The 72,089-nt window shown below is 37.6% G+C and overlaps 2 protein-coding genes across 4 annotated transcripts; both read left to right on the forward strand.

Moving 5' to 3' along the window:
• Positions 1-1,725: 1,725 nt before the first annotated feature.
• LOC148868418 (double-stranded RNA-binding protein 2-like) lies at positions 1,726-7,712 on the forward strand. The gene is made up of 3 exons (XM_088971369.1): positions 1,726-2,472; positions 5,485-5,704; positions 6,583-7,712. The coding sequence occupies exons 1-3, from the start codon at positions 2,227-2,229 to the stop codon at positions 7,404-7,406; spliced, it is 1,290 nt and encodes a 429-aa protein (XP_088827495.1). The 5' UTR covers positions 1,726-2,226; the 3' UTR covers positions 7,407-7,712.
• Positions 7,713-32,628: 24,916 nt separating this feature from the next.
• Positions 32,629-57,500, forward strand: LOC148868419 (homeobox-leucine zipper protein REVOLUTA-like). 3 transcript variants are annotated; one of them, XM_088970703.1, is made up of 19 exons: positions 32,629-33,123; positions 33,962-34,234; positions 34,992-35,151; positions 35,767-35,852; positions 35,964-36,054; positions 36,194-36,289; positions 36,541-36,654; positions 36,764-36,847; positions 37,584-37,739; positions 37,816-37,890; positions 50,018-50,124; positions 50,209-50,395; positions 53,760-53,948; positions 54,554-54,634; positions 54,882-55,016; positions 55,501-55,838; positions 56,234-56,339; positions 56,851-57,000; positions 57,193-57,500. In XM_088970703.1, exons 2-19 carry the CDS (start codon positions 34,005-34,007, stop codon positions 57,340-57,342), a joined length of 2,535 nt encoding a protein of 844 aa, XP_088826829.1. In that variant the 5' UTR covers positions 32,629-33,123; positions 33,962-34,004; the 3' UTR covers positions 57,343-57,500. The 3 variants fall into 3 exon arrangements, with proteins under 3 accessions (XP_088826829.1, XP_088826830.1, XP_088826831.1); XM_088970704.1 differs by having other exon boundaries at positions 32,635-32,733; XM_088970705.1 differs by lacking the exons at positions 32,629-33,123; positions 33,962-34,234 and adding an exon at positions 34,718-34,899.
• The last annotated feature ends 14,589 nt before the right edge of the window (positions 57,501-72,089 follow it).

A 72,089-nucleotide genomic window follows, 5' to 3' on the forward strand; every position in this document is an offset into this window, starting at 1 on the left:
TTAAAAGACAAAAAAACCCACAAAAATCTTCTAACAAGACCATCGCCGATGTTTCACGAAGTTATTCCGGCAAAAAACAAACAATTGACCAGCGGCAGCAACATTCATTTGGTAAACTGTCGTGTCCAGTGGCCAGCGGGAACAGAACAGCAACATTCATTTGATTAGGAGACTAATGGTGCTGATTTGAAGCTTTAGTCGTTTTAGAGTAGAGGCTCCTTCCGATTTGAAGCTTCAGTTGTTTGAGAGAGGAAGGAGGTAGGTAAGGGTGAACATTCAGTTTATTCAGTTAAAAATTGAATTGAATAAACAATTTTTTTAAAAATCAAATTAAAAAAATTAAAACCAAAACGAAACTGAATTATAGAAAAATCGAAATTTTCGATTCAATTTTTGGTTATTTTGGTTAAAATCGAATTTTAATAATATATACTTTATTATATATATTATAACATATAATATATATTATATATTATAAAATCAAATTTTATTATATTATATATTTTATGTTGCATATTATATACTATATGTTACATATTATATTATATATTACATATAATAATATTCTCAAAAACTTTAAAAAACAAACTAAATAAACCAAAATCAAAATTTTTGGTTCAATTTTTTAGTTTTAACTGAATAGTGCTCACCCCTAGAGGTAAGGTACCTCTGGTTTTAGAATCATAAAAAGCAAAAGAAAAATCATAATAATTATTATTATAAGAGCTCAATTTATAGGAAAAGAAGAAGCTGTAGGAAGAACCAGGGCCCATCTAACCCAATGATCAACAGTGGAGGGCATGACTGTGGACAAGGAGATCCGTCGTTGAAGTTGCAGCAGTGATAATGTCGTTGGAGGAAACAGGGGATGGCGGAAAGAGAAAGAAAGAAAGAAATAGAAAAATAATGATAGAGAAAGAGAGAGAATGAAATAGAGAAAATTGATATGAGAGAGTGAAAGAGCAAGAGATTGAAGAGGAGGGAGATCTGCAGCTGCTGCTCTGCATCTATTTAATGGTGCTGTTGAGAAGAAGAAAATGAAAAGAGTTCGTTTTTCACTGAAATAACATTATTAGATGCCGGTTGCCTTATACATCATCGATGATCTGATCTGGCTAAGGTTTAGATAAGAGAGGGAAGGGGATTTTCGTTGTTCATTTGAATATGAATTTCTTATTTTTTGTCTTTTAGTACCTGATCCAACCAATGAAACAGCCGTTAAAAAAGATAATTCCATTAATTTCAGTTAAGTTGTCTGATAAGTCATTATTGATAACGTGTTCAACGCGTATTAGTGGGTTCACGCTTCCCCGTGGGTTCACAGAATGTAAACTCTGTAGATTTGAAGAATTACGGTCATCGTTGAGAATATTTGAGGTCACCGTCATAATTGCCTTTAATCGATGTCGAAAACGGAAATCCAACTCCCCAAGCTACTCCGCCGTTAGCGTTTAATATTAAGTTAGCTAATAAACCAGTTTAATTATTAATTACTTTCAGAACTTACATCAGAGTCTCTGAGATTCAGATTTCAGAATAAGAACTTGGATGGAAAATAACCAACGGAACGGAAAAGGGAAAAACTACGAAGAGATCGCATCCATGCAGCTAAAACGTTCAGTTGACTCATTGCAACGATGATGAAAATAAAATATTTATCTTAACTAACAAATAATTAGATATTAGCGAAACTTAAAAAGACGTCATTCCTTTGAGCAATGTTTCAAAGAATTCTTGCAGAAATGAAGTCCTTTGCACAAGAAATCTTAACCGACTGATTTAATTCAATAATTCAAGATTGGGGCCTGATGTTAGATGGGATCCATTGACATTAGATAATATAGTTGAGCGTTGGTAGTATGTTGCATTGTATCATTGCCTCCCATGAGATCTCATCCTTCACACTCAGAATCCACGGTAGAGAACTTTCTCGCAAACGGCTTTATTTGAGTAAGTGCTCTTTGCAATAAAACTCTTGTTTTTCTTTGTCTGCTCAGATCGCCTCTTCTCTATCTTCTCTCCTGCAAAACCAAAAACCCTAAAAACCTCCGATCCGGCCGGAAAATATACTCCATCGATGATCCGTCCAAAGGCCCTTATTCCCCCCGCATTTCGAGCTGAGCAATCCTCTGTCGAGACTGAAAGGGCTTTCCGACTTGTTTCCGTTGATCAATCACGGCTTTGAGAAATACGAAAGAGATAGGAGTGAAACAGCAAGGGTAAGAGATGTATAAGAACCAGCTGCAAGAGCTGGCGCAGAGAAGCTGCTTTAACCTTCCGTCGTATACGTGTATTAGGGAAGGTCCCGATCACGCGCCCAGATTCAAGGCAACTGTCAACTTTAATGGTGAGATCTTTGAGAGCCCTAACTATTGCACGACGTTGAGGCAAGCGGAGCATTCTGCAGCGGAGATTGCGCTTAATTCTCTTTCGAGCAGGGGACCGTCGCATTCGCTGGCAGCGAGGATCCTGGTAAGTTCTATTGGTTACCGTTACTTGTTAGGTTTCCGTCGTAGCTGTGTTAGGTTGCTATTTGCTTGTCAATTCTTCCATCTCATGTTCGATTAGCTTCTTTCATCTTTCGCAATGTGCATGGAACGATGGATTGACTAGGGGGGAAAAGAATAGGGGCAAAAAAAGGGTTTCTTTTCCCCAGTTTTTCACAAAAGCAAATGCCTCTATCAAGTACCAACGGAGCATAGTAGTACAGAGGGGTTTACTATTGAAGCCCTAGACGGCTTTTCCGGCGATGATCAGATATCGTGAGCAGTTGAGCACTTGGGCAAGCAGGGAGTTGCTCTCGAATATTTGGCTAGTCCTTTCTCGCATCTACCGGCTAATGTGCACCATCCGGGAGTCACTGTGTGGACACATTCTATACTACGCGATTACGCGTAAGCGTAGCCGATCACTGGTATGAAAGTCGCCGAGATTTTACCGGGCATTGATCAGCGACCAGCTAACATGCGCCTTTTAGGTACGCATTGTTATCGAGCGCACTACCCCGCATCGTTGTTTTCGTTGACTAATGCAGGGAATTTGTGGAATCCGGTGCCGACGTGCCGTTCTCTGGAGGCACCGAGACTAGATTGGGTCATCTGATTGACATTGAATTGACAAGATTGACCGGGACTAGACCGGTGCGATTTCCTAGAGGCGTCCGTCAGAAAATTTTAGGAAATACCACCTGAAATTTTGGAAAGTTTCTCGCAGTTGGCTATAGCGTGTAAGTGGTGTTTCTGTAGTTAGTTCAAAAACAGAGGGGTGTTTTCGTCATTTAGTATTTCGACCCGGTCCAGAAAATCAGGCCGTTACTTAGATCTTACTTTTAGACAGAGAGATGGGATCACCGCTGAATCAGGATTGGGTCTGCTTAATGATTTTTTTTTTAGTGATTCACTTTATTGATTTCTAGGGCTTACGCCATCTTGTAACGTTTATACTTTATAAGGTTCTTTACGTTGGCCAAAGAATTTGAACATTATAATTCTTCTCCAAAGGAGAAAACTCCAATGGGCGGTTATTCAATGATAAGGACATGCAATTGTATTATAGAGAGTCCAATTTCTCAAACCGAAAAAGCATCTATTCTTAGCCACATATTATCTCCTATGTTCTGGGTCTGGACTCGGGACGCACCACGGGATGAGGACCACCTCTTGATAGCCTGGACCAAAAATCAAAACGGGTCGATCTAATCAACAAATCCCTTTTTAAGTAAATTTTAGGTTTTTAAATAAACTATTTTCTGCCATCAAAGTGGATGCGATGAAAGTATATTAACCCTGATCATATTGGTTTCTGGTCTTGTGTATCATTTAGGTGGGACGTATTGATAAGAAGCCATCTATTGAGACTCTAGATTGCACCTTTATATGTTAAAAAAAACTTGTGGAGGAAGGAGCTGTGTTGTACCAGGCAACAAAGTGTGGTGGCATGGTCTACCATAGACTGTTTTAGCCCCCAGCTACCCGCTTTGTTGATAGTGACCACCACTTGGATTGACCACAGTACCCATAAGTCCTATCCATTCTCTGATTACAAGCCGTAAGTGACGTTAAAGCTGTCAATAACAAAGTAGGTTCATCTTTGGTTTTGAACTTTTGATGGATGCAATTTACATATTAGATTTGATAGATTGGTGAAGACACATTTTGTCTGTACCATCCACTCCAGCAATTCAAGCTTTTTACCTACTTCAATCAGCTTTAAGTTTTGTTTTGAATTTTTTATTGCTTTTACCCTTCAGTTTGTATTACCGGATTTTCTTTATCATATTTTCTAATAACGCTTCCAGTGAATCTGAATTATCTATAAGTAGTCATTAGTTGCACATTAGCCTGATGATGGGGTAGCTCAACTAGATGTGTCCCGATATCCCAACAAATCCAGATGTATTTGTCCCTGCACAAAATTTAAATTTTGTGCATGTTGCGTCCAAGTCCATGTCTTAAGGTACCCAACTCTATATAGAACATTTAGGTTGGTAACTATCTCACTTCTATTTGCGATCAGTTGGATGGACCTGCTTCTGAAACAAGTTAAATCTCTAGGAGATACTGCATTTGGTACTGAAACAGCCAAGTAGCTCTATTTAGTTGTTAAAATATCCATATTTTAGATGGTATTTCCATTGATACTTTATTTCAGTATTGAAGTTACTTGCATTTAAATATAAGTTTACTCGTGTTGGCACTATTGGATTGGACACAAATCCAAATTTTAGGAATTGAACTAGCAATGACTGAATGATGCATAGGCTTTGTTAAGCAAAAGTGAAACAATAGAAACACATAAGAGTAGACAAATTTTTTTATATTTTATCTTTTTAAATAATTAATAATTATTTATATTTTATATACTACTTTTTAAATAACAATAATTAATTTCAGCTAAATTAATAGTTTAATTTCTAATAAATATTAATCGATAAATTGTAATGAAAATATGTAATTACTAAAAATAAATTTATAACAAAAATACAGTAAATCCAATAAGTACAATAAATTAAATTTCAAAAAGTTGAAAAACAATAAATCCACTTCCTCAATTGCTGCTCTTTCTTGGAAAAAAAACCTTCTTTTTCCAAACCATCAGACTGTTTTCCAAGTTGTTTCCTAGGTGAAAAGGTGAGTTCTCTCATCTGGATTTGTGATTCACAAAACCTCAAATTGAAGCTTTCTGCCTCATGCCTCCGATCCCTTGCTTTCTGGTCAATCATTGGCATTCTCTAACATCTGCCTGTATTTACTGCAAACAATGGAAATGGTTTCCCTACTCATATTATGTTCAATTAATAGAAAGAAATCAATATTTTATGAAATAGTCTTTTTGGGAGTTCATTTTCATCCAAATCATTGTTTTCTTAACTTTGATTTTCACCCAACAAAAAGTGAGTTGCCAAGGTAGATGCAACAACATTCCTTTAACTGGCGTTTGTTAGGAGTATCTCCTTTTTTTTGAACTGATCTCTTTGATGTACAGGATGAAACAGGCGTCTACAAGAACCTCTTGCAGGAGATAGCACAGAGAGTTGGAGCAGCATTGCCTCTATATACAACTTTCCGTTCAGGTCTTGGGCATCTACCTGTCTTTACTGGCACTGTAGAGCTTGCTGGAATCACATTCACAGGGGAACCGGCTAAAAACAAGAAACAGGCTGAGAAGAATGCAGCCATGGCAGCATGGTTGTCTCTGAAAAAATGTGAGTCCCTCTCCAAATGGCTATAGGTCCTGATAATCTATCTAAATAGGACATCAATGAGTGATTGACAAATTCCATGGTGGGGCCATTGCTTGGTGCTGTGGTAAAATTTCAATCTGACAAGTGTGAGAATGTTGGTTTGAGTATGAAAGCTGCCACTTCATGCTAAAAATGCTGGCTGTTAGTTCCATAACTGGTCTACTCCTCCCAAGACCATCCACATTTCCAGGAGCAGCATTGGATAATGATCGATTGGTTGTACATTCTGTTATAAAACTTTGACCAATGATATTAGAGTACATAGGTATTGTCCCTTGCTTGGAGAAGTAGGTCCTCTTTCCTTAAAAACACAAATACTTTTACCAATAGAATGGCAAGTAATATAATTAAATGATTGTAGTTTGAGTTGTCTTGACTGAATGAACATTCCTTATACCAAATCATATAGTTCTATAAGTCAAACCCCTGCAGATTAGGAGATGTGCCCCTTTTTTTATGAGTACCTTTACCACTACTTGAGTGTGGAAATCTGTCTCTCTGCTCAAACAAGGCAATATAGGTTTATATGGTGCTGTATGGTAGAAATCCATGCTACACAAGGAAAGTGCTGTTACTCCATTAAAATGGTGCTCTGTGGCAAGTGGCAACGTAGGAATGTATTTCATTTGTATTGATTTAAAACCATGGCACATAAATCTTTTTTTTTTCCTTTTTTTGTTTCCTTATTTGAATTTCTAAAATTGATTCTGTTCAATGCTGGGAAATGACTTCTAGCTGCTTTGTTTAATTTTATTGATTTTTTCACTTCTATTTATCGTGGACTAAGGTGGCTTCTTGGATTCCTCTTGCAATAACCAACTCACTTTTTCATCGATCAGTGACACAGGAGTCTTTCAGCTCATCATCGGTGTCGGAGAATAATGATGAACTGGAACAGATTACCATAGCGCGGGCACTTCTGAATTACCGTCTGAAGGAAAAGATGGCAATGGGAAACTCAGCTGATACTCCATCCATGTTTCTAAAGAAATTCCCATTGCAAAACCCAAGACCATCAAGTCCACAGCCACCCCCTATTACCACATCAAAAATTCTTCCCTTAATCCGTCCAAAATCAGCGCCACGGAGCAGACCTGTATCCATAGCAGCAAACGACGGTAATCCACCATCATCAGCACCACAGAGCAGACTTGTATCCATAGACAGCATTACACCAACTTCAGCCCCACAAAGTAGACCTATATCCACAGCAGCAAATGACAGCACCCCACCATCCCCACTTGCTCCACCTGAAAGCCACATGGTCCGCCCCCAGAAATTCCCTGCAGCAGGAGCAGCACCTTACATTCCATTCCGGCATTTCAGGCCACCATACCATGGGATTGCACCGCCAGTGACAATAAGGACTGCCGTTCCGGTCTTCTCTGCTCCCCCACTTCCACCACCGTCTGCCACTTCAGCCAGGCCTTCTTCAGTGATTGGACCACCTATACACGTTGCGCCACCTGTTCGAATCAGACAAGCTGTCCCAGTATTTGCTGCTCCACCTGTTCGGAAACAGGCAGAAGAGCGACCAGTTTTCATGGTATCACCCCCTGCAACAAGGCCATCACCAGCTAAGGTTGAGGAAACTGCCAGCACAACAGGGAATGACCTACAGGAATCGGAGGCAGTGGAGGGACTAAAACAGCTTAAAATCTGATCCTGGTAGGAGAGGATTTCAATCCACCAAAAAACTAATGACTATTTTCAATTTTGTACTGATTTTTAGATTCTGTTTCCATATTTTATATGAGAGTCCCTTTCTTCCCCCCTTTTCTGGTCTTCTGCACGACCTACATTGTCTGGGTTGCGTTAGCACAATTTAAAGGGAAGGTTTTGGATGTATGGTAACTGGTCACAAGTGAGAACGTTATAAACTTGAAAAATTAAAAATGCTTTAGGATTCTGGAGAACTTTTGAATATCTTGCAGAACAACAATATAAGAAATGTACAGTTTGCGCAAAAGGATTTGTTGGGTTGGAGTTTATATATTTTGTTAGATGTATGTCTGTCGATGCGTGGTGCAGGTTGAATTGAGGAGTTTCTGTGTCCGGAGACGGTAATGGAGAAGGGAAATGATTAGGTGGTACTTGGTAGTAGGCATGGTGGTTTCGATGGTTGATATTTTAAATGTCTTTCCTTGTCCCACGACTCTTAGCTACGCACAGACTACGGTGCAGAAAAAGTCAAAAAGGGTTGGGGATGGGGGGTGCCTTTATACTTTTATAGAGTGCATAAAATCCATATATTCTAAAGTCACAAAACAGGTGATGCACTTCGTTGGAAACTCAAAAACCTAATGCCAATCGGCTTCTGTCTCGACCCTCTCAAAAATTCTCTCTGAACACCCAAGTAAACATGCAATCTTTTCACCCACTAGGCATCTATGTCTTTCTCATGTTCAAAACTCAAACTCAACTCAACACTATTCCAACTATTATGGTTGGTTACATGACAATTTTATAAAATTTCCCTTCTGAACCGTGAGCCCATGCAATATTGGGTGATGTTGTTGTGTAGTCTGATAGAAGGTTTGGGGAATTTTTCTATTCCAAAATGTGCGTAAAAGGAGGGACCTCTCTGCCTTTATATAATTCTCGCACTCCGCCCATCATGAACTGTAAAGAGTTCTTGGACCTTTATAGGTCTCGAAGCAGTTAAGACCACTGAAAGTTTTTAATGAATCCAAACTTGGTGATTTACATTCTGTAGATAAAATAAAGTTTGACAAAAAACCTCTTCAATTTTTCCATTGTTATGCATCATCGAACTAAAGTGACAATTTTTCCTTGATTTGCACTTATTATTATTATTGATGTAGCGCAATCTGTCTGTTTTTGTGCGTCTGATGAATGTTATACAGAGCTAGCTAGACTATCTTTGGAGCAGAAGAGGTAGATAAATATTAGTTTAAAAAGAATACAAATATAAATATGTACAGTGCAAATACATACAAAATACAAGATTTTGCGCTCTACATATTTGTATTTGTAATATTTCCAAACTAAGCCATTGTGCTTTAAACCCCAATCCATAACAGAACTGCTTTTCCATTTGAGGGTGAGTGAGTCATTCAACCATTTGGGTCAATCTATGGACTGCCCAATCTGTACAGCGCTAGCTAGACTATAGGGTCAGTTTAAAAAGAATACAAATATAAATATGTACAGTGCAAATACATACAAAATACAAGATTTTGCGCTCTACATATTTGTATTTGTAATCTTTCCAATCTAAGCCATTGTGCTTTAAACCCCAATCCATAACAGAACTGCTTTTCCATTTGAGGGTGGGTGAGTCATTCAACCATTTGGGTCAATCTATGGACTGCCCAATCTGTGATGTCAAATAAAATAATAACAAAGATAGAAATGAACAAAAATACATATAAATGTAGAATTTTGTAGAAAAATGAGTGTGGCAAATGAAAGCTTTTGTTATCAAAATAATGGAAATGGTTAAAATAAAAAGTTCGTTCTACTGAACTCTAACTCATAAAAGAGAATTGGTGTCCAACACGTAGACCATTGACCGGATTAGATGGTTCAACAGTTCTATTGCTGTCACCATGTTGTTGATTAAAGTCAACATCTGTTGTTTTTCTCTTGCTTTTCTTAATTTCCCAATTTGTGGTTCTGGGGTAGACCTGGCCGGGTGGCCCGGCCCGACCCCCGAATGGTCTTGAACAGGTTTTTTGGCCCGTGGGCTTAACCTCGTGCCAAAAAGCCCGGCCTGCATAAAATTTGAGCCAGGTTCAGGCTTTGCCAAAATAGCCCGGCCCGAGCCCGACCTATAGTTAAACCTAAGTAAAAACCCTATGTGATGTCCATTTGAATAATTTTTTTGATTTGAGAAGGTTGTTGATTCATTTGTAGGCCCATTGTTCATTTAAATAGGGGAAAAATATCTAAATTAAAATAGATAGTATCTATTTGAATAGGAAAATTTTCAAATTTCTTTTATTAGGTCGGGCTTCGGGCTTTTTATTAGGGCCTGGCTCAAGCCCAAGTTGTAGGCCCATTGGTCGGGCCGGGCTTGGGCTCGAGCCTAACATTTTTCTGTTAATAAAAAGTCAAAGCCCAGCCTGAGCCCGACCCATGAACAGGTCTATTCTGGGGTGAAGAAACCAAGAAACATGGTCATATTAACAAGAAAATAAAAAATTAAAAAATGGTCAAAACTGTTCAAACAATTTAAACGGTTAACGCCCGGTTCAGCGGTTCGCTGAGGGGGAAATCCGGTTTTTAGGGAAAACGGAACCAGTCACCTAATTGATCACCTAACCGGTTCCTGGATTTTCCAATTCGACCGTCCGATTCGGTCCGATTTTGAAAACCATGACCTTTGTAGCCTTAATACTTGTTTGCATTATGGCCAAGTTTAGGAGTGCCTATTTGAAAAATAAGTGATCAACTGATCATCATGAGTGTTTGGGGAAAAAGCGCTTATTTCAAAATGATGTGACAGGGCAAGATAGGCCAGAAAGGAAATGAACTTATTAAATAAGCACTTCAAAATAAGTCTAAGTTTTAGACTTTTCCAATAAGTGCTTATTCTCAAATTAAGCTCTGAGCTTATTTCCTAAACACCAATAAGTATCGATGGTATGGTCCTGAACCAAGTATTTATTTGAATAAATACTCTGTTTTAAGACCTCCCAAAATGTGATTGATTTTGCTCTCATGGATCATCAATTTCACTCTCTTAACTCTCTTATGAGATGGGCAGAAAGCATAATTAAAAAGAAGTAATAATTAAGGTGGTGTTCGGCACCGTGTTCATCTTGTGGAAACAGTCTCATCCATGGGACAAACACCTATTTGACTAGCTGTGGATGGGACCGGTCCATGCTATATCGTGGACCGGTCCCGTCTACACCCCAATTTCTAATTCATGGCAAAACCTCATGGTTAGGACCCGTTCATAGTCTATTTTTTATCCCCTACTTCACACTCTCCTTGAAAGGTTGAAACCCTATTGTTTGTTTCACATTTTAATATTTTTGTTAATAAAATATTAATTATTTTACTTAATTTTTTATTTTTTAAATTTTAATACTTTTAAATATTTAAAATATATTTTTTTAATTTTAATTATTTTACTATTGTTTTTATAAAAATTTAATATCTATTGGTTAATATTAATTCTTTGATGCATTTTTCAATATATTTATGATATAAAATGCAAAAAATAGATATTTATGATTAATTGTATCGGTCATTCATAAAATGTATGTGAGATACATTGAATCAAAAAGTGTGGTGTGTACTGGTCCACACCACGCTTATAGAACGCCACTATAGGTATAGACTAGTCCAATCCACACAGTTTGTCCACAATTCAGAACAGTTGTAAACTATGGTGTGGTGTGGATTGGTCTCTGCCACAGGGTGTGGTATGAACTAATCCACACCCACTGATTTTTCATCCATACTACAAAATACCCTCTAAGTCTTAAAGATCTTCATGGGGTTACCCAAGTTTATGTCAAGGAATTTGGATGAATCACACACTTGGCAACTACTAGAGAAAATCATGATTTATTTTTTTCTATTTCCTTTTTTTCTTTGGTGCAAGGGTGAATTCTTCTTTACCCTTTCTTAATACTTTTGTTTTTTATTTTTTATTTTTTTGAACCCATTGGATTGTGTTTCATGAAACTTATGCACATGGAAAAATGTTATACAGAGCTAGCTAGACTATCTTTGGAGCAGAAGAGGTAGATAAATATTAGTTTAAAAAGAATACAAATATAAATATGTACAGTGCAAATACATACAAAATACAAGATTTTGCGCTCTACATATTTGCATTTGTAATCTTTCCAAACTAAGCCATTGTGCTTTAAACCCCAATCCATAACAGAACTGCTTTTCCATTTGAGGGTGGGTGAGTCATTCAACCATTTGGGTCAATCTATGGACTGCCCAATCTGTACAGAGCTAGCTAGACTATAGGGTCAGTTTAAAAAGAATACAAATATAAATATGTACAGTGCAAATACATACAAAATACAAGATTTTGCGCTCTGCATATTTGTATTTGTAATCTTTCCAATCTAAGCCATTGTGCTTTAAGCCCCAATCCATAACAGAACTGCTTTTCCATTTGAGGGTGGGTGAGTCATTCAACCATTTGGGTCAATCTATGGACTGCCCAATCTGTGATGTCAAATAAAATAATAACAAAGATAGAAATGAACAAAAATACATATAAATGTAGAATTTTGTAGAAAAATGAGTGTGGCAAATGAAAGCTTTTGTTACCAAAATAATGGAAATGGTTAAAATAAAAAGTTCGTTCTACTGAACTCTAACTCATAAAAGAGAATTGGTGTCCGACACGTAGCCCATTGACCGGATTAGATGGTTCAACAGTTCTATTGCTGTCACCATGTTGTTGATTAAAGTCAACATCTGTTGTTTTTCTCTTGCTTTTCTTAATTTCCCAATTTGTGGTTCTGGGGTAGACCTGGCCGGGTGGCCCGGCCCGACCCCCGAATGGGCTTGAACAGGTTTTTTGGCCCGCGGGCTTAACCTCATGCCAAAAAGCCCGGCCTGCATAAAATTTGAGCCAGGTTCAGGCTTTGCCAAAATAGCCCGGCCCGAGCCCGACCTATAGTTAAACCTAAGTAAAAACCCTATGTGATGTCCATTTGAATAATTTTTTTGATTTGAGAAGGTTGTTGATTCATTTGTAGGCCCATTGTTCATTTAAATAGGGGAAAAATATCTAAATTAAAATAGATAGTATCTATTTGAATAGGAAAATTTTCAAATTTCTTTTATTAGGTCGGGCTTCAGGCTCGGGCTCGGGCTTCGGGCTTTTTATTAGGGCCTGGCTCAAGCCCAAGTTGTAGGCCCATTGGTCGGGCCGGGCTTGGGCTCGAGCCTAACATTTTTCTGTTAATAAAAAGTCAAAGCCCGGCCTGAGCCCGACCCATGAACAGGTCTATTCTGGGGTGAAGAAACCAAGAAACATGATCATATTAACAAGAAAATAAAAAATTAAAAAATGGTCAAAACTGTTCAAACAATTTAAACGGTTAACGCCCGGTTCAGCGGTTCGCTGAGGGGGAAATCCGATTTTTAGGGAAAACGAAACCAGTCACCTAATTGATCACCTAACCGGTTCCTGGATTTTCCAATTCGACCGTCCGATTCGGTCCGATTTTGAAAACCATGACCTTTGTAGCCTTAATACTTGTTTGCATTATGGCCAAGTTTAGGAGTGCCTATTTGAAAAATAAGTGATCAACTGATCATCATGAGTGTTTGAGGAAAAAGCGCTTATTTCAAAATGATGTGACAGGGCAAGATAGGCCAGAAAGGAAATGAACTTATTAAATAAGCACTTCAAAATAAGTCTAAGTTTTAGACTTTTCCAATAAGTGCTTATTCTCAAATTAAGCTCTGAGCTTATTTCCTAAACACCAATAAGTATCGATGGTATGGTCCTGAACCAAGTATTTATTTGAATAAATACTCTGTTTTAAGACCTCCCAAAATGTGATTGATTTTGCTCTCATGGATCATCAATTTCACTCTCTTAACTCTCTTATGAGATGGGCAGAAAGCATAATTAAAAAGAAGTAATAATTAAGGTGGTGTTCGGCACCGTGTTCATCTTGTGGAAACAGTCTCATCCATGGGACAAACACCTATTTGACTAGCTGTGGATGGGACCGGTCCATGCTATATCGTGGACCGGTCCCATCTACACCCCAATTTCTAATTCATGGCAAAAACTCGTGGTTAGGACCCGTTCATAGTCTATTTTTTATCCCCTACTTCACACTCTCCTTGAAAGGTTGAAACCCTATTGTTTGTTTCACATTTTAATATTTTTGTTAATAAAATATTAATTATTTTACTTAATTTTTTATTTTTTAAATTTTAATACTTTTAAATATTTAAAATATATTTTTTTAATTTTAATTATTTTACTATTGTTTTTATAAAAATTTAATATCTATTGGTTAATATTAATTCTTTGATGCATTTTTCAATATATTTATGATATAAAATGCAAAAAATAGATATTTATGATTAATTGTATTGGTCATTCATAAAATGTATGTGAGATACATTGAATCAAAAAGTGTGGTGTGTACTGGTCCACACCACGCTTATAGAACGCCACTATAGGTATAGACTAGTCCAATCCACACAGTTTGTCCACAATTCAGAACAGTTGTAAACTATGGTGTGGTGTGGATTGGTCTCTGCCATAAGGTGTGGTATGAACTAATCCACACCCACTGATTTTTCATCCATACTACAAAATACCCTCTAAGTCTTAAAGATCTTCATGGGGTTACCCAAGTTTATGTCAAGGAATTTGGATGAATCACACACTTGACAACTACTAGAGAAAATCATGATTTATTTTTTTCTATTTCCTTTTTTTCTTTGGTGCAAGGGTGAATTCTTCTTTACCCTTTCTTAATACTTTTGTTTTTTATTTTTTATTTTTTTGAACCCATTGGATTGTGTTCCCTGAAACTTATGCACATGAAAAAATGTTATACAGAGCTAGCTAGACTATCTTTGAAGCAGAAGAGGTAGATAAATATTAGTTATTAATATTTTTAATGAACAATACGCATATTATAAGTGAATTTCCAACTGAAGGGCAGTTTTGTGGAGCTCCTCCAACCTCCATTGCCATCTACCGATAAAACACTGACACGATATGATTTATTTAAATTCAAAGCACCAGGTGATCTTGCGACAGCTGATGCAGCCTCGCTTTGTTGTGCTTGTTCTGTCACATGTCTCCCTAATGCCCACTATTTGCTGTAAAAGAAGTATTTTGTTTTTTTAGCTGATGAAGATCCTTTCGTAATCAATTGTTTTGATATTAGCAAACTGTTTGAATGTCCTATATATATATATATATATATATATATATATATATATAATTGGTCTTGGCAACCTCCTGTACCTGTACTATCCGAATATCTGGTCGAGCTTTTCTCTTCTGATAAGGCAATATCATATATTAATTTGGGCTCGCCCCACCATTTGGATGGCCTGAGATCCTGGATTATTTTGCTATTTAACTTGGATCGATGTCACAGATAAATTATTAGTTTTATATATGCTGTGGTTCATGTCTGCCACTGGGTACCTGAGCTAGTTGTCAGCAGCCCAAGTGGAGCCAACAGCTCTCGAGTATAGGGAAACAGTTCAAGGCGTATGGTGCTATCCTGAAGAAGAAGTAATGTGTTAGGGTACGAAGTAGAGGTTGTGCATGTATGTTTGGGTTGAATGAGATCTGTTATGGCAAAAAAGCTTGAGATTTATTTTATGCAAATACTAATTCCAATTCCAAGCAAAAATTCTTAAGTACAGAGATCATAAAAGGGGAGGACAATCACAATGTGCCACCTCCCCGAAATTCTTAAGTAGAGATGATCAAATTTTTCTTCCTAAGAATATATCTAAATTTAACTTCCAATTTGTTAGAGCAAGAAAGGATATGGTCCACCACATGCCACAATTTCGGGTCAACATTTACGGACCCAGAGTTCAACAGGTTCACAACTAGTAAACTATCAGAAAAGATAGGCAAGTTCGAGTAGCATTTTTCCATAGCAAAAGAAATAGCCGCTTCAATCGCCCACAGCTCCATCTACAAATCTAACTTCGTCCCCTGAACTTTCTTACCTATGGCTGCCATAAAAGATCCATCATTAATCAAATAAGTAACTTGCCCTTAGGATGCAAACCCCCTATAGGGGTTCCCAGGTTCAGGAATTATAGAGCTTTGAGATCTCTCCCCCCTTGCTCTTTGAATTTTTAGGGCAGCTCTATAACTACTCCAAACTTCTGAAAATTACATCATTCCTCAACCAATAGATATGATAGGAAATTATAGAGAGCCAAATTAAAAAGTCAACTTGATTATCTTGTTTTCCTAGTACAGAAAGCACTGTAATAATGGTATCACAAATTAAGGTTGCTACTAGATTTATCACATTAGCCATTAGAGTAGCCAATTAGATTGCTCTGGCAAACGAGCATTGAAAAAATAGGTGAAGGGTAGCCTCGTTCTCAGCCTTGCAAAAGTTGCACAGAGAAGGACAAGCAAATCCTCTATGGTTCATAATATCCGAGGTTACCACATTACCTTTCACAAGTCTCCAAAGAAACAACCTGTATCTTGTGAGCAGAGGAAGATGCCAAATTTTTCGTATCAGGGAGAGGTGCACTGGGTTCGGACCTGCTATACGGCCCATTACCATATGATGAATGGCTGAACCCAGGGAGAACACTCCCTTTTTACCTAGGGTCTACAAGATTGATCTTTAACGGGCACCCTAAAAACATGAGTTTGATTAATTAAATTAATCTAGGTTTCGTCCATTGTTTTAAAAGGCTCTTGAGGCGAGGTAATGAAAATAGGCCTGGCCTCAATAGCCTTAGACCCCATCAACAAGGCGTAAGCCTTGAGTTATTTGAGGCTTACCTTTGGGCCTTTGGCCTTAAAATGTCCAAGGCTTAGGCATCAACTATTTAACTTGCTAAGGTGGAATATGAAGGTTTACATAAGGATAAATATGAATTTTAAGACAAAAAAAAAAAAGCTTTGTTTTGTATGTATTGGTGTAATGAACAAATAAATAAACATACAAATAACACAAAAATACATATAACACAAAAAAGCTTTATTTTATATGTATTATTGTTGTTGTTGTTGTTGTTGTTATTGTTGTTATTCTTGTTATTGTTCTTATTATTACGTGATATTCTATTTCTTCTAAAACACATGCATCATATATATGGTCACTCTTCACTAATGCATATTAGTACAACAAAATAATAATGCCTTGTTCTTAAAACAATATTGGTCCATATCCCTAAATTGAAAATTTGATAAGAAAAAAGTAAAAAAAAAAAAAAAAACTACTTTGGTAAGATTCTAACCCAAATTGTATTGTATATTTGGGGTAGCAATACCCCTTTTAAGGTTTTTTTTTAATCTTTTAAAAATTAAATAATATAAAACTAACATTGTAAAAAAAAAAAAAAAAAAACTGAAAAAAAAATATGCATGATTAAAGTGTTGATAAGATCCTAATTTTATGTTTCATATTTTTATTGTTTATGGATTATATCCTTTTTTTTTTTTTTGCTCAAGGCTTACGTCTTGAGACTTATGCCTCGCCCCTATGAGAACTGCCTCGCATCCACCTTTAGCCTTTTAAAACCTTGGTTTCAACAAAATTGTATTTCAGGAAGGAATGATCCCACTTCCCTCTATCTATATATAATAAGGGGAAAAACCTTCCCATGATTCCACCAAAAATCCCTTTGAACCCTATCTATTTTGTCATTAAAACTATTAGGAGGTTTGAAAACAGACATTACATGATTAGGAACCCTTGCAAAACCAGTTTTGTCAATACCGATTTTCCCGGCTGCTTGGAACTACCCTTGATACCTGTTGGAGTATTTTTTTATGGAAAAAATCTATGATGGCAAAAAGACACGATACCAAAAAGATTTTGACCAATCACAACCCCGTGAAATTTTTGACATATTTATTGGAGTATTTTTCTGACGGAAAAATCTATGGTGCCAGAAAAACATGATGGAAAATCTACTTTTATAATGCCGGTTGATTAATTGTAAAATTTTTTGATATCATTCCAGCATCATAATCCAACTGTTTTCTTATTTATTATAAAACTTTTGGCAATAGATGAAATGGTTATGGATTGTCCATGACCTAGTAAGGTTTGTGGACCTAAGGCCTACCCTGTTCTATCTCCACCTCTTTAATTAATACCCTTATAATGCCTAATATCAAAATGAAAAATTCCTATAAAGTAAAATGAAATGGTTATGGGTCTTATGGGTTTTCCTTTCAATTTTCAAATTCTAGGTTGAGAATTCAGGTATTGTGTAGGGAAACTTTGGGAATTTTAATCTTGTCCATCCAAATTAATTAAATGGCAGAATTCAAGTTATGAGAAAAATTCCCCAAAGACAATAACTGTAACTTTTAAAAACATCTTTCTGATAATAGAGGAATCTGCTGATATTAGAAACTGTACCCTTTTAAGTGGTAGGCTTTGCTTTATTTGTTTCATGCAGCTTGATGGAGATCTTCTCCGACAATTGATTGATGCAATAATAAAAACTCTAAAAGATAATTAAGCATGAGAATGAGATTTTAGCGTGGAAATGGTCGGTCAGCAGCTGGTGCAGGGGATGAGAATCAGTGCCAGACTTTGCACCTGGGTAGTACAGTTCAGAGTTTCAGCTGACGACAAAATTAAAAGAGCCCCGACATATTGGGTCAAGTTCGTTTTCTTTATTCACCCACCCACCCAACAAATAAGGCTCCTTCTCCTTCCTGTAGACAATAAAGATGGGTCATGGGTTCCCTCTGCATGGGTTGGCGTGTTCTTTTTTATATTTTATATCTCTTCTGCACATTACACTTGAATCCTTTTTTAGTTTTGTTGCCATGATTCAAAACTATCAGCCATGTCACATTTTGTAAGTTGTGACCATTTCAGCTCACAACCCAAATTGACTTGAAAAGCCTCCTCTTTTCTCCTCTCTTCTGTCCATCAAAGTAGTTGCAGCAAGAGAAAAAAAGAAGTAGAAATCGGCAATCCGGCCTTGCTGGTGATGAATGGTCAAAATGTACCGTCTGGGTATTGATTTCATTTCATCTACTCATAACATTTGAGGCCATGTCCCACGTACGTCTTCTGGGGTGATCAATTTGCTCACGCACTTAATAGATATGCTAGCTATCTATCTAATATTATCACACCCATCTTAATTTATGTCTGTTTTGTTATATTGATGCCTAATCAATGCTCTAATCCCAACCCATAAACCCATAATTTTAGGTGTGAAGTGTGAACCAGTGGACACCCATAATCAGAGCTCTAATCACCAGCAGAGAAAGTAGTAGCATTATTGATGATGGGAACAACCCTAGACATCTCCTAGCTAGGTGGTGTATGGTGTGAACCAGTTGACAAACCCTAAGCCAGAATATTCCTATTCCTTGGAAGGAGATGGGTGGGAGGTTCACTATTCGATCCTTTAACTTCATGGTTGAATCCAGATGGACTGGATACAGCCACATTGAAATAGCAGTAGGGATGATCTGAACCGGGTTTGGCCTAGTCAACCTGAACTGCAGGCAGGTTGGTTCAAGATTTTTTGTTACCCCCGATTAGAAAGCTTGTCCTATTATTGTTGATTGTTGAATGAACTCAACTCATATGGTTAATTTTGTTTCAACAAAACCCCCTAACTACTACACGAAGAGTATATATATATATATCTTTATCCATGTATGGGCGGTGAGAAGAACCAGAGGACGGAGGAGAATGATGTCTAATAAGTGTGTTAAACAAGCAAAGGTGGAGAGAGAGAGAGAGTCAATTTATGTAGAAATCATGAAAGTGCTTTTGTTACAGAGTCGTGGGTGACAAGGTGGGATCAGGTTTTCACTGTAACGACACCACCCCTGAAAGCAACGTCCACAACTACAATTTATCCAAAAATTCACGCAAACAAATCTTATTGGGGAGAATAGAGGGACCCCGGACATAAGGGACCTCTCATGGGCTCTTGATTGGACATAAACGCGGGGCCCATAAAAGGGTTAAGAAGCACTGGCATCATTCCTTTCCTACGATAAAAGCAATAGCTAAAGGCAAATGGGATAGAAACCCTCCCCACCCATAGGCGTACGTAACAGAAACATTAAGAAAAAGAACCCAAAGCCAAAAATTAAAGGAAGGAAAAGAGAGGGGACAAAGTGGAAGAATGTTAATCCCCATCGACGACCAAAAGAAAAAGAAAAGAAAACCAAAAGAAAAAAAAAAATATATATATATATATATATATATATTTATATAAATGGTCATTGACTTGGTTAGAACTCATCATAGACCATTGATTGTAGATTAAATCAGATGAGGTGAGAAGGTGTAAAAAGGATTATGTGTATGTAAGTTGCTTATACCCATTTATACCGACAACGCCATATATGGCGCATGAAAGCCTTTCCAATGTTTGGAAAAGTCTCTTCCTTTTTTTCTTTACCTATTGAAGAGGAAAAAAAATTAATTAATTAATTTCACATGTTTTCATCTCTTTGGCATGTTTGGACTGGACTTGTTTGGATCCAAACTCCAATGTCACATCAGGATCGCGCCCAGATCAAAAGTTAGTTTATTTTTTCAACCTCAGCTGCATCATAATGGTGAATTAATTACGCTACACTACTCGCAATATTTCAAAGTAGTCCGAGTCCCGTCTCTCTGGTAATTATTTCAGATTCAGTACTAAATTTTTTTTTTTCTTTTCTGAAGGAAAATAAAAAACAAGGTAAACATTTTTGTGGTGCATGTTGATAAGATTTAATAGTATTACTATTACTAAATTCGCCATCTTCGATCCATGATTAGTAAAAAATAAAAACAATAGAAAGAAAAGCGAGTCAGCACTCGGAAGGCATGCGGTGAATTATGTATGTGGTGTCTGCTGTTTCAGCTGTCCACCTGAAAGATAGTCATGCTGAACTGAATGATACAGAGTGGTAGTGATATTTGGGTGTCACGTGGATTGCAGTAGCATAGGTTGGTCGGTTGCATGTAACACGTGATTGGTGCAGGATTTCTGAAACAGATCCCTTTGTATTTCTTCTCTCCCGACGAACTTCTCCTTTTCCTAAAATCCTAAACCATCCAGACTGGACCCTGGACTCTGGAGTTCATTTTGTTTCTCTCGCTGGGTAGGAGTAGGACTATCGGGGTTAGGGGTATAAACGGATTGAATATTAATATTTGAATTTGAATTTGATTGAATATTTGACTATTTGATTTGATTTAATTTGAATTCTACTAATAAATTATTTTAGATAATTAATAAATATATAATATAAATGTTTTATTTATATAAATATATAAATTATTTATATCATTTAATTATTATGTAAATTATATAAAATATTTAGATCTTTTATATATTATATATAAGAATTAAAAAGTGATTGAATTCAAATATTTATTGAATCGAATAAGTTGTATTCAAATTTGAATTCAATTAGTTATTTGATACAAATAAGATATCCAAATTGGATCAATTAGATATTGAATTCATCCAAATTCAATTCAATTATACCAAATCTCGAATTTAAAATTAAATTTTTAAACACCATAAATACCCCTAATTGCGGCAGAAGATTGTTATAATAAACCTGTCGGGACCGTCTAGGCCTTCCCAAATTCGTCACATCTTTTGCAAGACGATGGACCTAGCTAGATTATAAGATTATCTGCCATTGCCGTCAGCCGTCTTCTATATATTTTTAGTGTTTCTGGGACCAGTCTAGTTGCCTGGTTGCTTGAAGCCTAGAACTTCTCCATGGCAAGTTGGCAACTGAGATCGGAGATATCCTCTGCCCATATATGCCTTATTTCGAGGCAAATTTCATACCAGCTTAGAACAACAGCGTTATTTATGGGCATCTGCTTTGTGAAAGAAAATTTTGGATGATTCTCATATATATCTGGTGAAAAAAACATTATTTTCTCCCTTATATCATTCAATCTTTATGGATTTAGTGTGGTGTAAGGTTCATTTAGTTAAGATACACTTGATCATAGTTGTGTTGTTCCACTACAAGTCTACAACCTGTATTAACCATTTAATATTCATGTATGCAGGATACAAGTAACACACATACTCTGGTGAAAATATTCATGTATGCAGGATATACATGCATTCATGTTTCTGCAAATCCATTAATGGCTGTCAAACAACCAAAATGGTATTGGTTGGGGGATGGGTCTGCTAATCGAGTCACTTTTTAGAGAATTAATTTGGAACGGCATGAAAATATTTTCATGATACGAACCTGCATCTTAGCTAGGGTTCCAAATTTCAAAAGGAGTACTTGCCATGCATCCCCAGTAAAACATTCTTTAATCTTTATGAATGTTTTCCAAATTCAGTCGATTACTAAGCATTCCTTTGTTTGATGCAGGTTCTCCATGTCGTGAATAACATTAATGAACCCCAGCGTATATGCTTGTCACACTAACTCACTAACCCTGCTAACTGAACTGGCAGCTCTACCGTCGCACCTTGCCCTTTATCACTTTCTGAAGCCAAAGCCCCATCACATTGTACTAGAAAAATCTACAAAGATAAAGATATATTATAAGTTAATTTTTATGACCTCCAATTAAATTAAGGCAAATATCAATTAGAAATGTTTTAAAAATTGGTCCAGAATTAGAACTGTTGTAGTCACTGTTTTTGGATTAATGGTTCAACCATTTGGTTTGAATAGACAATTTATTCTAAAAAAAGAATTAAAAATAATTAGAATAAAAAAAGACTAAAATCATTAAATGGGTCGACGATTTGATCACCCTGATCAACGGGTTATTGATCAATTCAATGGTTTTTTACTAGAGATTGGGTTTGAGTAAAATAGAACCAGTTACTTGGATGATTCCCGAGCCAAACAGTCTGAATGTCTGAGCCAATGACAGTTCAAAAGCATTGTCAATTTGTTTATATAGTATAAATGTTTGTTGATGAAAAAATATTTTAGTTAATTCATTGATTTGGATTAATGATATTTTTTAAAATTAATACTTAGTCATTGATGAAGAAATATTGAAAAATAACAAAGACTTAGAATCAAATCCCACCAAGATGTACTATGAATCAGAGGAAAAAAAAAGCTATTGGGACAATGGCTGCATACCCGAAATATCCGTGTTACAACATTTGTATTCGTCACCCAAGACTTTGTCCAAACTATATATCGATCGGCTATGGTATAATGTTATATAAATCTAATATTATAATATTATAATCTAATCTATAAAACGATAGACAGTATTATTTATCGGAAAGGCGGTCTTTATCAGTTAATTCATACGTCCTCATGCCTGCATGCCATGTCAATATAAAGTTTAACCTTCATTTTGTTTATGCTAGTTTATTCTGCTAAGAGAATGGAGTAGAGAACTAAAGCGGTAGCGGGGCAGCCGGCCTATAGACCCCATTCTAGAAGCACTAATTTGAAATCATTTTGTTTTCTCTTCGTGGGACTGAATGAGAATGTTTTTTTTTTCTTTAATTTTTTAATGGGCAGGAACTGATTGAGATTTAGGTGGGGGCTCCCATTTGCGTTTGCACTTGTTCCACGGAAAAACATGGGTTGGAATCAGTTGCATAATATATCGTTCTCGCCGGAAGCTTTTTCTTTTCAAGCAAGGGCCGGACTAACTCCATCCAATTGACGGTTCCCAACTGGGAAAGAGACCGGACTCTGAACTAGTTCTTTTCGTTTGGAGGAGCCTTGCACGGGCTCTACTTCGGTCCATGACACCTTACCCCTGTTGGACTGTTTCTTAAGCACCGCCATTCCCTGAACAAGCCTATCAGCAAAGGCTTAGTAGGGCTGTAATTGGATCGGGTTCGGATAGGATGCAGCAAAATCCGTATTTTATCCAATTACTGATAGCATATATCTTAATCCAATCGGATTTAAAAATTCAGATTCCAATTTAAATTCTAACAAATTTGGATCGGATTTAGATTTAATTGATTTCATTACAAATTTTTTAAAATATCAAAAATATTAAAAATTTTATTTATTTTTTAACCTTTTATAGATAATAAATTAATATAAATATAACACACTAACTTTATTATATATATAAATTCACATATAATATAATATATACAAAATATTTTTATAATTTAAAATACAATTATATAAATTTATATAGTAAAATTAATAAATGTTATATTATAATCATATTCAGATTTTAATCGGATAGATATGATCAAATCCGAATATTACATATATAACATCATTCAAATCTCAGATTTTCGAGTACCATCGACAGCCCAACTTTCAAGGCCTAGACAATTCCGGAATCTTTTTAAGTATAACTGTTCAAGAATCTCCTTTTTGTATTTGCCACTTCATCCTTTCTTCTCTCTTTCATGTTCATCTTTATAAATGGGTATATTTTTCTTTTGCAGCAACCAGCATATGGTTATCGAATAGTTTTTTTTTTTTCGAGTTTTGACAAAAACTAGCCACGTCATCCCTCCGCGAGATTAAAAATTATAATAGAAGATTGGTGCAGTGAATAGGAATATATGGACAACCGGTCCAGAAAACCCTTTCCACCCTTTACATGATATAATATTAAATAATTATAATATTTTATAGTAGGCCAGAACAATTCAATGATTCATTGGTACTATATTCTCTTTTTCCCCTCCTTTCGTCGCTTAGAGCTTAATTTTGCCTTTCGGCTTCATTATTCTACTCTGCTAATATCCATTGATTACTTTAATTATAATTAATAAAACAGGATTAACAGGTGAATTGTTGCTTGATTTCTTAAGGAGAGGAGTGAGGAGAAAAACATTCGTCTCACAACCGATTGATATTTGATGCGTGTGGGCTAACAAATATCAGCTTGCTCACTGTCACTGCCTGTCTGCCTCACTGGTTCACTGCTCGGCGGTGGGAAGCACGTGAGGTTGCTTTTCCCGCATGCGTAAAGCACATGTAAATGCTAATTTAAAGAAGCGGTTTTAAATTTAAACAACTTTATTAATTATCAATTTTTTAGGGTAAATTAAGTGTCTAAATGAGAATGTTTTTCATTTCAGGGTTAATGCAAGTAAAATAGTTTATCAATCCCGAAGCGTAACCGACCAGGGCTACTGTGCGCCGGCGGTTCGCGCCGGAGAAATTCTAAATTATGATTCACTCGCCGCTTTTGTCGTTGGCTGCTGCCTGGTGCCTGCTGGACCTTTCAGTTGGGAAAAAGCCGCTCCGCCAAATTTGAATTATCAAGTATCAATTATTTGGTCCCTCTACTATAGTTTAATGACTAAATTGTCCTTATAATATCAAATATTACAAAACCACCCCTACGCGAATTTTCCTGTTTAATATTGATCTCGTTGTTTTTCATTTTGTACCCCTGTTTAATCTTAACCAGTGGCCAAGCCAAGAATTTTCTTTTGGGGGCTCAATCCAACAAGAAAATGAGAAAGAGAGTATAAGAGGTAGGGTCTGGAGAGAAATGGGCAGAAATGTTCGAGTCTATTACAAAATTCTTTTAAGAAAAATTAAACAAAAAATTTTTATTATAGGAGTTGAAGGAGTGTTACAAAGTGATAGGTTTTTTACAGAATTTTTCTAACAAAAATTAAACACAAAATGTTTATTGTAGGAGTGTTATAAAGTTAATTCTTAACATTTTGATCTTAACGACGATGTTTTTCATTTTATATCCCCTATTTAATGGTCGACCCAAGAATTTTCTTTGAAGAGGTAGGATTTGGAGTAGACCTGTTCATGGGTCGGGTTAGGCCTGATCCGTTATAGTCGGATTTGGTTATAATTTTAGGCCTACGGGATTGGGCTCGGACCTAAAGCATCAGACTAGGCTTGGATTTTCTCAAATAGCTCGATCCGAGCCTGACTCCGATTTGATACTATATATTAAATAATAAAAAATATATTTTATTTAATAATATATATATACAATATTTTTTTCTTTGTTCTCCTTCTCTTTTTTTTTCAAGTAATAGTGAGATGTTTATTATTTTTGAGTTTTGAAGGTTATTAATATAAATAATATATTTTTGTTGAATAAAAAAGAAAAAAACTATTTTCAAATTTTTGGTTAGGTTTCGGGCTTTATATGAGGTCCAGGCTCAAGCTCAAGACCTAGGCCCAATAGTCGGGCTAGGCTCGGGCTCAGGCTTGGGCCTGAATGTATTATCTTGATACATAAACAAAACCCGGCCCGACCTGGCCCATGAACATGTCTAATTTAGAGAGAAATGGGCAGAAATGTTTGAGTCTATTACAATTTTTTTTTAAATTATTAAACAAAAAAAATATTGGAGTGGAAGGAGTATTACAAAATGATTCTTAACATTTTGTGGGAATTTCAAGTTTTGGAATTACGTTTCCATCCTGCCTCCACCTATATAAATAAGTTTTGGGGGGAACCCCCACCAATGTACTTGGCTCCACCCCTGATCTTTAACTCCTTACTCTTATAAATAAGGGTTCTATAATAAATATAGTTTATAGGATTTTAGTGTGGACAAAACTATAAATTATATGCAAAAGCCCTCTTAGGGCTCTTGGTGCCCAAACCTATGTTGAATGACTAAATATATAAGTGATTGATCAATACTAGGGATGGTAGTAGGGTTTTCTAAATTCTAGACTTTCCCCGCCTCCCTAACTAAACTTGCTTAGACCTGTTCATGGGATGGGTAACCTAACAAGCAAGGTCAGGCTGGCTCATTATTTTTTGGGTTTAAAGAAAATTTCAAGCCCGTGGGCTCAGGTTTTTATAAGCCTAGCTTGATACTACTACATATAATAAAAAAGTACTTATTTATATAATATGTATTTGTCTATTAAATTATTATTAAATATTAATTTACTATCAGGAAATACAATTTAGTTTATTAATTTATTAAATTATTACTAAATTAATATAATATTAATTTATAAAATTACACTAAAAATAATACATTTTATGTACATATCGGACTTTGGGCTTTATATAAGGGCCAAACTTGGGCTCGAGGCCTAGACATTTCCTGTTGATAATGCCCAACCCGAGACAACCTATGAACAAATCTAAACCTGCCAACCTGTACCATTCCCAAAACTTATAGTAGATTGGATTTCTAGAATCCAAATCCTCCTTACACGTTAGGCTCAATTTGGAAGGAGTACACATATAAATATGTAGAGTACAAAACCTTATATTTTGTATTAAACATTAAATGCAAAACCCTCTCAAATTCTACCTTCTATATATGCATTTGAGGGTAAATGGATTGGGTTAGTGAGTTCAATCAGCCTCATCGGGAGATGTCCCCAATACACAGCGGGGATGTGCTATGGGACGTTGTGGGGGGGCAATCTTGTGGGAGGCTGATTTGATCGCTGGGTTAGTGGGTTAGATCTAAAACCCCCATCTAATTTCCTAATTTTCATATTGTACATAAGCAGTAAATAAGTAAAATAACATGATCAAACTAATATTTTCCAATTATTTGATTAAAACATGTAAAAAATACAAACTATTAATTGACCTTTCCATAAGATTAAAAACATTATTAAGTTCAACGCATAATACATCAGCACTAGGTATTATGTATATGACCGAATATATTGGTAATTTAATTATAAACAGTAATAGTGTTTCAGTAAATTGAATATTTATAGGTTTGGGAATGTTTGTTTTTACTTTTTAGCAAGATAATTGTACCTCACTCATCCCCGTATAGGTTGTAAAATTCAAAAACTCCTCATTGACCCCAAAAAGTTTTTTTTTTTTTACCCATACCCATATAGGCTGTAAAATCCCAAAACTCTTTCTTACCCTAAAATCTATTTTCAAACCAAAAAGCCTACCCCATGAGGGCAGGTAGAAATTGTCCTAATCAATCCTATTGTTCAATCCTTCAAGGAGGGATTAAGCTTATATCTCATATTATCCTAAAAGTAAAAAGAGTGCAAACATGACGAGAGCATGGCATCCAGCTATACATCATGAACATCTTTCATACTTCTATGTTAAATTGATGAAGAGATGTTCAATGTTTTCACATGTCTTTTGTTTTGAGGAAACCCTCCTCTCCTCTGAATCTGCTAGAAACAAGGCATTAGAAGTTTAGAACCAGTTGCATAGCAAAGAGAAATAATCGGTGTATGTATACACTAGAGGATTGACGGAGTTGTCGAGGAGAGATTCAAACATCTTCACCCGGAGGCAAAAAATGTGTGATGACCCATGGCACCTGGATAGGGCCAAATCTTCAAGGGAAGGCTGGACTTTATTTAAATAAAATATTCTAAAACACAATTCTTGGGTGAAAAATAAAGCATTTGGAGAAGATATTACTATTTAACATTACAAAATTATACACAGGGCTGGGTAACCTATCCAGAGTAAACACATCAATGTTTTATATATATTTTGGTGTACCCTGTGCTAAACCAATGTTCTATACAGGCGAAACAATGGCTCGTTATAGATTGCCTAACCCACTGTACATGATTTTGAATTCTGATTTGTTTCTCATAGAGCGTATTTCACACCAACCTACGTGATGAGATTGGTGTAAGGAGCATCTTTTAATGAATTTACATCTCCTGCCCACATGTACTTACATATTATCCAATCATATACGAAGAATATTTCATCTTTCGATGCAGTATTATACATAGAGAGATATTCCAAATACACTCACGAGGTGGTGCATGTGAAATTAGTGGACGCAAATAGAATTATTGTGGGCAGCAGATGTGGAGTCAACATTAATGCCTCGTTTTTTTTTTAATTTATTCTCGAAGACTGGGCGACGCTGGACGCCTTGGGTTAGATGATCACTATTTTGGTTTGGGGCGTTGGATGTTGCTGGTTGCACTCTCAGTAGTCCTCCTAACATAACCAAGTGGGGGCCCTACCATTCAGTTTTGTACCAAGGAATGAATGTTTTATTTAATTTTTCATGGGGGACAGTTCTTTTCTGGAGAGGCTTCTGACAAATGGAGAAACCTCCAAAAAGGAGGTCCACATGTTCTGCCACTTCACACGTCTTCACTTGCCAACTTTCAACACCAAGTACCTCCACCATGTGGTTATAGGGGGAGCCTGTCTCCATTTTTTTAGATATATATCTTTCAAAGCAATATTTAACGCATGTAAAAGGAATATTGGTGATGCGGATAATGGAGTCGCTATTGTGGTCGTGGCAACTGGCAACTGTCAATACTCAATAGGAGCAACCCATACTAACAACATGTGACCACTCTCTTCTAGGGGATGTTTGGAATTATGATCGTTTTTCAAAAATATGGTGTCATGTCGGATTTATATAGGCGTTTCAACAAATGCCTATGTATATATGTCATTGTTTGGTTCAGTTATTTATGAAAAATTTGGACATATCTCATAAATCGGGATCCCATTGATGTATGAAATATTAAATTTGGCGTTTTATGCATCGGTGAACCACGTTATCCCTAACGGTTGATTGATATGTATCCTATGCTGTGCTTACCTGTCAGTATATGTATGAAAAATCAACTTACCAAACAGTATAGCATTGTTCACTGCCTATATGACAAAAGTATTTTTTTGTAAAAAACGAGTCTTAAAAACATGATGATTTTTCTTGAAAATTGGTTTAAAAAAATGCCCACACTTTCAAATAACTACCTATGGGATCACCTACCAACAAAAAGACCTTCCAACACTCTCCACCAGTAATTAAGGACCCATCGTATATGAGATGTGTGGTGTCAATAAAAATATGAATCATAATGTATGAGATGTGTGGTGTCAAATCATATTGAGAGGGTATTGGTAAGTGATCGGAACTCTCTAGTAAGGATGTTTGATAAATTGGGATTTGTTCATCACACGGACTTCACAATAGATATTAGTCCGAATCTGCCCCTCTCAGCTTGTGCCCCAAAAACGTCCCTCAGTCCGCCCCACCTCTTTTCCCTGCTCATATTCGGTCTATCGTTTAAGCAGATACACCGGAGGTATGTACTCTCTGTCATTCTCCGTCCTCTCATCTCATATACTCTTGAATCAGTTTGTCTTAGTTTTTAATTTTTTACCTTTTTTTTGCAATGGAAAAAATGCAGAAAAAATATTTTCTTTTTTTCTTTTGCTTTTGGAATAAACCGCACCAGTGTCGGACTGCGGTTCTTCCCTTATGCATTTTTTTCATTGTAAAAAGAAAGTTAAAAAAAAAATCATAGAAACGTATTCAAGAGTAAATGAGATGAGAGAGGAAAAGAGCACGTATCGATGTATCTGCTGGAACGATCGCCCGTCGGATTTTTGGTAGTCTCTGGCAGGGGAGGCAGGGGCTGAGACAGGGGGGAGCCAGCCCCCCTATGCTCAAAAAATCCTTACTATTCCATATAAATTTACCCCCTCCTCACTCCCCACCCCAATGGGTTGCCCCCCTTACCATCAGAGGGGAGAAGAGTGAGAGACTGAGTATGAATGGGAAATAGAGGAGTGAAACTCGTTTTTTGGGTGAAATGGAAGCTAGCACGAGAATAAGTCACATGCGTGTGGGACGTTTTTGAGGCAAATTAGATAATAACATCTAATTTTGTTGATATGGCGGTTGTTTTTATTTTTAAAAACAAAATTGAGCTTGTTGTGAAATAATACACATCTCCCATTCATAGGCTCGTCTAACATCCTTGCCCACATAATACTATAACTGATCATTGAGAACGTTATTTGTCACCACTAAGTTTTACTGAGTTTGCTGTTGGGTTACAGATAAATTCGTTCCCAGGATACAATAGAGCCTTGTGCGAGAATCTGCAACCAGCAAAGTTAAAGAGTCTCCAAAGAAACCTTCTGTGAAACTGTAGCAGACCGGACTGAGAGAGAGAGAGAGAGATAGTGAATTTCAAAATTGTGTGATTTAGAGTCTGATTCATGCTCCTTAAATAATTTATGAAGAGGTATGAGGAAAATGTGGGTGTTGGTTTAGAGAATGCACCTTGAACAGTCACAATTTCAAACATTGTGACTGTTCAAAAAGTAGTTAACAGTTGGTAACTATTAACTTTGAATTGTGTCTCTTGATCACACCCGATTGAATCATGACCGTTGATCTCATCAACGGTGATCAATAGTCAGCAATGCACCAAAACCAAAGCCACCCATCGCGAGCCACGCAGGTGCGTGCGAGCAAAGTGCGCCTCTAAAGCGCCTCATTGCGCCGCACAAACACACGCACACGTGTGCGCGCATGTTGCGTGGTATCGAATCCCCATACTCTCCTTTGCTAATTCTAAGGAGTGTAAATCAGCTTCTATTGAAATACTGAAAACAAAACTTATAATTTTCCAATGTGAGACATGTTCAAAACTGGATTTTTGTAAGAGAAAAACTGATTTTTCAACCAAGTGTGCATGTGCAATTTCTCATGTAATTGACCAATCAAACCCATTGGATTTTATCTCTTATGAGATAAAAATCCAACATAGAATATCTCCATTATCATTCATGAGATATTCTAAATATAACGGTGTATTCTATATGAGGATGTGAGAAGAATTTATGGGCAGTAGATCACTAGTGTATAAATTCTGCATCCACTCCCCACGTAGTCATCTCACAAATATTACACAGCACATCTCAATCGAGACCCAATCACATATGTGGTGTTAGATCAAGTTGATAGAGGGTTGGAACGTGTTTTATTAGCAGATCCTAATTCATCTCAACTATCACATATATGTCTCACACACTGATATGTGTGTGTGAAATTAGGATTTGCTCTCATAGAGTGCGCCTTACACTGATTTCACCCTGTATTGGAAACATCTTCCCATGAATAATAGATACACAAGACATATTCCCGATGTATGGCAAAACATATCGTGAGGTCAATGTGGGGTGCCAAATTTACACTTTGTGCTTTCTTGCACCAATGGAACTTATAATTTTCATCATAAAAAAAAAAACAATTTCCAGGAATTTGGAGCAGCAACCCACTAAGCACGCCTCATAACCCATCCCAACCGTGTATCATAAGCATTTCCTATGACAAGTACAGGAGATCTTCCGAATGCATGTTAGGATGTGCCTGTGGAGCGTGTTCTGTAGGTGCTAATCTGGTCTTAATTTGCAAGCACCTCACATCCACAAAAGATGGATAAATTTTTGTCAAGTCCGTCATGGGTTTGCCTCAACACGAACTTGACTTGCCTTAAAGTATATGATTTCTAAATCTGACCTGACAAGGGCCTAACCTGATACTAACTTGACCTGACCCGTAGCATTTCAATTGTATTTTTTTAACACGTTTTGAAGACCTAAAATCCATTAATTTAAGTTAGAAAATTGTTTTATAGAATTTAAGATTGCACTTTTCTCATTCAAAACACAAAAAAAGGAAAAAAACTAAGCCAACATATAAATAAATCTTAAACCTTAAAGCAATAGAGTTAGAAGTCAAAAGTTATAAGAACGCATTGTATATATGAAGGGTATCATGACCTAGTGGGCGAGTTAGCCAAAACCTAAACTTGACTCGGAGTTAAATAATCAAAACCCTAACCCGACCCTAAAGTCAAATATATTGATCATAACCCAAACCTATACGGATCAAGCTGGGTTTATCACTTAACTCGACTCACGAATATAACCACACCTAGACCTGTTCATGGGCCGGCTCGACCCGACCTGATCTAAGTCAGGCTTAGTCAATATTTTAGGTCTGTAGGCTCGGGTTTAGGCCTAAAATATCAGGCCCATTTTTTTTCGGTCGTGCTCAAGCTTTATCAAAAAAACCTGGCCCAAGCCCGAGTCCACTTGATAATATATTATATCAATAAAAATATATTTTATATAATACAAAAAGTATATATAATATATTTTTCTTCTCTTTTTTCAAATAATAATGAGACTTTTTCATTATTTTTGGTAGGTTTTGAGGTATTTTAGTATAAATAAAACAACCTTTAGTTAAATTAAAAAAATATATCTTTTTTTCTAAATTTCTAGACGGGCTCGAGTTCGGGCCGGACTTGGACTCATAACCTAGGTCCGATTGTCGCGCCGGGCTCGGGCTCGGGCTCGGGCTCGGGCCTGCGCATATTCCGTCAATTTAGAGACAAAGCCACACCCCAGTTCCTCTGTCGTAAATGTTAACAACTCAGGGGAGATTTTGGTAATGAAGAGTTTTTAATTTTTAGCTGTCATTCTCAGAAAACACTAAGGACAAGGACGTAAACTCGATCGCTATAAAGAAGGTAAGGGATTTTCGATATGCGGGCAAGGAACTTCTTTTTCTCTGTACTGTTACAGCCGAGAACGAGCTGCTTCCTGTTCGTCTTCTCTGCCACTCCACCCCCTCACCCTTTTAAAAAGGTGGACAGTACATCTAGGCCCAAGTGCCTCTCCCCTCTCCATTTTCTCTCATCTCCCTCGCATTTTATTCTCTCTCCCGTGTGATCTGAATCTCTGCGGATACGGTTAGGGTTTCTGTTGTCTCCATGAGTTTCGCCACATTATTCATAATTTCTATTGGTTTCTAATGCCAGAGAGAAGAGGCTCTACTTCGTCCAGAGAGCCCTCTCTGAAGAGGGAGGTGGGAGAGGGAATATCATAGGCTTTCTTTTACGGTCTTTATTTCTTTGTTTTTTTTTTTTTCCCGTGAAACTTGGCGCGATTTGGGATGACTGGGCTGATATGCTGAAAATGGAAAGTTCCGGAGTTAAGTTTTCCCGCTGAATCTGATCTCCAAACGTGAAGATTGAGGTTGTAACGGAGAATTTTTATTTTCTTTGTGTTTTCCATTATATTTAGTCTTTTGATATTTAAGCCGAAGTTTGTTGACCATAATTAAAGCTTCCTGCGTTTTGTATCTAAAGAGATTTCGTGCGGTTACGAGCGTGAGTTTATTTGTTGGAATCGAGGTTGATAATGAGCTTTAATTTAAGGACTATTTCTCTGGACGTAGTTCAGTTTTTCTTAAGGTTTTGGTTGCAATCTAGTTCGATAATGGAGTCTTGTGCTTAAAGAGCTTCCCGACTAAAAAGTCTGGTGTTAGGATTCTTACGAAGGCTTTATTTCTGCGATTCAAAGGTCGAAGTAGCAGAATATTGGTCAAAAGAATCACAAAGCTCAGCTTCTGCTGCTTTAGGCGCCTTAAAAAAAAAGAGACCTGCTTCTTTGTTCTAGAAACTAGGACAAGAATGAGATGGTTTTAGCTCAAAGCGTTGGTATGCTTCAGAAACCGGGAACTTTACTTGTCTTCATCACTTACTGAAAGAGCTTTTGTATAATCAGTTGCTGGCAACTCCATCGACCAAGAATAGGAGGTTTTAGAGGGAGAGAAAAGGAAAAAGAATAGGAAATACGGAACTGTATTTTGCGGAAGCTTGTTTGAGATTTTTCGTAGTAAATTCGTAAATAATATCTGCAAGACTGCAAGTATAAGCACTCCAGAACCAGAAAAGCTCTTTTAGTTCTAAATCAACGTCTGCTTTAGTTTCTAATTTCGCTTAGACGGAATTTACGAGAGAAATCTTAGGTGAAACTGCTTGCTTAAAAGGCCGTTCTACAAGTGCTTATTTCTGTCTCTTTTCTTCTGTAGCGGATTTCCAATTCACGTGTCAGAAAAAAGAAAAAGGAAAAAAATGGCGATGGCCGTGGCGCCACATAGAGAGAGCAGCAGTGGCAGCATGAACAAACATCTTGATACCGGTAAATATGTCCGTTATACTGCCGAGCAGGTCGAAGCTCTTGAAAGAGTTTATGCCGAATGTCCGAAGCCGAGTTCGATGAGACGGCAGCAACTGATCCGCGAGTGTCCCATTCTTTCCCATATCGAACCCAGGCAAATCAAAGTCTGGTTTCAGAATCGCAGGCAAGAAGTCGTATATAAGATATTTCGCTTGTCTTCATCTTTTATTTGATTTAATGTATTCGTTTTCTTCGCAAGAATTTCTTCTCGGAGCCGCAGCTTGTCTGTTTCTTGTCCATGTAATACCTGGACTCTTAAGAATCGGTAGGACTCGGTCGTGTCGAAAACCGATCGGACGAGTTTTGCTTCAACAGCGAATTCTAGCTGACCTTTTTAGTAGAATTTTCAAAGTAAAGCGTTCTCTCAAGTCTCACCTCACCACAAAAACCTAGTCATTTTTTTTTTCCAAAAATCAAACCTCGTATTTTTTATTTAAAAAAAAAATCCCTGGTCTTTTTACCAAAAAGAGGTTTATATTTTTTTCTCCATATTGAGAAAAAAAAAACGTTAGAGCAAAATAACTCGAAAATTTCCCATTACGCCCTTTTTTGTTGGCTTCTATTACTCTGAAGCCTTAACAGATCAATTCAGCTCCCATTCTCCCGAGTCCTGAGTCGTACTTCCTAGGTGCCAATTGCTTACTAAAGTATAACCCAGTCCTCTGTTACTGAAAAGAATATAACCGAGTCCTCGAATCGTAGTCAACACGGTTTTCGTTGACTCGGCAGCAGTCCGAGTTCTCACCACTTTTCTTGGAGAACCAAATAGCTGCAGAATTCTGTGATTCAGTTTGTTTTCAATCTATTTGAGGCTATATTGGAGACGGAAAGAAACTTGGAAATCGAAATTATGATGTTCTCTCTCATGTTATTTCTTGTAGGTGCCGCGAGAAGCAAAGGAAAGAAGCTTCTCGATTACAGACCGTGAACAGGAAGTTAACTGCAATGAACAAGCTATTGATGGAGGAGAATGATCGCCTTCAGAAGCAGGTATCGCAGCTGGTATGCGAGAATGGGTATATGAGGCAGCAGCTGCAGAACGTGAGTTCTATCCATTGCAAGCTTTTGCCAGTAGTTTTGGGTTATCCATTTGCCGATTCTTCTTTTCTCCATTCTTTCTGTCCATCATTGTCATCATGAACCCATAAGTTTCATTTCACTCACCTGGCAGGTCCTCCTTTTCCTGGTTGTTTACCTTAATTGTTTAAGTTGTTATAGGAACACAAATAGTCAATGAGTGCATTTAGTTATAATTTGTGTGTATTATATGTAGATCTCAACTTCTACTGTGGTTTTGGTTGTTGTTTCTCAAAGCTGGCCTTTTCCACAAACAATTTTTGTTTTATGTGTATTTTATGAAAAATGAAAGGAAGATTCAAATTCTTGCAAACCTAAAGTTTCCATTTATAGTTATTATGTTTTTATTTTCTGATAGCTGGTTTTTTTCCTTTTATAATTTTTGTTTGTTTCCTTTGAACAAAATCCAAAGCTGCTTTTGGTTCTTGCAACCCTTTTCATTTAAAAGATATAATGCTTCGTCTGTAATAAATATCAATACTGCAAAGGATCAAGAAATAAAAGAATATTGCACCGTTTCTTGGGGGCTTCTCTGGATATGCCCATTTGGTTTTCCTAATGATATTTAGTTTTCTGCAGGCATCTGCTGCAACCACTGATGCTAGCTGTGAGTCTGTTGTTACCACACCTCAGCATCCTCTAAGGGATGCCAATAACCCCGCTGGGTAATAACTCTCTTGCGTGTCTTTGTGTGAACACAGGCCCAGTGGTGAAATTATTTCTTTATCCTTTCAGTTGGCACTTATTATTGATATTTGTTCTTGTTTCTCTCGCAGACTCCTCTCCATTGCAGAGGAGACCTTGGCAGAGTTCCTTTCAAAGGCTACAGGAACTGCTGTTGATTGGGTCCAGATGCCTGGGATGAAGGTTTTTTATTGTTAACCGATTCTTTATTTTTATTTCTTTCTTTTTCTCTTGAAGCAGTTCATTTGCATTTTCCTAGGCCAATGTAAATTTGGCTTTACCTTTATATGTGAAGGTAAAATATTTTTTTTAATGTCTCCAGCCTGGTCCGGATTCGGTTGGGATTGTTGCCATTTCACATGCTTGCAGTGGAGTAGCAGCACGAGCCTGCGGTTTAGTAAGTTTAGAACCTACAAAGGTGAGTAGCAAAACTATCAGATGTTTTTTTTTCTTGATTATGATGAAATCAAGATGACCACATTGGAGTTATGAGTTGACTTTGATATTTTGGCAAGGGGATTGCCATCCATTTGTTGGGATTGATTGACACTTTTAAGAGAAAAATTATTACTGTCCCTGTCAGCTTAAAAATTTCAAGGTGGTCTACATCTGGGCGATATTATATTTTTCTTTGCACTTTGCTTTTTGGCAACTTTTCTTTTCTTGCAGATTGCAGAGATCCTCAAAGACCGTCTATCTTGGTTTCGAGATTGTCGGAGCCTTGAAGTCTTTACAATGTTTCCAGCTGGAAATGGAGGAACAATCGAACTGATATACATGCAGGTTAGCCATAGTAGTTGAAGATTTTACTCCTCTTTCCCATTTTTTGAAAATTGGCACCATTTTAGTTATGCTCTTCACGTGGATTATACTTGTATATGGTTGTTTTCAGATGTATGCTCCAACTACACTGGCTCCTGCACGAGACTTCTGGACTCTGAGATACACCATAAATTTAGACGATGGCAGTCTTGTGGTATGTAACTAAGAACGTTCTATAGCATGATGGTCACTTGTCACTGTTGCCAATTCCCAAAGGAGGGCACTCTTAAATAATGATCAAAAGGTTCGATTAAACAACTCAAGGGGCATATGTCATATTTTGATAATCATTCACAAAATCATAGGGCATAGGAATTCAACAAATAAACAAGGAGAGAACCTATGATGCCCAACAATGAAAATTAGAGAGTTCTATCTGCATCAACCCTATGGCCATATTGTGCATACAATTTGACACCTCATGTGCTAAATTGGCTTATGGCAAATATGACAACTTCCAACATTAGGCACCCTGTTTCTCTCTCTTTTTTTCTAACAAATTTTGTTTGCTAAAATCTGCTTAATTGGCAATTGTAGCCATCTATTGTATAGTTTTTTTCCTTGGCATTATGCACCCATTTGTTTTGTTGGATTGCTGACATCTGGCATTAGGTTGGGCTAAGATATTTTGCATTGTTTTGGATCCAATCCTTTTTTATTAGTAAATTTTGTTTGCTAAAATCTGTTGAATTGGCAATTGTAGCCATCTGCTGTTTTTTTCCTGTCATTACTAGCCTTCATTTGTTTTCTTCAATAGCCATCGGATTTCTATAAATAGGATCTTTTGACTGGTTTGGATTTTGCTAAAACTAAATTGTATCTTTATGAAACCATACCTCCCGATGTAATCTTAGAAGTTTTTGTTTCTCTTTTTGTTGCAATATCTCAAGGTATGTGAGAGGTCATTATCTGGTTCTGGTGCTGGTCCAAATTCAGCTGCTGCTACCCAATTTGTAAGAGCTGAGATGTTACCAAGTGGTTACTTGATTCGACCATGTGAAGGTGGAGGCTCAATCATTCACATTGTTGACCACCTGAATCTTGAGGTATGGTTTAGGATCTTTTAATTTCCAACATTAATCTTTCTTGATAGAAAACTTATTTTCTGCATTCCTAATTCAGGCATGGAGTGTGCCCGAGGTGCTGCGACCACTTTATGAGTCATCCAAGGTTGTTGCACAGAAAATGACTATTGCGGTAAGTGATGAATTATTAAAGACAATGCTTCTTAATTGAAAAATGGTTGATTATAAAAACAGGAACTAAAATATGGCAATGAATTCCTGTCTTGATGGTAAAGATCCCTGTGGTTGTAGCAGTGACCTGGAATCTATTCCCACCTTCATCAGGGTTTTGGGAGGTGTTTATTGGGACGGCTACCCCCATTGTTTTGCACATTTTCCTACTCAAAAGAAAAAAGAATTCCATTGACCTGAAATTTATCATAACTTTTCTTGCTTCCATATTATGCTTTAAAAATTAATTATATTCTATATTCCTCCAACAATATGCCTTAACAATTTCAGTCGGTGGGTTAATTCAAGTACGTGTATGGCTGAAATTAGACGATGGGAATAATTTTTCTGCTCCTAGACATTGGATTACCAGAACAGAATCAATGGAAAATAACCAGTTGTTTAAAGTTGCAATGGCTGGAGTTGCCTGGTTGATCAATTTTTTGGTTTATGCTGCATCTGGTTGGTGGTATTTCAAGAAGTGAACTGATGTAGTTGGTTTGTTGATGGATTGTGCAGTTATGATAGGGCTTGGGTCCTCTTTATTTATTGTCCAGAAAATGAAGTATTAAACTATAAGTTATATTGACTCTTCATTATGTCAATCCAACATTCAAAACAGATTCTCCAAAGGGAGTCTATTTCAGATCTGCCTTGTTTTATCTTCTAACAGATAAGGATACAGGATAAGCATCATTGCAACTACACCCACGTCATATTTATCAAAAAAAAAAAAACTACACCCACGTCATCACCCCAATCACAAAATCTTTGGATCGCTATTGTACTCAATCAATGTATTTCACTAAAACTCTGCCTCTGTACAAAATACTGTATATAAATACAAACCTGGTGTTCAACCATGGATGAGATTTTGAGGTTGAACAATTTCTCTCAAGCCCCTTTTCTCAATATTTTATGGTATCAGAGCCCTGAAAGGACCACCATCCGACCATGTCCACCACCACCACAACTACCAGAATCTCCTCTGGAGACTCCACTGGTATCTCCATCATCAACCTTAGCATACCAGCCTTAGTTAGCCAACTTATTCTTGTAAAACTTGACTGTCACAATTACTTACTGTGGAGGTCTTCATTCATCCCCATCCTAAAAGGGTTCAACCTAATGAGCTACCTTGATGGCACTATCAAGAGCCCACCTGAAAACACATACAATGGACATGCTGTTGTTCCTAACCCAGATTATTCACTGTGGGAACTACAGGTTCAGATCTTGCTTAGTTGGATACTGTCCACTGACCGAAGGGGTCTTGGCCCAGGTCATCGGGCACACAACCTCCAAAGCAACATGGGAAGCCCTATCATTTATCTTTTCTGCTCCATCCCATGCCATAGCAATGCAACTCCAATTCGAGCTCACTCATCTCAAGAAAGATGAAAGCTTAATAGCCAATTATTTACAGAAAGCATGCATGCTCTCTGACAACCTTGTTGTTGTTGGTGAATTCGTCTTCGACTCAACTTGTTCAATACACTTTAAGTGGATTGGGGCCGGATTTTGAATCATCGGTCACCTCTATCATGGTATGCCCTGATGATTATACATTCAAGGAGGTTCAATCCTTGTTATTGAACTATGAGATTCGCTTGAATCACTCCAAGAAACTGTTCTGATTGCTAACTTGGTCCGTATTCCCAACACAAGATACCAACCACTGCACAAAGATGAAAGAACCAAATCAAATGGTGCCAAGGGGAAGAAACAGAACCCCTACCAAGGAGTTAAATGCCAGATCTGTCTCAAGATGAACCACATGGCCTACTAATGTCGTGCCAGGTTTGACAAGTCTTTCAAGCAAGAGAAGAATGAAAAGGCTTCCTCTCCACCTACACCAGTAGCATACACTGCAGCCACGTCCCCTTCCTTTGTGGGCAATATTTTGTAACCGAACTAGTACTTCCGGTTTTTGGAAAACCGGTAACCAAAACCGAACCGAAGCTGAAGAGACTGAGGAGTTAAGGGGAATAAAGTGGAAAGGAATCAAATTCCATCAGAAGCTGAAGAGACTGAGAGTCAAGTTGAAGGAGTGGAATAAAGATCATTTTGGTAGGGTAGAGGAACCAAAGCTGAACTTATTCACACAAATTGAAGAGCTGGATGAGAGGGAAGCCCAAGGATTGTTGAGTGGGCAGGATAGAGAATCAAGAAGGCAATTAAAAAAGGATAAAAGAGGTTCTACTCAGAGAAATCTGTTGGAGGCAGAAGTCAAGGCATAGGTGGATTAAGGAGGGAGATGGGAATACTAGATTCTTTCATGAGTTGGCAAATGGTAGGAGGAGGAAGAACTTAGTGGATAGACTAGAGGTAGAAGGGTAGGTAATTACCAATCAGGAGGAGATAGTTGGAACCTTTGTAGACCATTTTAAAGCTATCTTTAGAAGGACATTGAATGAGAGGGTGCCTCTAGAAGGATTGGAATGGCCGAGGTTAGGTGGAGAAAAAGCAAGGTGGTTAGAAAGGAACATTGAAGAAGAGGAGATCAGGATGGCAATGTTCATGATGGATAGATCTAAGGCGCCATGTTGGGATGGTTTTACTATGGCTTTCTACCAAGATTGTTGGGACATTGTGAAAGAGGATTTATGTGATGCTGTTAAGGAATTCGTCGAGAATCATATAGTCAGCTTGGGAGTCAATGCCACTTTTTTGGCCTTAGTCCCCAAGAAACTAGATGCTACTCACCATAAGGGTTACAGGCTAATTAGTTTGGTAACTAGCACTTACAAAATATTGGCTAAGGTGTTGTCTTTGAGGCTGAAAGTAGTTCTCCCATCCCTAATAAGCCAAGCCCAAGGGGCATTTGTTCAAGGAAGACAAATAATAGATCAGATCCTAGTTGCTAGTGAATGTGTGGAGGATATGAGGAGATAAAAAAGAAGAGGATTTGTTTGTAAGTTGGATCTAGAGAAGGCCTATGAGTTGGTGGACTAGCACTTCTTGGTACAAGTAATGAGAAATTGTGGCTTCGGGAATAAGTGGTGTAGTTGGATTTTCGGATGTGTGAGTTAATGCCATTACTCTCTATTGGTTAATGGAGTGGTGAAGGACTTTTTCCTAGCTTGTATAGGTATTAGGCAAGGGGACCCTCTATCACCCTTCCTCTTCACTCTAATAGCAGAGGTGCTTAGTAGAATGATCTCAAAGGCTGACAGAGAAGAAGTGATTAAAGGGTGGAGGATAGGTAGGGATGATATTCCGGTCACCCATCTCCAATTTGCAGATGATATTTTGATTTTCTGTGAAGGGGATGATATTGAGAAAGTGAGAAATCTCGAGGATTTGGTTAGGAATTTTGATAGGGTGTCAAATCTGAGTGTCAACTTTGGGAAGAGTTGTGTAGCCGGGGTTAACTTGGAGGACAGTCAGGTGGAGGCTATAGCAAGAAGCTTAGGGTGTTCTATTTGGTCATGGCCTATGACCTACTTAGGGCTTCCATTAGGGGCAAGCCCTAGGGAAAGTAGTTTTTGGTGTCCAGTAGTGGAGAGGTTTCAAAAGAAATTGACTTCTTGGAGGAAAAACTATATTTTCTTGGGGGAAGAATCACGTTGATAAGAGCTACATTAGCTAACCTACCAACCTATTTCCTATCTGTGTTTAGGATACCACCTAGGGAAGCTAAGAAGCTAGAGAAGGTGATGAGAGATTTTCTCAAGGAGCCGGGACAAGGTAAGAAGGATCACTTGATAAAATGGGAGATTGTATGCCGGAATAAAGAGGAGGGGGTATTGGGGTTAGGGAATCTGATTACAACAAATAAAGCATTGCTGGGGAAGTGGCTGTGGAGGTGGCCAATGGAGAGAGAGAGAGAGGCTCTGGCATGAGGTGGTGGGTGGTATTCATGGTCGCTCTGATAATGGGTGGGATGCTAGAGTATCACGGCAGGCAACCTTGGCAACTCCTTGGAAAGCTATTCATGGCTTCCTTCCTCAGTTTCTCAGTTTTGTCAGGTATGATGTTTGTAATGGTAAATATGTTCTTTTTTGGGAGGATATCTGGGTTGAAGAGGCTCCATTGGAGGACCTCTTCCCTTCTTTGTTCTCTGTTTCAAGGTACAAAAAGGAGTCTGTGTCAAAGTTTTGCTTGTTTATGAATAATCTATTAACACCGAATTGGGATTTTGGGTTTCGTAGAGGTCTAAGGGAAGAGGAAATTGTGTCCCTAACAAATCTGCTAAGCCTACTTGATACAGTGTGTTTGGACCCTTTTGAATCCGACAAATGGATTTGGATACCCAAGCCAAATGGATCCTTCTCTTGCACTTCTTTCTTTAAATCCATTACTCAATCTAACCCCACTCGACCTTTCCCTTTTAAGGAGATCTGGTGTAGGCCTGTTCCCCCTAAGGTTATGGCTTTTTGTTAGAAAGTGCATTATGGGAAAATAAACACCTTAGACATTCTACAAAAGAGAAGATCTTATCTTTGTCTTTCATGCTCTTGCTGTATCCTTTGCAAGTCACATGGTGAGGACTGTAACCATCTACTAATTTCTTGTTCATTTACTGCAAAGTTATGGGAGCGGTTCTTTTCATTGTTTGGGTGCAGGTTGGTTAGGCCAACGGATGCAAGTGTGATTTTTTATCCTACTTTCTTCCCTTGGCAGCATAGAAGAGGAAGAATTATGTGGAGGTGTGCAAGAGTAGCGCTGCTCTAGTCTGTGTGGGAAGAAAGGAATACCAGAACCTTCCAAGAGAAGGAGAGAAACTTAGAAGAGATGAAGGACTGCATTCTAAATAGGGTGATCTTATGGCTAAAATCATTGGACTTATTCCATCATTTCTCATTTAGTGATATTCAAAGGAATTGATTAGCAGTGGCTAATTGTTCATCTAGAAAGACTAAAGTGAGTTTGACTTGGGAACCCCCTCTTGAAATTTTTTGTAGTCTTGGTAATCTAGGTCCGTCAAGGGTGGGAGGGGTATTGAGGAATGAGGTTGGGAATGTGGTTCTTATCTACTTAGGGCCCATAGGAGCTGCAAACTCCACTAGGGTGGAACTTGCAGCTGCTATCCAAGGAGTACAACTAGCTATGTAGATAGGTGTGGAACATCTGATAATAGAAGGGGACTCCAAGGTGGTAGTGGGATGGCTACAAAACCCAGACTCTATAGTGTGGTGTTTTAAGAATGAAATTAAAAAATTCAACTGCCTGATAAGGAGCTTGACAATGAGAATACAATGGGTGGGGAGATCTGCAAACTCTATGGCTGACGGTCTTGCAAAGCAAGGGGTAAACAGGGAAAGCTTACTCAATTGTAGATTGAATCTATTTTTTGTTTTCTGTTATCTTGTTTCTTTTGTCTTCCTGCTATTAGGAGAGGACATAGCTCGTGCCTCTCCATGGGAAGCTTGTAATTGCTTTAATTCTCTATTAATGAATCTTATCTCTTTACTCGTAAAAAAAAACCGAACCAAAACCAATTGGTTAATCGGTTGTCGGTTTTTCGTTTTTTTTAATTTTTACAATATATACTATAAAATATATAAATATATAATAAATACTTATAAATATATATAAAATATCATATTAAATAATAAATAATATACAATATAGTAGAAATCACTATTTGCTGATTCAGTCAAGCTTCTTGTGAGAGAAAGAGGGGGAAGGTGAAGATTTCAGCAGTAGAGAAGGAAGGAGAGGAAGAAAAGAGGAGGTCAACTAGAGTTATGAGAAAGTTAACCCTAGTCGCCAACCCCTCATTATATTTATATTTAACTTAAAGATGAGATATTACAAGGATGCCCTTAGTAGGGTGGCTACTAAAACTGAATGGTCACAGCTTTAAAAAATAAAAAACTAATGGGCCAAAGGCCCAACAACTTCCTAATTAAATAAAAACAAACTAAAGACAAACTGGCCCACTCAACACTCCCCCTCAAGTTGGGAGTAAATGTCACACATTCCCAACTTGCGTAAATCATGCTCCAGCTTGTTCTTTGCAACACCCTTTGTGAGAACATTAGCGAGCTACAGATCAGAAGCAATGTATGGAAGACAAACGTCTCCAGAGGTTACCCTTTCTCTGATAAAATGGCTATCCACTTCAATGTGCTTAGTTTGGTCATGCTGGACTGAGTTATAGGCAATGTTAATTGTTGCCTGGTTATCACAGTATAGCATCATGGGTTCTTCTGCCTATACACCAATTTCTTCTAACAGAGAACGGATCCATAGGTGTTTTGAAACTCCATGCGCCATGGCCTTGAATTCAGCTTCAACACTTGATCTTGCCATCACTGTTTGTTTCTTACTCTTCCATGAGACTAGGTTACCCCCAACTAGGGTGCACTCCTGAAGTTGATCTCCTGTCATCAAGGCATCTTGCCCAATCGACATCTGTATAAGCCTCTAGTTTCAACTGTCCATGATCAGTAAACAATATGCCTCTGCCTGGATGTCCCTTCAGATAAGCAAGGATCCTGTTAACTGCCTCCCAATGCTGGACTCGTGGGGCATGCATGTATTGACTTACTACACTGACTGCATAGGAGATGTCTGGTTTTGTCATACACAAGTATAGCAGTTGACCCACAAGTCTCTGATATCTCCCAATGTCCTTTACTAGTTCACCTTCTGTTGCACTGATTTATTGGTTCTGATCAATAGGGGTGCTAATTGCCTTTCTTCCAAGCTTCCCTGCTCTTAAACAAGGTCCAAGACATACTTCTTTTAAGAGATAAAAATTCCATGTTTCGATCTTGCAACTTTGATGCCTAAGAAGTATCTCAGTTCTCCAAGATCTTTAATTTCAAATTCCTTATGTAGGTTCCTCTTCAGACTATCAATCTCACTTAGATCATTCCCAGTGACAACAATATCATCCGCATAAACAAAGTGTGATCGGATCGAGTTTGATTGTAGCCAAAATCAATTAAGGCCTTTCTGAATTTGTCAAACCATACTCTGGGAGATTGTTTCAAGCTATATAATGACTTCTTAAGCCTGCATACCTTTCCCTTTTCAGTATCATTGTAGAAACCAACAAGAAGATCCATATCGGTTCCCAGAGACTGGATCATAGCAGCGGTACCCTTTCTGATTCTCTGCATATCCAAGGAAGACGCACTTCTTTGCCTTCGGATCAAGCTTCGAGTGGTGAGGATTAAGGATGTGTGCAAAGCAGATACACACAAACACCCTGAGAGGAACATGAAACATCTCCCCCTAAGGAAAAAGAAGGCTGAATGGAGTGCTGAATCCAAGTATACGAGAAGGCACCCTGCTAATCAGATATACTGCCGTGAGAACTGCATCACCCCAAAATCGAACTGGAACTATAGATGTGATCATGATGCTTCTTGCGGTCTCAACAATGTGTTTGTTCTTCCTTTCTGCAACGCCATTCTGTTGTGGACTGTAGGAGCAGCTGCTTTGATGGACAACACCATATTCTAACAAGTATGAGGCAAGATATCTTTCAAAATATTCCCTGGCATTGTTAGATCTGAACACCTTTATTCTTGTTCCAAACTGTGTTAGTACCATCTGATGAAATTTCCGCACCAAGGATGGTACTTCATCGCGGGATTTCATCAGGTAAATCCAAGAGTATCGAGAGAAATCATTCACAAATAGGAGAAAATAGCGATAGCCTCCCATAAAAGGAACATGGTAAGGACCCACCACATCCGAATGAATAACATCAAAAGAAGAACATCTTTTATTACTAGGTTTAAAAGAATGCCTACAATGCTTTCCAAATTGACAACCTTTACACTCCAGACTTGACAGACTAACAGACTCAAAAAGTTTTGGAAACAAAGGACTCAAAGAAGAAAAAGACAAATGGCCCAAACAATTATGCCAAAGCATAATCTGACTCACAGATCTTGACTCACTGTCCCTGCTAACATGATGACTCTGGTGAGGGGGAACATCTAGGAGGTAGATTCCATTCATTTCACAGCCACTCCCAATCGTCCTCTTTGAATTCAGATCCTGCAAAGTACAACGTCTAGGAGAAAAAAATTACTGAGCAGTTCAAAGTCTTAGTCAAACTACTAATAGATAACAAATTTGTGCTCAATCTGGGAACATGAAGACAAAGGGTAAACAAATAGAATCATTAATCTTGACAGATCCCTTCCCAGCAATAGGAACATGGGATCCATCAGTAGTGGAGACCCTTTCTCTGCCAGAACAGCGCTGGTAAGAGGAAAAAATAGTGGAGCTATGGGTCATGTGCTCTGAGGCTCCAGAATCTATAATCCAAGGAGGTCCCTCCTTACCTGAAGTAGAAACATAATTTGCAGTGACATGTGAACTACCTATCTGAGCAAAGTAGGTAGAGTGAGTTCCACCAGTGCCACCTGTACCTTGTTGTCCGCTTGCGGCTGAACTGGAACTAACTGTATCCTGTTGGTTCAGAAGTAGCCCATACCTCTCAAGTTCGGCCCTTATTGCAGCAGCTGCAACTGACTCTAATGCAGTTGTAGTAGGAGGGGCCGGAGTGTCACTAGTAATTGCCATGTGCGCATTTCCCTTCTTATTTCTCAATCTAGTCAGCACAAGATGTGGGTGAAGCTTCTAGCAAGTATCTCTTGTATGTTTAGGCTTCTTACAATAGTCACAAACCAAGTCTCTTTTGTCTTCCTTCTTGATCTCACCGCCATTTTGTTTAGGTTTCTCAGAACTTACCATGGCAGATTGATCAGAAATTTGGGTTTTCATCATCACATCCCTCCTGCACTCCTCCCGTGACACAAAAGCATATGCTTGGGAGAGAGTGACACTATCCCTGGAAAGAAGATGCTGTCGTGCAATATCATACTCAGGGTCAAGGCCAGCAAGGAATTCAAACACCCTATACTTCTCTAAATGTCTCTGATAGGTAGCTTGATCCTTGGTGGTTTCCCAAGCAAAGGTCTCCAAATGGTCAATCTCCTACCACAGAGTCTTAAGGGCTGAAAAATAGGCTGCAACAGATCTATCTCCCTGCCTTGTAGCAATAATCTGATTTCTCAGTTGATAAGCCCTAGCAACATTCTCCCTTTGTGAATAGGTTTCTACAACCCCGTCCCATATTTCCTTAGCAGTGTTTGCTCATAAGAAATTTTTACTTATATGTGACAACATGGAATTACACAACCAAGTCATCACCATATAACCGGGAGTTGCTAGTTTCGGGTTTCACCTCTTCACCTGTGATATACCCTAATTTCCCATGAGCCCCAATGGCCATCTTTGCAGATTGTGACCATTCCAAGTATTTTGCACCATCCAACCTAACTGTAGTAATGGTTCTAGCCCCGAAGGGGTCTCTAGCACCCCATCCCACTGGTTCCATTTCACTCCCGAGCTTATTTTCAACTCTATGGCCCGCCATGCTTCTCAAAAAAGGTAAAGAAAATAACTAAAAATTGCAGCAAGATCAAACAAGACACCTTTTGGAACCAACAACACTTTCTTGGTGTCTTGGGCTTTCTTCCCACAAAAGATTCATTTTCTGTGGGATGGGAGAAGAGAGAGAAAAGACAACCGCCCTCTCTAGAAGCCTCCAAACCACGTGGGACTTGAATCGCCCCTTACAAAAGACTCCAAGGAACCCTAAAAAACTAGGGCGCCACTTCCTAGGTCAAAATTGAAGAGTCCAGCAAAAACGTGACTCTTCCCCTTTCTCTAGTTTTTCCTGATTCTGATGAGAAACCCTAGACCAACTACAGGGCACACAGATCCATCAAGAAAATCCAAAAACTGGGCTTACCTGAGAGCTTCGATCAGCCTCTTAAATCACCATGCAGTCGGCCGATCTAGGGCTGCATGAGAGAACGACTTCAAGAACCTTCAACCTGCTCTGATACCAAGTAGAAATCACTATTTGCTGATTCAGTCAAGCTTCTTGTGAGAGAAAGAGGGGGAAGGTGAAGATTTCAGCAGTAGAGAAGGAAGGAGAAGAAGAAAAGAGCAGGAGGTCAACTAGAGTTATAAGAAAGTTAACCCTAGCTGCCAGCTCCTCATTATATTTATATTTAATTTAAAGATGAGATATTACAAGGATGCCCTTGGTAGGGTGGCTAAAACTGAATAGTCACAACTTTAAAAAATAAAAACTAATGGGCCAAAGGCCCAACAACTTCCTAATTAAATAAAAACAAACTAAAGACAAACGGGGCCACTCAACAAAACAAACCGGCCCACTCAACACATTACTCCAAAGTGAAACATGGGAACTTGTCCCTCCACAACCCGACATGAACTTAGTTGGATGCAAATGGGTCTTCCATGTCAAGTTCAAAGCTGATGGCACTATTGAGCGTTACAAGGTTCGTTTGGTTGCCAAAGGATGCCATCGGCGTGTCATTCTCACTATTGCTCTCTCTCTCTCACCTGGTCACTGAGGCAACTAGACATACAAAATGCTTTTCCTCCTAGCACACCATCTGAAGATGCCTTCATGATTCAGTCTCTGGGGTTTGTGCATCCTATCCTCTCCTCTCATGTTTGCCAATTAAAAAAGTCCCTTTACAGGCTCAAGCAAGCACCTCACGCCTTGTATGACAAGCTTCGGTCTATACTTACTCATGGCTTTCACATGTCCAAAGCAGACAACTCCCTCTTTATATATTGCAAGGACAATGTTACCGTCTTCACTATGGTTTATGTTGACGACATCATCGTGACTCGATCCTCTGCATGTGATACCCAACTTCTCCTCTCTGCTATGGCCACTTCCTTTGCGGTGAAGGATCTTGGAGATCTCAGTTTCTTCCTTGGTGTGGAGGTCTCTCGTCTTGGTGACACTTTATTCCTCTCTCAAACTTGTTACATTGTTGATTTGCTCAAAAAATTTCACGTGGAAAGTGCCAAACCTATAACCACCTATGGCAGCTGCTTGCAAGCTCACCAAATCCACTGGTGAACCTGTTGATGACCGCTCTCTCTATCATCAAATTGTTGGCACTATGCAGTATCTTACTATAACAAGGCCTGATGTTGCCTTTGTTGTCAACAAATTATGTCAGTTCATGCATGATCCTCAATCTGATCACTGGGCTACTGCTAATAGAGTCCTTTGGTACTTCAAACACACATCTTTTTGGGCTTCAGCTGTGGTCATCTTCATCTCTCTCTCTTCAAGCCTTCTCCGGTGCTGATTGGGCAGGTTGCCCGGATGACCGCCGCTCCCAGGGTGTATTCTGTGTGTTTCTTGGAGCCAACCTAGTCTCGTGGTCCTCCCACAAGCAAGCACGGTGTCTAGGTCCAGCACTGAATCCAAATATGAAACCATTGCTTGTGCTGCCTCTGAAATCCTCTGGCTTCAACCTCTTCCATCCAAATTGGGTTTCTCTTCACCCAGCCTCCTGTTTTGTGGTGTGACAACCTAGGTGCTATATACCTCAGTGCAAATCCAGTTTTTCATGCCTGTGCCAAGCACATCGCCATTGACTTCCACTTTGTTTGAGAGCTGATCTCCAACGGGTCTCTTCGTGTACAGTTTCTATCATCCAAAGATCAATTAGCCAATGCACTCACCAAGCCTCTGCCTCAGCCCGGTTTTGCTTCTCTGTGCTCCAAGTTGGCTGTGGTTCCTCACCCCGTTCACTTGCTGGGGGATGATAAGAATACGGGATAAACATCATTGCAACTATACCCACGTCATCACCCCAATCACAAAATCCTTGGATAGCTACTGTACTCAATCAACGTATTTCACTAAAATTCTGCCTCTGTACAAAATACTGTATATAAATACAAACATGGTGTTCAACCATGGATGAGACTTTGAGGTTGAACGATTTCTCTCAAGCCCCTTTTTTATCAGTATTTTACTAACGCTAAAGTAGAGACCATGTTTGCTAATATTTCCAGTATAGAAACTGGAATTTTGTTATCAGTTGCTTTTTGCTACATTTCATTCGTAGAACATGACAGCACTCATTAAAATATATTTTTTTTTGTTTTTTTTAATGAGTGCTGTCATGTTCTATGAAATGTAGCAATAGCAACTGATAACAAATGTTACCCATAAATTCGATAAAAAAATTAAAATAAAAAATAAATAAAATTGTAAAAGAGGATACAGTAACTGATTAGATCATTTATTTATTTTTTTCCATGTAAAGGCACTACGCCATATCAGACAAATTGCTCAGGAGACAAGTGGTGAGGTGGTATATGGTTTGGGCAGGCAGCCTGCTGTACTGCGAACTTTTAGCCAAAGATTGAGCAGGTAGTATGTATGATGCTTTTGCTTCTCTACTTCACTCTTTCATTTGTGTATCCATTCTGCTGATTGAATTTCCTTTTCTTGTAGAGGATTCAATGATGCTATTAATGGATTTAATGATGATGGCTGGTCATTGATGAGTTGTGATGGTGCTGAAGATGTAATAATTTCTATTAACTCAGCCAAGAATGTTGGCAACATTGCAAATCCTGCTGCTAATACGCTTACCTTGTCTGGAGGTATTCTCTGTGTGAAGGCATCCATGCTACTCCAAGTGAGTTTTGAACCATAGTATAGGTTTTATCCAATTTTTTGGATTTTATGGCTTCTTATTTTCTAGTTATCACAATGAAGTGTTGAGATATCACTGATCTTATTACGGTGCTATAGCATATGGAACAACAGCAGAATGAAGAACTATAATAAACTTAAAGAACTTGCAACTTTTTGAGAAAAGAGAAATATTCATAGACGTTCAATTTGCAAGTTAATTTATTGAAATGAAGGGGAAAGAAGGAACATATTGTTATTTGTATAAGGTTTAAAATGTTGGTGTTTATGGAAATTTTAGTCATCCAAATGTATAAAACACGTTGGAAATTCCATATGGAAATATTGTACGAATTATGAAAATAATGTGAACATTGTGAATTATGCATAAATATACAATGGTATTTTATGAAATGATAAAGAAAGCTCAAATACATCCTCTTACACTATTGTTTTGTTTTAAACCATCAAACAAAGCCAAGAAACTAAGGTTAACAGTGATAATAATAGTAAATTGCAAAATTCTCCTATAGACTTAAAGAGTTAAAACCATATAATAGAATAACTTCAAGCAAAATTTAAATAGGTCAACTAAATAATCTATCACATAAACAAAAGCTAAGATTTAACATCACTTGCAAAAAGAATTTTGAGCTAGGTGAAAGTACTCATCATTTTCACTATTGCCCATAGTTTTCACTTAGGAATAAAGGTGCAAGCCTGGTTCCCAATTTGAAGAATTTAGATTCAATTGGGCTAGGGCCCATTCATATTTTAACAAAATCCCAACCCAAGCCTGCCCAAGTTGCACCCTCGCTTGGGAATATATTGATTCCAGTAATTTTTTATGTTGATACCCATGGAAATGGAAATGCGACACCCTTTTAAACCATAACTGCTTACTGACCAACTAGCTGCCTTCTTGCTTTATTAAAATTATAGATTTAATTATACAATATTTTTAATTTTAACTACACTATTGAGGTTACTTTCCTTGTGGTGTGAGGTTTACTCCTCAAGGGTTTAATAAAATAATCGTTTTCCTGGTACTACACATTAGAGGGGACTAAACATGTTGAAGTAGTAAGAACTGATTTAAGCACTCATAATTTAACAATGGATATGGCACTTGAGGAAACAGGATGGTGAAATGGGATTCATTTAGCCAACCCCTTATAGTTGGGGCAGTGCTTAGAAGATGATGACACATTAAAGAGGACTTGGGTGTGGACAGTTGGGTGAACATGAGACCTTCCGTCTATACCATAGAGACCCGCCCCTCCTCTTTTTGGTGGGACACCGAGTGACCATTTCAACTACTCAGCCATAGCAATAAAGTAATCATTGTAATTTATAAAAGTAAGACAATTAATAAATAGATAAAAGACCTTAACTATGGTGGAATGCAACACCTTTAACAAACGGGAAAAATGGTAAGCTGGAGAGGGAAAAAGATAAATGGTACATTGCTTAGTAATGAATTTTTCCCCTTGCCATTTCCTTGCGGTATACAACTAAGCATATGTAGCAAGTAAAAGAAACTTGGAAGAAGAGGGAACAATGAGCAACTTGTTAACTGAGGTGGCGCCAATATGCATTTATTCAACTTGTATAGTCATATAACCTAGTAATTTATGAGACCTTAGCTATATGGTGTATAGGCATATAGTGATCAAGGTTTAAATGTTGGTTTCAATGGAAATATCTGTCACCTAAGAACGGTAGGCATGTAAGAACTAGGAAATATTTGAAATGTCATATAGAATGCTGTAAAGATTAAACTAATGTTTAATGTTGGAAACATTGTGAGATCTCTAAAGTATCCAATAATGTTTTACCAAATGATTAAAGAAGTATAAATGCACACTTTTAATTCATTGTGTTAATGCACAGTATCATATGTATAAAGGAATATAATGTAAATATACAATTGAAAATGTTTTTAGTAGAAGATTATTTTGACAAAAAGTATGTGAGTCCATATTGCTAAATTAAATTCATAAAGTATAAGATTATTTGTATAATGGTTGAGGATGTTCCAATATAATAATTAATGCTACAATATACATTTTTATTTTATATGGTCACATTTACTAATATATTCTTTTCTTAAAATTTTTAATGAAATTTCGTTTTGTTAAGCATAAAATATATTGCAAATAATGGATTTGGTCACTGTTAAATGGGAATTTATGAGATTATCAAGGGAAAGGGACTTGTAAGTAGGATGAGAACCTCATATATTTTTTCCTGCTTTTAACAAGTTAGAAAAATAATAGAAATAAGATGAAAATTTTGAGATTTAGGTGACTAGTTTCATGAGGCTTATGCCTCAATTACACTTCATGCCTTTGGACTGTACAGTATTGTTGGGGAAGATAAGTAGCAGAAATGAGTGTGAAAAACAATCCCAGGACAGCAAGAAACCTTCCCCAAAGTTTGTGTGATAAAATGGGTTTGTCAAGAGCAATGATAAAGATAAACAATTCAGCCAAGTAGAGAAAATACAAATAGCAATCACCACAAAACAGCACACCAGAATTTTTACGTGGAAAACCCCAAATTTGGGGAAAAACCATGGGACCTATGGTCCGTAAAAGTCTTCCGCTAATTCAAAATCAATGGGTACAGCGGTCCTCTCTAGTTGAAACTAGAGGTTTATAAACAACAAGGAAATAATCCTTGGCTCACAAATACAGCATCAACGTCACCAAAAATGTAAAGTGGATTTCAAGAAAACAAGGGTTTGGATCTCATCAAGTTGCTGTAAATATGAAACTAAGAAGAAGGAAGAGACAACCAATCTGAACTGCAGTGAGGTTCTTAACTCCTTGAACAGCACTAAATGTCATCAAGAACAGGCTTGAAAACACATCCGAACTTGGCCTTGAATGGAGCAGAAAACAAAACTTCTTTCTTCTCTTCTTCACAAACTAAAAAAACCAGAAAACCCTTGGTTCCTTTTTCTCTTCTCACCTTCACTTTGGTGATTACAAATAGGAACAAAAAAACCGAAAAAGGTGGAAGCCTTTTTGGCTCCCACAATGCGGCTCCTTTTTGGGAGAACGAAAAGGTGGGGTGGGCCCCTCATATTGGCTGGACCGACACCCAACAAGTTTGAATCTTAGGTCCCTACTTTTGGATTCTCAGTACTTGTTATGCATACAATTTGTTGACTTACTGGGGATGATTTCAGTGCAAGGTGTGCTGTATTTTTGTTTAATAATTTCCTGGTTTTGAAGTCCATTTTTCTTGAGTTTTCCAGGTGAAGCCTGATTATTTGAGTGTAGTGACTTATGCAACTTTAATTTTATAGATATTTCTCTGATGGTTTAAATAGTTATGGCATTATCTGTTCTTATTGTTAGAATGTTCCTCCTGCACTGCTGGTTCGCTTTCTGAGGGAGCATCGTTCTGAATGGGCTGATTTCAGCATTGATGCATATTCTGCTGGATCTTTGAAATCTGGTTCATATGCCTTCCAGGGCTTGAGGTCCACCAGGTTTTCTGGGAGCCAGGTTGTCATGCCACTTGGTCACACAGTGGAACACGAGGAGGTCTGTTTGTGTTTCTATTTCTTATTATTATTGTAAATTGAAAATTTTATGTTTTTGGCATCTCCCATTATGCAATTGTTGGTATTGCTAGAAATGTTTCCTTTTCTTTTGGTATCCTACCAAATAAAATACTTAGGTTTACAAAATGGTAGATGTTCTCATTTACCCCCAAAAAGGATATTTCTGTAACTTCTCAATTTAGGAGGTGGGGTGCTCTTTGAAAAACAAATTTTCACTAGGCAGGAAGAGATTTTTTTTTTTTTTCTCTGGGTTTGAAGGAAGATTTGGTGATTCATAACATGGTTTATGTTTCTCCTATAGAAAACATGTAAAAATGCCTTTTGGTCCTTCGTATGGTACAGTTTTATATTAGTTCACATTTATTATATAGGGTTTTACTACGATACTAGAAAGAGATGACACTGGAAAAACTTATAACCAATCAGGTGGTATTCATCAAAATTTTTTGGAGTGGGGTTTGATTGCTCTAAGCTCTTCTGGTATCATATCTTTCCAGCATTATAGATTTACTCTATTATATAGATTTCTATTCATTTTCCTTCTGCTTGTATTGCATCTTACTTGTATGCTTGTGAGTTTTCCAGTTGCTTGAAGTAATTCGGCTTGAGGGTCATGCTTTAACTCAAGAAGAAGCTATATTTTCCAGGGATATTCATCTCTTACAGGTATTATTGTTGGTGTCAATGTGAATTATAATAAACAAATTCTTGCATGGTGAAATTAAATGTGCAGCTTCTTAACTATTGAACTCAAGATTATAAGCATATTATATTGTTTACTTCATTGAAGTCATAATGCCATGTGCTTCTTGATTCGCTATTTAGGAATATATAGGTTTAAGTGCTAAGTAGCCAGGAAAATAGATGTTACAGAAATTAACAATGCTGAAATTACTTTGTTTTTATGCTGCAGATTTGTTGTGGATTGGATGAAAATGCAGTGGGATCCTGCTCTGAACTTGTTTTTGCTCCAATAGATGAAATGTTTCCAGATGATGCTCCATTGCTACCCTCTGGGTTTCGGATAATACCATTGGATTCAAAATCAGTGAGTTGTTATTATGCTTCACTTTACTATTTCTTCTACTGTGTGCTCGAGTGCACGTTTGTAGTATTGTTCAAAATATGTATGCTTTGATCCTTCACCACATCAATTTTTTCCCAAAGACCCAAGCCCAATTCATACCTCAATAATTCATCAAATGTTTATCATGTCAAGAAAAAAAAAACGTAATTTTATTTTACAACTTTACTTTATCACAGCAAAGCATTTTCTGTCCGCATTTCCTAATCATTTGACTATCATAATTGCCAATTTGTATTGATTGCTTGCAAATCAAAGTGCTATTTGACTTCGAATTTGTATGGTCAACTCTCTTCTCCAGGTTTTTTGACACTGGAGGATGCTTCAATTTTGGAAAATAATATTTTTAATGTCCTGCCTACTTCATTACCATTTCAAGCAAGACTATACTTTAGGAAATCTGGTGAGACTAGTTTGCTCTCCTGAAATTAATGTTAGTTTTGTGCAGTGTGAAAAACAAGATATGTTGAATGCACATCGGACATTGGATCTAGCTTCCAATCTTGAAGCAGGTCCTGCCACAAATCGTGCTTCCGGAAATGCATCTTCAAATGCTATAAACACACGTTCAGTCTTGACCATTGCTTTCCAATTTCCCTTTGAGAACCATCTTCAGGACAATGTTGCAACAATGGCACGACAATATATCCGCAGTGTAATATCCTCTGTGCAAAGGGTTTCCATGGCCATAGCTCCATCTGGACTGAGCCCACATTTAGGGCAAAAGCTATCTCCAGTCTCTCCAGAAGCTCTTACACTTGCTCAGTGGATCTGCCATAGCTTTAGGCAAGTTATGCTAATCTAACAGAACCTTAACATTTTCTTTCTTTATTTCTATTCATTGTGTTTAATTTATCTGTGAAGTAATGCAAACTGTAAAGTTGTGGTTAAGTCCTCAAGGCATTTGTTATATTCCTCGATAAATTTCTTTTTCTCACTTTCTGAAGAACCAAGCACAGCATTTATATCACAAGATGGTTTACTTGTCCAAAGGCTTAATATACATCTTTGAAATCAATCTATTTCTTTGAATTGATTATTTAAACCATTAAAACCCCTCTGCCCAGCCCCAATGAAATAATACACACATGCACATGCACACAAGATAATGTCAAAATGATTATGAATCACATGCTTTCCGAGGTCCTTCTAATATGCATTTCGTTCTGTTGTATACTCAGTTACTATTTTGGGATTGAGTTGCTGGGGACTGAACGCCATGTCGAAGACTCAGTGCTAAAGCAGCTCTGGCACCATCAAGATGCTATATTATGCTGCTCACTTAAGGTACGGTTAAAATTTCTTTGGAAAAATGTTGGGCCATTATGCATTGTTGTCTTTGGACCATTAGGGGAAACACTTGTTTCCTTTTATTCAAACTTTTAAAGCAAATATGATATTGAGGTTGCCCCTAAGGCTCAGTTTGGAAAGAGTTCAAGTACAAATATGTGCAGTACAAATACATAAAAAATAGAAGGTTTTGCACTCTACATATTTGTATTTATACTCCCTCCAAACTGAGCATAAGGGCTTTTTTTCTTACTCCCAAGGGCTCCCCATTCTTTCATGCTTGAATGCTTTCACCAAGTTATCTAGCATCCTAAGATGTTTGGACTTTCAGAACTGCTTGATAAGTAGAGAAATCTGCTTGGTTGAAATATAGTTGGGATTGGTGCATTGAGACCAAACTTTGTCCAATTGAGTTAGGGTCCAAGCGAACATGAAATTCAAAATTAACTGCAAGCCATCTAATAAAGTAATGGTGGATGATATATACATTCTTTTATTGGTTTTACAGTCGCTACCAGTTTTCACCTTTGCCAACCAAGCGGGGCTTGACATGCTGGAGACCACACTGGTGGCTCTTCAGGACATTACGCTGGAAAAGATGTTTGATGAGTCCGGACGGAAGGCATTGTGCCCTGACTTTGCCAAGATAATGCAACAGGTAACGATCATTGCCTGACACTGAATAGGGTTCCAAATTCTAACCTGCTAAATGCGAATTACATGATATTGTTGGGTAATGTGGTTATAATGAATTGCCTGAACCAATCCTGCTCCTATTATAGATCATTTTGTTTGGATGGCATTTCTTGTTGGCAATATTTCTGAGCTTTTGAACCTTCTTGCTTTGCAGGGATTTGCTTATCTGCCTGCTGGAATTTGCACGTCAACCATGGGACGGCATGTTTCATATGAACAAGCCTTCGCTTGGAAAGTCCTTGCAGCAGAAGAAAACACCGTCCACTGTCTTGCCTTCTCTTTCGTCAATTGGTCCTTTGTATAACCACCGTCATTTTATTGATTGAACACCCCCCCCCCCCCCGGTGGCCGGTTCTCAAATTAACAAGAGAGAGGAAGGAGGAAGAGATATAGATTTGTACGAAATTATATTTCCGTTATATTAAATTAATTACAAAAAGGAATTGTTTCCATAGTCCTAAATTTCACCGTTCTTTGTTGGGAAATCAAAGAGCTTGCACTGCAGGGGTATAAGTGGTTCAGACTTGAGAGCTTCCATGGTCCTCTTTCTTTATTACTAATTACTGTGTTTCCGTGAATGCGTGCAGGAAGAGATGAGAGGCTTTCCTTCCGTGTGTACTTATTATTAGGCAGGTAGTGAGTAGCAGATGAAGAAAAAGGTTGCCTTTACTCTTGTTCATTCAACAGATTAGTGGTGTTACAATTATATATCTTAGCTTCCTAATGACACCAACTGGTGGTGGCTCCGTAGGATCTCTGATTTGTAGCAGGCACTTTTGATCAAATCCTACTGCCACCAGGGTTGGGGTTGGGCTACCCCCGTTTTTAATCCCATGAAAAAAATCCCAATGACAAATCCACTGATTCAGTGATCCACACATTCATGAGAGGAAAACCAGATTGCATCGGTTTTTAGATTCTAACAGTCTTTTTTTTTTTTTTTTAAAGCCAGAAGGCAAATCCCTTCAATAATCATCAAAAAGTTGTATCTCGGAGGGTAATAATGACCGCAGAACGATGGAGATACCTGGTCATTGTAGAGGTATTTCGATAAGCATTAGTGGCAAGATGATGAGCTAATTTGTTACAAACACAAGATGTATGTAAGATAGTGAAGTGGATAATAAAGGTAGAGATAAGACCTACATTCATGGATAAGAATTTAACCAATCAACCTTCCGTTTGGCTTCGGTTTCTAGCTGAATAGAATGGAGAGACAAACTCTGAGCCATGAGAAAACCTTCATATACAGCTTGAGCCTCAGCCTCTTCCTCTGAAGGGCAACATAACGTCTGACTCTGCCAAAGAGGAAACATCTTGTATCATCTGTCGGAACTACACCAATTGCTTCTGTTGAAGAGGACCGCGCTGCATCAGTGTTGATTTTAATAAAACCTAAAGGTTGTCGGCACCAAGAAAGTTGGGGAGAAACAATTCTCTGATTGGTCACCAAAGTACTTTCAATATTTGGCTGCAAACAGAGCGTCTCGGAGTAGTGAGTGAAAACTAATGCAATGGGTTACAATCAACGTGTTCAAAGATAACCAGATTGCACTGTTCCCAAATATACCATACAGCAATTAATTCCATATCCGATAACGACAAAGAGGTTGAACTCAAGTCACTTACCAAAGCCTATGATATGAGCAAAGCCTTGGATGAAAAATGTTAGGGAGAACTTGCTGGATGGCATTAAAACTTGATATGAGAAAAGCCTATGAGAGGGTGGAGCGGAACTTCTTGGAGAGCACTATGATCAAGATGGGATTTGGAGTAAAGTAGGTAAATTGGGTCATGAAATGTGGGTCTATTATCTCTTATAGGATCATAATCAATGGAAACCCTGGACAAAAGTTTGTCCCATAGAGGGAGCTGAGGTAGGGAGAACCTCTGTCCCCATATTTATTTTTACTTTGCTATGAATCTCGGTCTACAAAGCTCACAAAGCTTGCTTCCCAAAAGAAAATAAATGACATTTCAATTATTAGAAACTGTCCAACTGTCTCTTAGTTGTTTTTTGCAGAAGACAATTACATATTTTCTAAAGCAGAGATGGGGGAGGGGCAAAGTATTTTAGATGCTCTCAAATCTTATGAAGATGCCTTAGGGCAACATGTAAATTTCTCCAAATCAGAGGTTTTTTTTCAGCAGAAATTTGCATCATAGACTGTAAAATCTTTTGGCAAAATTTCTAAAAATGAAAAGAGTAAAATCTCCTACTATATATTTAGGGCTTCCCACAAAAATTGATAAATCAAAGAAAACCCTCTTCAACTTCTTAATTGAAAGAGTTGAAAAACTGCTATCAAAATGGCATGAATCTCTTCTATCTCAAGCGAGGAAAGAAGTTCTGATTAAAGCAGTAGCCAGTGTAATCCCAAATAACACAATGTCTTATTTTCTCCTTCCAAATGAAGTGTGTAATGAACTAAAGAAAATCCAAACTAGGTTTTGGTGGTGGTGGGGGGGGGGGGGAATAAAGGATCAGAGGAAAACACATTGGGTTTGTTGGGAGGTTCTCAGCAAAAATTAATATGCCGGAAGGTTGGGGTTTAGGGATCCTTATAACTTTAACCTGGCTTTATTAGCAAAGCAAGCCTAGAGATTATGCAATTAAGAAAATAACATATGGACGAAGATTATAAAGACCAAATACCTAAAGAAAAGAAATTTTCTGACTAACAGTTTGCCTACTAGGGATTCTTGGGGATAGCAAAGTATAGTGGTAGCAGGTCCTCCAGAAAGAAGCCTATTGGTTGTAAATTCTGGCACAAAAGTTAGAATATTGGATGACCCTTGGTTTGAGTCTTTTAGAATTATGGGGCCCATGACAAATAACCCAAAGTTGAGTTGGGTAAAGGATCTCATGGTAGAAGATGGAATACAAGATTGGTGGAAGAAAATTTTGGGAAGTAAATTGCTAAAAACATTCTAGGTGTAAATTTAGCTAGGGAAACTGAGAGGACAAACTTAAATGGACCTATCATCTAAAAGGTTTTTTACACAGTTAAAAATGGGTACTATCACAAAATATTAAGTTTAGTAGGGGAATACAAGGTTTTTTTACCAGATTGAGTCTTTTAGAATTATGGGGCCCATGACAAATAACCCAAAGTTGACTTGGGTAAAGGATCTCATGGTAGAAGATGGAATACAAGAATGGTGGAAGAAAATTGCTAAAAACATTCTGGGTATAAATTTAGCTAGGGGAAACTGGGAGGACAAACTTAAATGGACCATTCACAAAATATTAAGCCAGCCATTGGGATCTCAAACCCTGTTATTGTAGTAAATATGGGGAAAAAGCAGTGGGCTGAATTCTGGAAAGGAAAAATTGACCAAAAAATAAACAACTTTATTTGGAAATGTTCTCAAAATGCTCTAGCAGTGAGAGAAAACCTCTATAAAAGAAAACTTTCTAATGATAGCATCTGTCCAATCTGTAATCAACAGATAAAAACCATTATACACTACTTATTTGATTGTGAACACGCCAAAGCAACTTGGTTTGGTTCTCACATGAATTTTCTAGGATTAAGAGGGGGATCGTTTAGTTCTTTCAATCATTAGCTCTCAACTTAGTTGGACTTGTGCTTAAAAGACGGAGACAGAAAAGATGAAGTTCTTTCTTTCTCTTTTCTTTTACTTTGGAACATCTGAAAGGCTACGAATGGTAAAATTTTTGAAAATGCAAACCCAATTCCTAGAGTTACACTTGCTATTTCTTATAGGATGTGGAGGGAGAGAGTGATGATTTCCCAAACAAGACTGCGAGATTCATCTCCTCAACATCCAAGCCTGAGTAAGATGAGATATTCTTTTTGAGAAGCACCAGAAGCAAGGAAACTCAAGATGAATGTCGATGGGAGCTTTTTGTGTTCTGGAAATTCAGGTTTTGGTGCAGTTCTAAGGAATGGTGTAGGATCAGTAATAGTTGTAGTTTTTGGAAAATCAACAGCTTCGTCTCCCATCCAAGCTGAAGCAATGGTGATCCTCAACAGTCTAGAGGTTTTGAGTATGTACAGGGAGGAAGATATAGCTGTGGAATCTGACTGTCAAATTCTGGTGTTGGCTCTAAAGATAGGAAATTTGGACTTGGTCTCAGATGCAAACTTTTTGTGTATGGATATTAGGTTACTAACTAAAGATTTAGCAATTTCTTTTAATGATATAAATATATCTTGTAATGCTATTGCACATATGCTAACCAAGAGAGGTCTAAAAGAGTCTGGATTGTTTGCCCAAGGGTGGATCCAATATCTGTCCAACCAAAACTTAATTAGACTTTAACTTATGTTGCTATTTCGTACTCTGTGCTTTATTTTAATGAACTTTATTTTGCTAGTTTCTACCAAAAAAAGTCACTTCCCAAAGCTACCCATTTCTCAACCATATATAGCAGACAAATCAGTAGTGATATTCTGGTCCCACTGACAGGCACTGCACCCATAGAGCATCTCGAGAAAAAAAAAAAAAAAACTTCAATACAAGGAATGATAAATGGAATTTTCCAAAAGGTTTTTAGCTTAGACTTTGGCAAATCCACATGGATTGAGAATACACCAACAAGTTCTGAGTGAGAAATTTATAGCCAGAGTTGCAAGTATAACGACCATGAGGCGTAAAACGCCAAGTGAAACGGTCATTTATTGGTTGGGCGTAGATAGGCAGTGGGAGGGATGCAATTAGAGTGCATGTAGCAATGTCAAAGTGGGAAGCCAAAAGAGAACGAGTCCAACATTTAGTAGAGGAGTCAACAAGCATAGAAACCTTTTCACAAGGGTTTGTTCGAGTGGTGGATTTATCTAGAAATCAGAGGAAAACACATTGGGTTTGTTGGGAGGTTCTCAGCAAAAATTAATATGCCGGAAGGTTGGGGTTTAGGGATCCTTATAACTTTAACCTGGCTTTGTTAGCAAAGCAAGCCTAGAGATTATGCAATTAAGAAAATAACATATGGACGAAGATTATAAAGACCAAATACCTAAAGAAAAGAAATTTTCTGACTAACAGTTTGCCTACTAGGGATTCTTGGGGATAGCAAAGTATAGTGGTAGCAGGTCCTCCAGAAAGAAGCCTATTGGTTGTAAATTCTGGCACAAAAGTTAGAATATTGGATGACCCTTGGTTTGAGTCTTTTAGAATTATGGGGCCCATGACAAATAACCCAAAGTTGAGTTGGGTAAAGGATCTCATGGTAGAAGATGGAATACAAGATTGGTGGAAGAAAATTTTGGGAAGTAAATTGCTAAAAACATTCTAGGTGTAAATTTAGCTAGGGAAACTGAGAGGACAAACTTAAATGGACCTATCATCTAAAAGGTTTTTTACACAGTTAAAAATGGGTACTATCACAAAATATTAAGTTTAGTAGGGGAATACAAGGTTTTTTTACCAGATTGAGTCTTTTAGAATTATGGGGCCCATGACAAATAACCCAAAGTTGACTTGGGTAAAGGATCTCATGGTAGAAGATGGAATACAAGAATGGTGGAAGAAAATTGCTAAAAACATTCTGGGTATAAATTTAGCTAGGGGAAACTGGGAGGACAAACTTAAATGGACCATTCACAAAATATTAAGCCAGCCATTGGGATCTCAAACCCTGTCATTGTAGTAAATATGGGGAAAAAGCAGTGGGCTGAATTCTGGAAAGGAAAAATTGACCAAAAAATAAACAACTTTATTTGGAAATGTTCTCAAAATGCTCTAGCAGTGAGAGAAAACCTCTATAAAAGAAAACTTTCTAATGATAGCATCTGTCCAATCTGTAATCAACAGATAAAAACCATTATACACTACTTATTTGATTGTGAACACGCCAAAGCAACTTGGTTTGGTTCTCACATGAATTTTCTAGGATTAAGAGGGGGATCGTTTAGTTCTTTCAATCATTAGCTCTCAACTTAGTTGGACTTGTGCTTAAAAGACGGAGACAGAAAAGATGAAGTTCTTTCTTTCTCTTTTCTTTTACTTTGGAACATCTGAAAGGCTACGAATGGTAAAATTTTTGAAAATGCAAACCCAATTCCTAGAGTTACACTTGCTATTTCTTATAGGATGTGGAGGGAGAGAGTGATGATTTCCCAAACAAGACTGCGAGATTCATCTCCTCAACATCCAAGCCTGAGTAAGATGAGATATTCTTTTTGAGAAGCACCAGAAGCAAGGAAACTCAAGATGAATGTCGATGGGAGCTTTTTGTGTTCTGGAAATTCAGGTTTTGGTGCAGTTCTAAGGAATGGTGTAGGATCAGTAATAGTTGTAGTTTTTGGAAAATCAACAGCTTCGTCTCCCATCCAAGCTGAAGCAATGGTGATCCTCAACAGTCTAGAGGTTTTGAGTATGTACAGGGAGGAAGATATAGCTGTGGAATCTGACTGTCAAATTCTGGTGTTGGCTCTAAAGATAGGAAATTTGGACTTGGTCTCAGATGCAAACTTTTTGTGTATGGATATTAGGTTACTAACTAAAGATTTAGCAATTTCTTTTAATGATATAAATATATCTTGTAATGCTATTGCACATATGCTAACCAAGAGAGGTCTAAAAGAGTCTGGATTGTTTGCCCAAGGGTGGATCCAATATCTGTCCAACCAAAACTTAATTAGACTTTAACTTATGTTGCTATTTCGTACTCTGTGCTTTATTTTAATGAACTTTATTTTGCTAGTTTCTACCAAAAAAAGTCACTTCCCAAAGCTACCCATTTCTCAACCATATATAGCAGACAAATCAGTAGTGATATTCTGGTCCCACTGACAGGCACTGCACCCATAGAGCATCTCGAGAAAAAAAAAAAAAAAACTTTAATACAAGGAATGATAAATGGAATTTTCCAAAAGGTTTTTAGCTTAGACTTTGGCAAATCCACATGGATTGAGAATACACCAACAAGTTCTGAGTGAGAAATTTATAGCCAGAGTTGCAAGTATAACGACCATGAGGCGTAAAACGCCAAGTGAAACGGTCATTTATTGGTTGGGCGTAGATAGGCAGTGGGAGGGATGCAATTAGAGTGCATGTAGCAATGTCAAAGTGGGAAGCCAAAAGAGAACGAGTCCAACATTTAGTAGAGGAGTCAACAAGCATAGAAACCTTTTCACAAGGGTTTGTTCGAGTGGTGGATTTATCTAGAAATCAGAGGAAAACACATTGGGTTTGTTGGGAGGTTCTCAGCAAAAATTAATATGCCGGAAGGTTGGGGTTTAGGGATCCTTATAACTTTAACCTGGCTTTGTTAGCAAAGCAAGCCTAGAGATTATGCAATTAAGAAAATAACATATGGACGAAGATTATAAAGACCAAATACCTAAAGAAAAGAAATTTTCTGACTAACAGTTTGCCTACTAGGGATTCTTGGGGATAGCAAAGTATAGTGGTAGCAGGTCCTCCAGAAAGAAGCCTATTGGTTGTAAATTCTGGCACAAAAGTTAGAATATTGGATGACCCTTGGTTTGAGTCTTTTAGAATTATGGGGCCCATGACAAATAACCCAAAGTTGAGTTGGGTAAAGGATCTCATGGTAGAAGATGGAATACAAGATTGGTGGAAGAAAATTTTGGGAAGTAAATTGCTAAAAACATTCTAGGTGTAAATTTAGCTAGGGAAACTGAGAGGACAAACTTAAATGGACCTATCATCTAAAAGGTTTTTTACACAGTTAAAAATGGGTACTATCACAAAATATTAAGTTTAGTAGGGGAATACAAGGTTTTTTTACCAGATTGAGTCTTTTAGAATTATGGGGCCCATGACAAATAACCCAAAGTTGACTTGGGTAAAGGATCTCATGGTAGAAGATGGAATACAAGAATGGTGGAAGAAAATTGCTAAAAACATTCTGGGTATAAATTTAGCTAGGGGAAACTGGGAGGACAAACTTAAATGGACCATTCACAAAATATTAAGCCAGCCATTGGGATCTCAAACCCTGTCATTGTAGTAAATATGGGGAAAAAGCAGTGGGCTGAATTCTGGAAAGGAAAAATTGACCAAAAAATAAACAACTTTATTTGGAAATGTTCTCAAAATGCTCTAGCAGTGAGAGAAAACCTCTATAAAAGAAAACTTTCTAATGATAGCATCTGTCCAATCTGTAATCAACAGATAAAAACCATTATACACTACTTATTTGATTGTGAACACGCCAAAGCAACTTGGTTTGGTTCTCACATGAATTTTCTAGGATTAAGAGGGGGATCGTTTAGTTCTTTCAATCATTAGCTCTCAACTTAGTTGGACTTGTGCTTAAAAGACGGAGACAGAAAAGATGAAGTTCTTTCTTTCTCTTTTCTTTTACTTTGGAACATCTGAAAGGCTACGAATGGTAAAATTTTTGAAAATGCAAACCCAATTCCTAGAGTTACACTTGCTATTTCTTATAGGATGTGGAGGGAGAGAGTGATGATTTCCCAAACAAGACTGCGAGATTCATCTCCTCAACATCCAAGCCTGAGTAAGATGAGATATTCTTTTTGAGAAGCACCAGAAGCAAGGAAACTCAAGATGAATGTCGATGGGAGCTTTTTGTGTTCTGGAAATTCAGGTTTTGGTGCAGTTCTAAGGAATGGTGTAGGATCAGTAATAGTTGTAGTTTTTGGAAAATCAACAGCTTCGTCTCCCATCCAAGCTGAAGCAATGGTGATCCTCAACAGTCTAGAGGTTTTGAGTATGTACAGGGAGGAAGATATAGCTGTGGAATCTGACTGTCAAATTCTGGTGTTGGCTCTAAAGATAGGAAATTTGGACTTGGTCTCAGATGCAAACTTTTTGTGTATGGATATTAGGTTACTAACTAAAGATTTAGCAATTTCTTTTAATGATATAAATATATCTTGTAATGCTATTGCACATATGCTAACCAAGAGAGGTCTAAAAGAGTCTGGATTGTTTGCCCAAGGGTGGATCCAATATCTGTCCAACCAAAACTTAATTAGACTTTAACTTATGTTGCTATTTCGTACTCTGTGCTTTATTTTAATGAACTTTATTTTGCTAGTTTCTACCAAAAAAAGTCACTTCCCAAAGCTACCCATTTCTCAACCATATATAGCAGACAAATCAGTAGTGATATTCTGGTCCCACTGACAGGCACTGCACCCATAGAGCATCTCGAGAAAAAAAAAAAAAAAACTTTAATACAAGGAATGATAAATGGAATTTTCCAAAAGGTTTTTAGCTTAGACTTTGGCAAATCCACATGGATTGAGAATACACCAACAAGTTCTGAGTGAGAAATTTATAGCCAGAGTTGCAAGTATAACGACCATGAGGCGTAAAACGCCAAGTGAAACGGTCATTTATTGGTTGGGCGTAGATAGGCAGTGGGAGGGATGCAATTAGAGTGCATGTAGCAATGTCAAAGTGGGAAGCCAAAAGAGAACGAGTCCAACATTTAGTAGAGGAGTCAACAAGCATAGAAACCTTTTCACAAGGGTTTGTTCGAGTGGTGGATTTATCTAGAAATCAGAGGAAAACACATTGGGTTTGTTGGGAGGTTCTCAGCAAAAATTAATATGCCGGAAGGTTGGGGTTTAGGGATCCTTATAACTTTAACCTGGCTTTGTTAGCAAAGCAAGCCTAGAGATTATGCAATTAAGAAAATAACATATGGACGAAGATTATAAAGACCAAATACCTAAAGAAAAGAAATTTTCTGACTAACAGTTTGCCTACTAGGGATTCTTGGGGATAGCAAAGTATAGTGGTAGCAGGTCCTCCAGAAAGAAGCCTATTGGTTGTAAATTCTGGCACAAAAGTTAGAATATTGGATGACCCTTGGTTTGAGTCTTTTAGAATTATGGGGCCCATGACAAATAACCCAAAGTTGAGTTGGGTAAAGGATCTCATGGTAGAAGATGGAATACAAGATTGGTGGAAGAAAATTTTGGGAAGTAAATTGCTAAAAACATTCTAGGTGTAAATTTAGCTAGGGAAACTGAGAGGACAAACTTAAATGGACCTATCATCTAAAAGGTTTTTTACACAGTTAAAAATGGGTACTATCACAAAATATTAAGTTTAGTAGGGGAATACAAGGTTTTTTTACCAGATTGAGTCTTTTAGAATTATGGGGCCCATGACAAATAACCCAAAGTTGACTTGGGTAAAGGATCTCATGGTAGAAGATGGAATACAAGAATGGTGGAAGAAAATTGCTAAAAACATTCTGGGTATAAATTTAGCTAGGGGAAACTGGGAGGACAAACTTAAATGGACCATTCACAAAATATTAAGCCAGCCATTGGGATCTCAAACCCTGTCATTGTAGTAAATATGGGGAAAAAGCAGTGGGCTGAATTCTGGAAAGGAAAAATTGACCAAAAAATAAACAACTTTATTTGGAAATGTTCTCAAAATGCTCTAGCAGTGAGAGAAAACCTCTATAAAAGAAAACTTTCTAATGATAGCATCTGTCCAATCTGTAATCAACAGATAAAAACCATTATACACTACTTATTTGATTGTGAACACGCCAAAGCAACTTGGTTTGGTTCTCACATGAATTTTCTAGGATTAAGAGGGGGATCGTTTAGTTCTTTCAATCATTAGCTCTCAACTTAGTTGGACTTGTGCTTAAAAGACGGAGACAGAAAAGATGAAGTTCTTTCTTTCTCTTTTCTTTTACTTTGGAACATCTGAAAGGCTACGAATGGTAAAATTTTTGAAAATGCAAACCCAATTCCTAGAGTTACACTTGCTATTTCTTATAGGATGTGGAGGGAGAGAGTGATGATTTCCCAAACAAGACTGCGAGATTCATCTCCTCAACATCCAAGCCTGAGTAAGATGAGATATTCTTTTTGAGAAGCACCAGAAGCAAGGAAACTCAAGATGAATGTCGATGGGAGCTTTTTGTGTTCTGGAAATTCAGGTTTTGGTGCAGTTCTAAGGAATGGTGTAGGATCAGTAATAGTTGTAGTTTTTGGAAAATCAACAGCTTCGTCTCCCATCCAAGCTGAAGCAATGGTGATCCTCAACAGTCTAGAGGTTTTGAGTATGTACAGGGAGGAAGATATAGCTGTGGAATCTGACTGTCAAATTCTGGTGTTGGCTCTAAAGATAGGAAATTTGGACTTGGTCTCAGATGCAAACTTTTTGTGTATGGATATTAGGTTACTAACTAAAGATTTAGCAATTTCTTTTAATGATATAAATATATCTTGTAATGCTATTGCACATATGCTAACCAAGAGAGGTCTAAAAGAGTCTGGATTGTTTGCCCAAGGGTGGATCCAATATCTGTCCAACCAAAACTTAATTAGACTTTAACTTATGTTGCTATTTCGTACTCTGTGCTTTATTTTAATGAACTTTATTTTGCTAGTTTCTACCAAAAAAAGTCACTTCCCAAAGCTACCCATTTCTCAACCATATATAGCAGACAAATCAGTAGTGATATTCTGGTCCCACTGACAGGCACTGCACCCATAGAGCATCTCGAGAAAAAAAAAAAAAAAACTTTAATACAAGGAATGATAAATGGAATTTTCCAAAAGGTTTTTAGCTTAGACTTTGGCAAATCCACATGGATTGAGAATACACCAACAAGTTCTGAGTGAGAAATTTATAGCCAGAGTTGCAAGTATAACGACCATGAGGCGTAAAACGCCAAGTGAAACGGTCATTTATTGGTTGGGCGTAGATAGGCAGTGGGAGGGATGCAATTAGAGTGCATGTAGCAATGTCAAAGTGGGAAGCCAAAAGAGAACGAGTCCAACATTTAGTAGAGGAGTCAACAAGCATAGAAACCTTTTCACAAGGGTTTGTTCGAGTGGTGGATTTATCTAGAAATCAGAGGAAAACACATTGGGTTTGTTGGGAGGTTCTCAGCAAAAATTAATATGCCGGAAGGTTGGGGTTTAGGGATCCTTATAACTTTAACCTGGCTTTGTTAGCAAAGCAAGCCTAGAGATTATGCAATTAAGAAAATAACATATGGACGAAGATTATAAAGACCAAATACCTAAAGAAAAGAAATTTTCTGACTAACAGTTTGCCTACTAGGGATTCTTGGGGATAGCAAAGTATAGTGGTAGCAGGTCCTCCAGAAAGAAGCCTATTGGTTGTAAATTCTGGCACAAAAGTTAGAATATTGGATGACCCTTGGTTTGAGTCTTTTAGAATTATGGGGCCCATGACAAATAACCCAAAGTTGAGTTGGGTAAAGGATCTCATGGTAGAAGATGGAATACAAGATTGGTGGAAGAAAATTTTGGGAAGTAAATTGCTAAAAACATTCTAGGTGTAAATTTAGCTAGGGAAACTGAGAGGACAAACTTAAATGGACCTATCATCTAAAAGGTTTTTTACACAGTTAAAAATGGGTACTATCACAAAATATTAAGTTTAGTAGGGGAATACAAGGTTTTTTTACCAGATTGAGTCTTTTAGAATTATGGGGCCCATGACAAATAACCCAAAGTTGACTTGGGTAAAGGATCTCATGGTAGAAGATGGAATACAAGAATGGTGGAAGAAAATTGCTAAAAACATTCTGGGTATAAATTTAGCTAGGGGAAACTGGGAGGACAAACTTAAATGGACCATTCACAAAATATTAAGCCAGCCATTGGGATCTCAAACCCTGTCATTGTAGTAAATATGGGGAAAAAGCAGTGGGCTGAATTCTGGAAAGGAAAAATTGACCAAAAAATAAACAACTTTATTTGGAAATGTTCTCAAAATGCTCTAGCAGTGAGAGAAAACCTCTATAAAAGAAAACTTTCTAATGATAGCATCTGTCCAATCTGTAATCAACAGATAAAAACCATTATACACTACTTATTTGATTGTGAACACGCCAAAGCAACTTGGTTTGGTTCTCACATGAATTTTCTAGGATTAAGAGGGGGATCGTTTAGTTCTTTCAATCATTAGCTCTCAACTTAGTTGGACTTGTGCTTAAAAGACGGAGACAGAAAAGATGAAGTTCTTTCTTTCTCTTTTCTTTTACTTTGGAACATCTGAAAGGCTACGAATGGTAAAATTTTTGAAAATGCAAACCCAATTCCTAGAGTTACACTTGCTATTTCTTATAGGATGTGGAGGGAGAGAGTGATGATTTCCCAAACAAGACTGCGAGATTCATCTCCTCAACATCCAAGCCTGAGTAAGATGAGATATTCTTTTTGAGAAGCACCAGAAGCAAGGAAACTCAAGATGAATGTCGATGGGAGCTTTTTGTGTTCTGGAAATTCAGGTTTTGGTGCAGTTCTAAGGAATGGTGTAGGATCAGTAATAGTTGTAGTTTTTGGAAAATCAACAGCTTCGTCTCCCATCCAAGCTGAAGCAATGGTGATCCTCAACAGTCTAGAGGTTTTGAGTATGTACAGGGAGGAAGATATAGCTGTGGAATCTGACTGTCAAATTCTGGTGTTGGCTCTAAAGATAGGAAATTTGGACTTGGTCTCAGATGCAAACTTTTTGTGTATGGATATTAGGTTACTAACTAAAGATTTAGCAATTTCTTTTAATGATATAAATATATCTTGTAATGCTATTGCACATATGCTAACCAAGAGAGGTCTAAAAGAGTCTGGATTGTTTGCCCAAGGGTGGATCCAATATCTGTCCAACCAAAACTTAATTAGACTTTAACTTATGTTGCTATTTCGTACTCTGTGCTTTATTTTAATGAACTTTATTTTGCTAGTTTCTACCAAAAAAAGTCACTTCCCAAAGCTACCCATTTCTCAACCATATATAGCAGACAAATCAGTAGTGATATTCTGGTCCCACTGACAGGCACTGCACCCATAGAGCATCTCGAGAAAAAAAAAAAAAAAAACTTTAATACAAGGAATGATAAATGGAATTTTCCAAAAGGTTTTTAGCTTAGACTTTGGCAAATCCACATGGATTGAGAATACACCAACAAGTTCTGAGTGAGAAATTTATAGCCAGAGTTGCAAGTATAACGACCATGAGGCGTAAAACGCCAAGTGAAACGGTCATTTATTGGTTGGGCGTAGATAGGCAGTGGGAGGGATGCAATTAGAGTGCATGTAGCAATGTCAAAGTGGGAAGCCAAAAGAGAACGAGTCCAACATTTAGTAGAGGAGTCAACAAGCATAGAAACCTTTTCACAAGGGTTTGTTCGAGTGGTGGATTTATCTAGAAGTCCAAATGGCAACTATAGATCAAAAAATATATTCACCTTCCAACCAGTAAAGTACACTAGCCATTTACAACCATGGAGGAGATTAATAACGTAGACATCCATGGGCCCATGCACGCCTACATAAATCTCCAGGCCCATCAAGAAAATCTAACCATTTAAGTTCTTCTAATCCTATCTCAAGAAAACAAACTGGAATAATCCTAATCCTATCTCCATATAAGAGTTATCCTAGATAAACCTAAACTATCCCAAATAAACTTTATCTCTTATCGTTGTATAGTCCCACTGTAATTATAAATAGAGTTGATTCGACCCTAGTATATATAAATTAATCAAATCATATTCTCAATATTTCTATTATTTTATTTCTGTTTTTCTGTTTTAACTGAGATCAACTCGACAATCTAGTAAAACAGCCCAACAACGGAGAAGACCTAGAAATCTTAGATTTGCGCCAAAAGGATGACTGATGTAAATACTTTTGAGAATCTGCGCCCATAGAGCATCTTCCTCTGAGAAATCGCGACGCAAGTTTAAGAAAGGATCACGAAGTCCATACCATCCATTTCCATAGGTCTAAGAAAAGATTTCCAGGCCTTCTTACCGGCATGAGAAAGCACACCAGTTTTCCATCCCTTGAGTTCGGATCGAGCTTTATCAACAATGAACTGCCAAAAGGTTGCATGATGGCCTGGGTGGCATCAAGAAACGGCCCCCTAGATAGATAGATAGATTTCCGATTTAGGCATTTCAACAACTGCCAAGTAATCCATAATATCAGGTCTGAGTGAATCAGGGGTATTTTTACTAAAATATAAATAAATAGAGGATTTATCATAATTCACTATCTGTCCTGACCAGCAACAATAAGTGTCAATTATGTGCTTAAACTCTGAAATCTCACGCATAGAGGCCTCCCTAACAAG

Source organism: Nelumbo lutea, chromosome 2, assembly GCF_056320005.1.
Source record: "Nelumbo lutea isolate HS-2025 chromosome 2, American lotus-T2T, whole genome shotgun sequence".
Lineage (NCBI taxonomy): Eukaryota > Viridiplantae > Streptophyta > Magnoliopsida > Proteales > Nelumbonaceae > Nelumbo > Nelumbo lutea.

Bases quoted from the DNA above. Each gene is read 5' to 3' on its own strand.
- LOC148868418 (XM_088971369.1), top strand. From the start codon at position 2,227: ATGTATAAGAACCAGCTGCAAGAGCTGGCGCAGAGAAGCTGCTTTAAC. The intron at 2,473-5,484 runs GTAAGTTCTATT...TTTGATGTACAG, and splicing joins CGCTGGCAGCGAGGATCCTG to GATGAAACAGGCGTCTACAA. The intron at 5,705-6,582 runs GTGAGTCCCTCT...TTCATCGATCAG, and splicing joins ATGGTTGTCTCTGAAAAAAT to TGACACAGGAGTCTTTCAGC.
- LOC148868419 (XM_088970703.1), top strand. From the start codon at position 34,005: ATGGCGATGGCCGTGGCGCCACATAGAGAGAGCAGCAGTGGCAGCATG. The intron at 36,055-36,193 runs GTTTTTTATTGT...TAATGTCTCCAG, and splicing joins TCCAGATGCCTGGGATGAAG to CCTGGTCCGGATTCGGTTGG. The intron at 50,396-53,759 runs GTGAGTTTTGAA...TCTTATTGTTAG, and splicing joins AGGCATCCATGCTACTCCAA to AATGTTCCTCCTGCACTGCT.